Below are 55,761 nucleotides of genomic sequence, written 5' to 3'. Positions count from 1 at the left end.
ATAATATGTTTTATCGTAGGATAATAGGCAAAAAGAAGTGGAGCTTTGCCATAGAACGTTACACCAGGAGACACGTCCAACCAACGTAGCGACAAGCAATCAAGCTAGATGATCTGATGCACTAGCAGACAAATTTGGTTGGCGCAAATGTCTGAGAAATGATAAAAGGACGTCTGTCTGTGTCACGAGCATGCTTATCCAAGGCGTTGTTTGCCTATAGCCGCATGCCTGAACATCCTCAAACCACTTTATCTTTATATCTTGTACTTAGTTTAGTTTATTGCTTTCCTTTTGTTGTCACTGACCTAGAAAGTGACATTTCATCATTTTCATATGCAAGCTTGTCAAAGCTAAAAATGTTTAAAATGTACTATAGGGGAGATATAGTACTTGAATCCCTAACCAAGCTTTGTTGTACTTTTTGCAATCTAAATTTTCTTTGTAGTTGACAGTCTTCAATGCTTTCTTTAACAATATTTTCGATGTTTTCTCTCTCTCGCATTTTATAAAACCAATTTCTCTCAAAAAGTGAAAGTAGGCTACATCGTACCACGAGTTTGTCTGCGACTTTCGAACTTCATACGGCTAACTTGTTCATCGAGTTAGAACTAGTACTGCATAATCGCTTGTCCCATGTATAAAAAGTTGCGATTATGAGTAAACGCGGTGCGGATGCTGCTTTTCAAGAGCATTAATGACGCATGGATGTCCTGTCAACATGATTCCTCATAGAAGCCTTTACTTCAGAATCAAGGGTGCAATCTTTGGCTGGAGAGCAAGTTCATATCATACATTCTTTGTCCCTTGAGTTTTAAGTGAGAGCTTAGAACAAAAAGAGAGAGAGAGTTCACCAATTCCCCTTCAAGAACAGACAAAAATCAGAGGCAAGGAGTATGAGAAGTCATACTATAAGACTTGATGCATTTCTTTGTATTCCATTTTCTGTTTATATTGTATTGCTTTGTAAAATGTACTCTATGACCGAGAGTCTTCAAGTTATGTTTATAATAGTAATGCATTTCTTCTACCATTTTTCCATTTCTCTTCTACTATCCATGCTCAATCTGCTTTAGTTAGTTCATAAGTAATGAAACGTGTTTTTAATAATAAAGAATCTTATTGTTTGTTTTATAAGTTTTGTTTAGTTAAACGCAGATGTCAACACATTGTGTATTCAAGAGAAAGACAATGGTATTAATCACAATCACTAGACAGGTAAGAGCACATAGTTAACTAAGCAAGCGGCAAGGAGATTGTAGTAATGTAATCTTGTCACTAAATTTGTCCTTTGCATAAGTTGCTGAGATGTTAACATGTGCAGCGAAAGCATCGAAAGGTTGTCTGCCTTAATTAAGGATAAATTATTTATAATAATGCAAACAAGATGATTAGATATAAATCATGATTTAACTTTAAGTATTTCGATCCCGAAAGGCGAGCAAGTATGGCGAAGACAAGCGGTCGCTCGCCTTAATTTTGAAATTAATACATGATTTATATCGCCTTAGAGTATTAATGCACAATTCATTGCAATTAGTTAATTCAGCATTCCTTCTGACCATGCCTACGAGCTTAGTTCATTTTCCATATCACCTTATCGCCACGCCCACCTTGTATCACCAAAGGCACCTTTGTGTAAATAATTAGGTTAAATTATATTGTTCATATTAATACAATATATAGATTATACTGCATGAGTTTAGTTGCACGATAAGATCATTAGGAACATTAATTCTCTATGTTCGACCCTAGACTTACCAAAGAAACCTCTCTTCGCTTACACTTGGGCGATAGAAAGGAAAACTTGTATTGCATACATATCATTGGAAGTTTTGCAACGCATGAATAAGACTGCACCTTTTATTGCATAATATTCCAGTTGCCTTATAGTCACTCGCTTAGAGCTTTAACCTAACATATCCACGAGTTATTGTATATGCACATAAATTAACAAAGCAGTGATATATGGCTGAATTTTCTTGAAATCAATCCGAACTAGTATTAGAAAAGCACACTTTAGAACAAAATTTGAGGTATATTTGATCATTTTAACTAACTAGTTGGTAACACGTGCTATTCACGTTAATTTTTCATTTTATTTGACTAAATAAAAAGTTAGTAATCAATTACACAAATAGTATGATATTTATTTATTGGTGATTTTTGAAAATACATTTTGCAACTTCATTCTTAGACCTCTTACTCATGACTTGTTATACATGTGTGTGTAAATCGAATAAGCTAAAAAATATAAAGAATTTGATCGTATGACTATGAAATAATCAATTCGATCAAACTTTAGATCGATGAGTATGTTTTTCAATTACATATCGAATGTTTAAATGGATTGGAATTTTGGACATCGACGTTGGCTTGATTACTATTTGGACATTTGTGCTAATTCTATATATTTTATGTATTTCTACCCAATTCAAGAAGTATAATTATTTAACAACTTTCCCCAGAATTATAGTTAGTTATTGTTTTGAAATGAATAATTAAATTTAAATGAAAATATATTATTGAAATAATACAAATAGAGAAGACAATTTTTTCCGCTGATCCCTCAATTATAAGATTCATAATATACTATAGTGGTAAGCACATCCTACATATTTGCATCAAAAGCATACTTAATTACAAAGTAACAATAAAAAATTAAAAAAAATCTAGTTCTTTGGCATCTTCATGCAACTTTGTTATTTTTTGGAAATGACGCTTTTAACCGTTCTCTCTCTAGTCTCCCACTTTTACGTTCTTTCATCTTTGAATTCTCATCAATTTCTTTACATATTTTTTATTGGATCGATTGCTTGCTCCTAGACATTGCAAAAATCTATAAATAAAGGAATATACATAAATATATTTCTATATACAAAGTAGGGAACAAAATAAAAATAAGAAAAAATTAGAAGAAAATAAAAATCATGATTTGATTTTTTCTTCACACGCATAATTTTTTGTTGTGACTTATGAACATAAATAGGAAATAAAAAGAATGAGATATTTATACTCAAAGATTTAAAAAAGAGAAAAGAATTTCAAAGGTTGAAAAAGATACAAAGCAATTAGTATGAAATAAGGAAATATGAATAGTGTGGAAGGTAGAGGGTTGTGAACGGTTTTAGAGAAATTTTAATGACATAATTAATTGGAGATAAAAAGATAAAAGTATTAATAATCAAGTATTTACTAATACTTAATTTCAAGGGAAACTTACATAAATCTAACAAAACACCAAACTATTTACGGCACGTGTAACAAAGCCCACAAAGTTAACCATTTTTTAAATATTTCAGGTTTGCCCTTCTTTTCATGAGGATTTCTCTCCGATTTCTTTCATCGTCTTCCTCTTCGATTTCTTTCATCGTCTTTCTTCTTTTTTTTCTGCGATTTCTTTCCATCATCTTTCTTATTTTTTAATTGTTTTTTACATCGTTAAACCTTTCCATAGTATTTCTTCTTTTTTCTCACTGCGATTTCTTTCCATCGTATTTCTTCTTTTCTAATTTTGTGATTTCTTTCAACTGTCTTTCTTCTTTTTTTATTCTTTTTTATATCGTTTAATATTTACATCTTCTTCTTTTCTGATTCTTTTTTACGTCGTTTAATCTTTCCATCGTCTTTTTTTTTTACGCGTTTATATTTGGTTAACCAAATCTAAACGATTGTGGAAAGAATCTTGAAAAAAAACATTTAAAGTGGAGTAACCAAATGTAAACGATTGTGTATAAAGAATCTTGAAAAAAAAAACATTTAGATTGGAGTAGCCAAATGTAAACGATCATTTAAAAAAGTAAACGATCGTGTAAAAAGAATAAAAGATCATGTATAAAAAATCTTGAAAAAAATCATTTGGATTGGAGTAGTTAAATGTAAATGATCATGTAAAAAAAGTAAACAATCGTGTAAAGAAATCTAAACGATCGTGTACAAAAGAATTAAAAAAACCGTGTACCAATTTTTTTTAAAAAAAATCATTTAGATTTATGTCCCCAAATCTAAACAATCATGTAACAAAATTAAATGATGGAATTTAAAAGATAAATTGTAGCCATATCTAAACGATCACGTTGTAGCCACATCTAAACGATCGCGTATAAATTATAACCATATCTAAACGATCGCCTTGTAGTCATATCTAAACGATCGCGTATATATTGAACCATATCTAAACGATCGCGTATAAATTATAACCATATCTAAACAATTGTCATGTAGTCATATCTAAACGATCGCGTATAAATTATAGTCATATCTAAACGATGGCGTATATATTGAACCATATCTAAACGATCGCATATAAATTATAGTCATATCTAAACGATGGCGTATATATTGAACCATATCTAAACGATCGCGTATATATTGTGTAACGCCCCGAATTTTCGAGGTAAACTTTTACCGTTTTATATAATTTTTCGGGAATTTTAAATTTTGGATTAATTTCTGAAATTCTGAAATTAATATTTGTAAATTTATATAATAATAATATAATAGTAATTATATTATTATTATTAATATTTATTATAATCTTTATATATAATTTAATATTAATATTATCTTTTATTATTATTATTATTATAATTTATTATTGTTATTATTACTACTATTTAATATTATTATTATTAGTATTTAACATTATTATTACATTAGTATTAATTAATATTATTATCTATTATATTATTATTATTATTATTATTATTATTATTATTATTATTATTATTATTATTAAGTATTATTATTATTATTATTATTTAACTTAATATATATATATATATCTTTTTTTTAAAAAAAAAAAAAAAAGAAACCCTCAATTACCGCGCGCGAGACCCCCCCCCTCGGCTTCTTCTTCTTTTTCTTCTTCTTCTTCTTCTTCGTCTCCAGCTTCACGCCGCCGCTGCCGTCTCTCCATCTTTCTCTTCCGCACGCGTCTCCATCTCCCCCGTCACGTTCCGTCTCCATTTCCGCCTCCAGCGTCGGCAGCGTCGTCAGCTTCATCATGTTCGTCCGCCGCGGCCTCCCTACCATTTCGGATCTCCTCTCGGTTTCAAATCGTCCGACCGTGTCCACCGTCAAGCCGTCGTCCTCCACCGCGTGAAAACAGAGCCGGTCGTCGGACTCCACCCAACCGCGACACATCCCTGTCGTCAAACGCCCGAAGTTTGTCGTTGAGGTTGCCCGTTTTCAAGCCGACCCGACCCGAAAACCCGAATCAAATCTGACCTGTGTTTCAAGTTGCAAGCCGAGCCGCGAGCCGAGTGGAGCCGAGCCGCGAACCGAGTTAAGCCGCGAGTCGCGAGCCGAGCCGAGAACCAAGCCGAGCCGAGTCGAGAACCAAGCCGAGTTAAGCCGAGCCGAGCCGAGCTGAGCCGAGGCCAAGCCGAGCCGAGTCGAGCTGTGAGCCGAGGCCAAGCCGAGAGTGAGCCAAGCCGAGCCGAGCCGAGTCGAGCCACCTAAGCCTTCCTTCCTCCACTCCGGGTCACGATGAGTTTTCGGTAAGGATTGTTTTGATGAATTCCCTAATGTTGCTGCATCCGATTCGAGTTTGAATATTTGAAATAAGATTTGGTCCTACCTTTTATCCCTTGAAGGTATTAAGGAGTTGACGTTCAAGTTTTCGGGTTCCGCGGCAGGCTTGGTTGGAGATAACTTTCCTTCCCTCGGGTAAGTCAACGGATGTCGCTTAGGACCATTTAAAATGACTTCTACTAGTGTCATCGATTAAAACCTTCGTGTTTTCGTTTAGGTGGATCCGTTGAGCGTGGACTCGATCGAGGGGCATAACCAAGTTTCAGGTAAGGGTTTTTCCTACTACTGGACCTCGGAGCGAGGCTGGAAACGTAGTAGTCCACAGGGGATTACACGTTAGTAACTGTACCGAATAAATATAAGTGTGTTTGACTTTTAAGCATTGTTATTATATTCTTGTCTGATGTAAGAGTAACGCGACCGCTAGTTGTAACTTGTGCGCTATCGGGTATAAGGAGTTACTTGCTAGTAGACCCGATGCTGGGTGCTCGGTATAGTGTGGTTATGTTAATGGGCTACGTGGTAGATTGGAATTGTATGTCGATGGACCTTGAAGTTACGGTTAGGTACGTGGTAGTTATTGGTCTGGACATTGATCATGGAGTTTGGACGGGAAAGGACAGTGAATCCGATTTCGATTGATTAGTTGATTGGGTCTAGGGGTTACCATAATGGTGTGCGAATTGGAAACGCATATGGTAACTGAGGGTGTAGTTGTTTAAACCTATACTATCTGACTGGCAAAGCCTATGGCGAAATTGTAATATGAGTGTTGATGGGTATGACTGTTGTAGACGGTTTAGTATGGACTGAGGGGTAACGGTTAGCTTCATCTATGGGGTAGTGTGCCTTACTGATATGTGCATCCTTCGGGAGCACTAGATTGATGTGTGCATCCTTCGGGAGCACTAGACCGATGTGTGCATCCTTTGGGAGCACTAGACCGATGTGTGCATCCTTCGGGAGCACTAGACCGATGTGTGCATCCTTCGGGAGCACTAGACCGATGTGTGCATCCTTCGGGAGCACTAGACTGATATGTGCGTTCTACGGAACCATTAGACTGTCATGTAGGGTACCCCCGAATAGGAAGTTAACTGTTGTTCCCTAACGGGCCCAGTAGTGGGTCCCTTACTGGGTATGTTTATACTCACCCTTTTCCCTTCTTAAACTTTTCAGGTAAGGGCACACCGAGGGGCAGACCGACGAGAGGCAGGAAGGACGCGTGAAGGCCATATGGACGCGTCTGGTTTTCTTATTGCTTCCGCTATGTATTTTTGTCAAAATATTTGGTTTGTGATTTTGAACTGATGACTTGAGTTTTTTTGTTGAAACTTTTGTGACTGATTTAAAATAGGGCCCGAAACTGTTTTTTTGTAATGTTTCTAACGTTTTTAATGAATCGTAACTGGTCCATTTTAAATTTTATGTTGTGTGGTCGAGTTTTGGTATTTAGTAGTGACCTCAGCTTAGTCCGGAAAGTCGGGTCGTTACAGTTGGTATCAGAGCCTAAGTTTTAGGTTCTGTAGACTGGCTTATAATGTGAGTCTGTGTTTTGTGTCCTTATGGCTAAAACGATCCTTGTCGCTCGTCAGGTACGCTCTCATGAAAGTATATGTATAACTCTCTATGCATTACCTTACCTAAGTTAAACTGCAAAGTTAATTACCATTTATGACTAAAGGGATCATTGGTGGTTGTTAGGGAAATGCCGCCAAGGAGAGGTGCACGTAGGGGTGGCCGAGGAGGCCGAGGAAGGGGAGCAGGACGCGTTCAGCCTGTGGTGCAGCCCGTAGCCCGAGCCACTGACCCGGCTGCGCCAGTTACTCATGTGGATCTAGCTGCCATGGAGCAGAGGTTTAGAGATTTGATTATGCAGATGCGGGAGCAGCAGCAGCCTGCCCCGCCAGCTCCAGCGCCAGCTCCAGCACCAGCTCCGGCTCCAGTACCAGTTGCGCCCCAGGTTGTGCCGGATCAGTTGTCAGCAGAGGCTAAGCACCTGAGGAATTTCAGGAAGTATAATCCCATGACATTCGATGGGTCCTTGGAGGACCCCACCAGGGCTCAGCTGTGGTTATCGTCTTTGGAGACTATATTCCGATACATGAAATGCCCTGAGGATCAGAAGGTTCAGTGTGCTGTTTTTATGTTGACTGACAGAGGTACTGCATGGTGGGAGACTACAGAGAGAATGCTAGGTGGTGATGTGAGTCAGATCACGTGGCAACAGTTTAAGGAGAGTTTCTATGCGAAATTTTTCTCTGCTAGTTTGAGAGACGCCAAGCGGCAGGAGTTCTTGAACTTAGAGCAGGGTGACATGACAGTGGAGCAGTATGATGCGGAGTTTGACATGTTATCCCGCTTCGCTCCCGAGATGATAGCGACCGAGGTGGCCAGAGCTGATAAGTTTGTTAGAGGCCTCCGACTAGACATTCAGGGTTTGGTCCGAGCTTTCCGACCCGCTACTCATGCCGATGCACTGCGCCTGGCAGTGGATCTCAGTTTACAAAAGAGGGCTAACTCGTCTAAGACCGCTGGTAGAGGTTCAACATCGGGACAGAAGAGGAAGGCTGATCAGCAGCCTGTTCCAGTGCCACAGCGGAATCTCAGATCAGGTGGTGAGTTTCGCCGCTTCCAGCAGAAACCTTTTGAGGCAGGGGAAGCTGCCAGAGGGAAGCCGTTGTGTACCACTTGTGGGAAGCATCATCTGGGCCGTTGCTTATTCGGGACCAGGACTTGCTTTAAGTGTAGGCAAGAGGGTCATACAGCTGATAGATGCCCGTTGAGACTTACGGGGAACGCGCAGAATCAGGGAGCAGGTGCTCCACATCAGGGTAGGGTCTTTGCTACCAACAAGACTGAGGCTGAGAGGGCAGGCACGGTGGTGACAGGTACGCTTCCAGTATTGGGGCATTACGCCTTAGTTTTGTTTGATTCGGGTTCGTCACATTCTTTTATCTCTTCCGCATTTGTGTTGCATGCCCGCTTAGAGGTAGAGCCCTTACACCATGTTCTATCAGTATCTACTCCTTCCGGGGAGTGTATGTTGTCGAAGGAAAAGGTGAAAGCATGCCAGATTGAGATAGCAAGCCATGTGATTGAAGTAACGCTGTTAGTCCTGGATATGCTCGACTTTGATGTAATCCTGGGTATGGATTGGTTGGCCGCTAACGACGCCAGCATAGATTGTTCCCGTAAGGAGGTAACGTTTAACCCTCCCTCGATGACCAGTTTTAAATTTAAGGGAGGAGGGTCAAAGTCGTTGCCTCAGGTAATCTCAGCCATCAGGGCCAGTAAACTGCTCAGTCAGGGTACTTGGGGTATCTTAGCGAGCGTGGTGGATACTAGAGAGGTCGATGTATCCCTGTCGTCAGAACCGGTGGTGAGGGACTATCCGGATGTCTTTCCTGAAGAACTTCCGGGGTTACCTCCGCACAGAGAGGTTGAGTTTGCCATAGAGTTGGAGCCGGGCACGGTTCCTATATCTAGAGCCCCTTACAGAATGGCCCCCGCAGAGCTGAAAGAACTGAAGGTGCAGTTACAGGAATTGCTTGATAAGGGATTCATTCGACCGAGCGTGTCACCTTGGGGTGCGCCAGTTTTATTCGTTAAGAAGAAGGATGGATCGATGCGTCTATGCATTGACTATAGGGAGTTGAACAAGGTAACTGTAAAGAACAGATATCCCTTGCCCAGGATCGACGATCTATTTGACCAGTTACAGGGAGCCACAGTGTTCTCTAAGATTGACCTTCGGTCGGGATACCATCAGCTGAGGATTAAGGATGGTGATGTACCAAAGACAGCATTTCGTTCCAGGTATGGACACTACGAGTTTATTGTGATGTCTTTTGGTTTGACGAATGCTCCGGCAGTGTTTATGGACTTGATGAACAGAGTGTTTAGGGAGTTCCTAGATACTTTTGTGATCGTGTTTATCGATGATATCTTGATATACTCCAAGACGGAGGCCGAACATGAGGAGCATTTACGTATGGTTTTGCAAACACTTCGGGATAATAAGTTGTATGCAAAGTTCTCGAAATGCGAGTTTTGGCTGAAGCAGATGTCCTTTCTAGGCCACGTGGTTTCTAAGGCTGGAGTCTCTGTGGATCCAGCTAAGATAGAGGCAGTCACTGGTTGGACCCGACCTTCCACAGTCAGCGAGGTTCGTAGCTTTCTTGGTTTAGCAGGTTATTATCGACGGTTTGTGGAGAACTTTTCTCGTATAGCTACTCCTCTTACTCAGTTGACCAGGAAGGGAGCTCCTTTTGTTTGGAGCAAGGCATGTGAGGACAGTTTTCAGAACCTTAAACAGAAGCTAGTTACCGCACCGGTTCTTACTGTACCTGATGGTTCTGGCAGTTTTGTGATTTATAGTGATGCTTCCAAGAAGGGTTTGGGTTGTGTTTTGATGCAACAGGGTAAGGTGGTCGCTTATGCGTCTCGTCAGTTGAAGAGTCATGAGCAGAACTACCCCACACATGATTTAGAGTTGACAGCAGTGGTTTTTGCTTTAAAAATATGGAGGCATTACTTATATGGTGAAAAGATACAGATATTCACGGATCATAAGAGCTTGAAATACTTCTTTACTCAGAAAGAATTTAATATGAGACAGCGAAGGTGGCTTGAGTTAGTGAAGGATTACGATTGTGAGATACTGTATCATCCAGGCAAGGCAAATGTGGTAGCTGATGCTCTTAGTAGAAAGGTATCACATTCGGCAGCACTTATTACCCGACAGGCCCCATTGCATCGGGATCTCGAGCGGGCTGAGATTGCAGTGTCAGTGGGGGCAGTCACTATACAGTTAGCCCAGTTGACGGTACAGTCGACTTTGAGGCAAAGGATCATTGATGCTCAGAGTAACGATCCTTATTTGGTTGAGAAACGTGGCCTAGCAGAGGCAGGGCAAGCGGTTGAGTTCTCATTATCCTCTGATGGTGGACTTTTGTTTGAGAGACGCCTCTGTGTGCCGTCAGATAGTGCGGTTAAGACAGAATTATTATCTGAGGCTCACAGTTCCCCATTCTCCATGCACCCAGGTAGTACGAAGATGTATCAGGACCTGAAGCGGGTTTATTGGTGGCGTAACATGAAGAGGGAGGTAGCAGAATTTGTTAGTAGATGCTTGGTGTGTCAGCAGGTTAAGGCACCAAGGCAGAAACCAGCGGGTTTATTACAACCCTTGAGCATACCGGAATGGAAGTGGGAAAACGTATCCATGGATTTCATTACAGGATTGCCGAGAACTTTGAGGGGTTTTACAGTGATTTGGGTTGTGGTGGACAGACTTACCAAATCAGCGCACTTCGTTCCGGGTAAATCCACCTATACTGCTAGTAAGTGGGCACAGCTGTACATGTCTGAGATAGTGAGATTACATGGGGTGCCAGTGTCGATTGTTTCTGATAGAGATGCCCGTTTCACTTCCAAATTCTGAAAGGGTTTGCAGACTGCTATGGGCACAAGGTTAGACTTTAGTACAGCTTTCCATCCACAGACTGACGGTCAGACTGAGCGTCTGAACCAAGTTTTAGAGGATATGTTGCGGGCGTGTGCATTGGAATTTCCAGGTAGCTGGGACTCCCACTTACATTTGATGGAATTTGCTTATAATAACAGTTATCAGGCTACTATTGGCATGGCACCATTTGAGGCCTTGTACGACAAATGTTGTAGATCCCTAGTTTGCTGGGGTGAGGTAGGTGAGCAGAGTTTGATGGGTCCTGAGTTAGTTCAGTCTACTAACGAAGCGATATAGAAGATTAGATCACGCATGCATACCGCTCAGAGTAGGCAGAAGAGTTATGCAGATGTGAGGCGGAAGGATCTTGAGTTTGAGGTAGGGAACAAGGTGTTCTTAAAGGTAGCACATATGAGAGGTGTCTTACGATTTGAAAGGAGGGGAAAGTTGAGTCCCCGTTTTGTTGGGCCGTTTGAGATTCTGGAGCGGATTGGCCCTGTAGCTTATCGCTTGGCGTTGCCACCATCACTCTCGACAGTTCATGATGTGTTTCATGTTTCTATGTTGAGGAAGTACGTGTCAGATCCATCCCATGTAGTGGATTACGAGCCACTAGAGATTGATGAAAACTTGAGCTATACTGAACAACCCGTTGAGGTGCTTGCTAGAGAGGTGAAAACGTTGAGGAATAAAGAAATCCCTCTGGTTAAAGTCTTATGGCGGAATCACCGGGTAGAAGAGGCTACGTGGGAGCGTGAAGATGACATGAAGTCCCGTTATCCCGATCTGTTCGAGGAATAAAACTTTCGAGGACGAAAGTTCCCTAAGGAGGGAAGAATGTAACGCCCCGAATTTTCGAGGTAAACTTTTACCGTTTTATATAATTTTTCGGGAATTTTAAATTTTGGATTAATTTCTGAAATTCTGAAATTAATATTTGTAAATTTATATAATAATAATATAATAGTAATTATATTATTATTATTATTAATATTTATTATAATCTTTATATATAATTTAATATTAATATTATCTTTTATTATTATTATTATTATTATTTATTATTGTTATTATTACTACTATTTAATATTATTATTATTAGTATTTAACATTATTATTACATTATTTAATATTAATATTATTATTTATTATATTATTATTATTATTATTATTATTATTATTATTATTAAATATTATTATTATTATTATTATTATTATTTAACTTAATATATATATATATATATATATATTTAAAAAAAAAAAAAAAAAAACCCTAACTTACCGCGCGTGAGACCCCCCCTCGGCTTCTTCTTCTTTTTCTTCTTCTTCTTCTTCTTCGTCTCCAGCTTCACGCCGCCGCTGCCGTCTCTCCATCTTTCTCTTCCGCACGCGTCTCCATCTCCCCCGTCACGTTCCGTCTCCATTTCCGCCTCCAGCGTCGTCAGCTTCATCGTGTTCGTCCGCCGCGGCCTCCCTACTATTTCGGATCTCTTATCGGTTTCAAATCGTCCGACCGTGTCCGCCGTCAAGCCGTCGTCCTCCGCTGCGTGAAAACAGAGCCGGTCGTCGGACTCCACCCAACCGCGACACATCCCCGTCGTCGAACGCCCGAAGTTTGTCGTTGAGGTTGCCCGTTTTCAAGCCGACCCGACCCGAAAACCCGAATCAAATCCGACCCGTGTTTCAAGCTGCGAGCCGAGCCGCGAACCGAGTTAAGCCGCGAGCTGCGAGCCGAGCCGAGAACCAAGCCGAGCCGAGCCGAGTTGAGCCGAGCCGCGAGCCGCGAGCCGAGCCGAGAACCAAGCCGAGTTAAGCCGAGCCGAGCCGAGCTGAGCCGAGGCCAAGCCGAGCCGAGCCGAGCCGTGAGCCGAGGCCAAGCCGAGAATGAGCCAAGCCGAGCCGAGTCGAGCCACCTAAGCCTTCCTTCCTCCACTCCGGGTCACGGTGAGTTTTCGGTAAGGATTGTTTTGATGAATTCCCTAATGTTGCTGCATCCGATTCGAGTTTGAATATTTGAAATAAGATTTGGTCCTACCTTTTATCCCTTGAAGGTATTAAGGAGTTGACGTTCAAGTTTTCGGGTTCCGCGGCAGGCTTGGTTGGAGATAACTTTCCTTCCCTCGGGTAAGTCAACGGATGTCGCTTAGGACCATTTAAAATGACTTCTACTAGTGTCATCGATTAAAACCTTCGTGTTTTCGTTTAGGTGGATCCGTTGAGCGTGGACTCGATCGAGGGGCATAACCAAGTTTCAGGTAAGGGTTTTTCCTACTACTGGACCTCGGAGCGAGGCTGGAAACGTAGTAGTCCACAGGGGATTACACGTTAGTAACTGTACCGAATAAATATAAGTGTGTTTGACTTTTAAGCATTGTTATTATATTCTTGTCTGATGTAAGAGTAACGCGACCGCTAGTTGTAACTTGTGCGCTATCGGGTATAAGGAGTTACTTGCTAGTAGACCCGATGCTGGGTGCTCGGTATAGTGTGGTTATGTTAATGGGCTACGTGGTAGATTGGAATTGTATGTCGATGGACCTTGAAGTTACGGTTAGGTACGTGGTAGTTATTGGTCTGGACATTGATCATGGAGTTTGGACGGGAAAGGACAGTGAATCCGATTTCGATTGATTAGTTGATTGGGTCTAGGGGTTACCATAATGGTGTGCGAATTGGAAACGCGTATGGTAACTGAGGGTGTAGTTGTTTAAACCTATACTATCTGACTGGCAAAGCCTATGGCGAAATTGTAATATGAGTGTTGATGGGTATGACTGTTGTAGACGGTTTAGTATGGACTGAGGGGTAACGGTTAGCTTCATCTATGGAGTAGTGTGCCTTACTGATATGTGCATCCTTCGGGAGCACTAGATTGATGTGTGCATCCTTCGGGAGCACTAGACCGATGTGTGCATCCTTTGGGAGCACTAGACCGATGTGTGCATCCTTCGGGAGCACTAGACCGATGTGTGCATCCTTCGGGAGCACTAGACTGATATGTGCGTTCTACGGAACCATTAGACTGTCATGTAGGGTACCCCTGAATAGGAAGTTAACTGTTGTTCCCTAACGGGCCCAGTAGTGGGTCCCTTACTGGGTATGTTTATACTCACCCTTTTCCCTTCTTAAACTTTTCAGATAAGGGCACAGCGAGGGGCAGACCGACGAGAGGCAGGAAGGACGCGTGAAGGCCATATGGACGCGTCTGGTTTTCTTATTGCTTCCGCTATGTATTTTTGTCAAAATATTTGGTTTGTGATTTTGAACTGATGACTTGAGTTTTTTTGTTGAAACTTTTGTGACTGATTTAAAATAGGGCCCGAAACTGTTTTTTTGTAATGTTTCTAACGTTTTTAATGAATCGTAACTGGTCCGTTTTAAATTTTATGTTGTGTGGTCGAGTTTTGGTATTTAGTAGTGACCTCAGCTTAGTCCGGAAAGTCGGGTCGTTACAGTTGGTATCAGAGCCTAAGTTTTAGGTTCTGTAGACTGGCTTATAATGTGAGTCTGTGTTTTGTGTCCTTATGGCTAAAACGATCCTTGCCGCTCGTCAGGTACGCTCTCATGAAAGTATATGTATAACTCTATATGCATTACCTTACCTAAGTTAAACTGTAAAGTTAATTACCATTTATGACTAAAGGGATCATTGGTGGTTGTTAGGGAAATGCCGCCAAGGAGAGGTGCACGTAGGGGTGGCCGAGGAGGCCGAGGAAGGGGAGCAGGACGCGTTCAGTCTGGTCCGGAAAGTCGGGTCGTTACATATTGAATCATATCTAAACGATCGCGAATAAATTGTAGCCATATTTAAACGATCTTAAATATATTACATGCGCGTTATTGATGGCGTGGTTGACGGGGCATTTTCGGTATTTTACATGGTGGGCCTCTGGGCTTTTTTCATTTTTAGAATTGTTCTATACATTGTAAATATTTTGTCGTTTTTTTATATTTTTGAAAATACCCCTTTCAAGTATAGTTGGAACAATCATCTGCAAAGGTTAGAAAATACCTTTTACTATTCCTAGTTAACATGTCATCAAATTCATATAAATTAGAATGAATTAACTCTAGAGGTTTAGTTACCCTAATTACATATTTATGTGAAGTCTGTTATTTTAGCTTGACTACAACATGCACATTTTTCAAATTCATGCAAAGATAACTTAGGAATAAGATTTATCATACTCATGTTGCTAATTAGTCTTTTATTAACATGACAAAGTCTAACATGCCAAATATTAAAAGTAGAAAACATGTAAGCTTAATACATTTTCTTATTCGTTTCCAAAAATAATTTAAACATGCCATCATTTGCATAAGTACCCTTTCCCACAAATACATTATTTTTTGTTAAGGTAAAAAGATATGATCCTATTGTTTGAGTGAAGCCCGCTTTGTTGAGGAGATGTCTTGACACCAAGTTCTTCCGAATTTCAGGAGTGTGCAGAACTTCTTTTAGGACAAGCGTCATGTCAGATGTGAATTTTAGTTCTACTTCTCCAATGTTGGTCACTTTAGTTGTGTGATGATCCCTTAGAAGGATATTCTTATCCCTTAGTCTCATTATATTTTTTAAATAAACTAAGGCCATGACAGACATGAAATGATGCACTAGTGTTTAGCCACCAACCTTCAGACCCCTCGATCACATTTATTTATGTGATTATAGCTACTAATTTCTCTTCTATTAGAATCACAACATGACGATTCTTGTTTCTATCTAAATGCCCAGGCCGGTTTATTACAATTATAGCAAACAATTTGTATAATACTTCTGGACTGAGATTTCTGAGAGTTCTTTTGTTTCTTAGGACCTTTGTTTTGAACTTTCATTTTATTTCCTTTTAGTTTTAGGTCCCATTTCAAAACAACAGTGAATTGCTTCTTGGGAATCACATTTACCTCTTCCTTTTCATCATGTCTTCTCTCCTCCTCCACTATTCTTAATTGCGTGATCAGGCTCTCCTACGAGAATTCTTTCGTTTTGTGCCTTAGAGTGTTCTTGAAATCCTTACACAGTGAAGGTAGTTTATCAATAATAATAGCAATTTGAAATTGTTCATCAAGTGGCATACCTTTGTTGATTATCTCATGTGCAATCTTCTGTATCTCGTGTGATTAAGTCTCCATGGATCTGTCATCAGTCATTTGATACCGCAAGTATTTGCTTATCACATAATTCTTGAATCTGACTTCCCCAATATCATATTTCTTTTGTAATGCACCCTAGACCTCTTTCATGGTTGACATAGTGTTGTAATAGTCATATAACTCATCAATAAGTCTATTCAAGATTACTCTTACATATGAAGTCAGTTTTTGTCCACACGTTAAGATTTTTAATTTGCTCCTCTGTTGGATTGGATTCCAAAGTCTTTGGTTTTTCAGTGGAATAGGCAGTAGCAACCTTTTTCAGAGTTAGAAAGAACAACATTTTTTTTGCTTCCAATACTTAAAGTGAGCTTCTTCAAAGCAAAATGGGTAGTTGAGATCAAAAGATATTAAATCTCTTTGGAATGATCCGGCCATCACAGTAGAATGAATACATCTTAAAATTGTTGGAGTAATTTGCCTAATAGAATTAGTATCTCACCTTGTCCAGACAGAACGCCTAAACTGATTGCTTGATGTCACACTTTGTGTATCACCTGGAACATTGTATATACCGCTAGGTCAAAATGCCTAAAAGTCAACTCATAAGAACTTGTCACGTACTAGTTAGTTCTGGTTAGCTCGCCAAATAAAAAATGTCTATTGCAAAATAGAAACTAGTTAAGAAAGAAAGGTTGAGTCGCAAATGTCACTTTCTTTACGACATTTCACGGCTTTGCTCCTTTGTGCAAACAGTTTTGTATAGCATCGTCATCCTCGAGATAAAACAACCATGTTCTTCAATCAGGATTGCACTAAAACTGATTGGAATATCAACACTCAAATAGACACTTTTGATTTCTCAGAAAACTCATAGAAAGATTGTTTGAAAGAAGTTTTTTCTTATTTTTCTCCTCTTTCAAAATGAACAAAGAGAAGTGTTTATATAGTGGAGGAGAATAAAAGAGACGTTGGTAATTAAATAGGGAGTTTAAATTATGGAAACATTTGTAATTGAGGGAGGATAACTTTAGAAATTGAATATATAACATAATTAAAACATTTGATTCTTATATTAAATATACAAATATAATATCATTATTACATCTCATCTCATCTCGCCATCTCGCCTTAGATGGCAGTTTTGCGTGTGGAGACTGGCAGATCTAATCACCTAGCCATCTCTCCTTAAATGTGACAACACACAACTTATTTGCTTATCTTTGTAAAAATAACATTTTCAAAAAATTTCATCAACGTGAACAATATGAGTTTTTATATATCATAGATCAAAATTATCCTTCCAAGTAAAAGAACTATATGTTTGAAACCAATTATACGACAATCGATAGTGAACACCCTGGGCAAACATATAAAATACAAGATTAACCATTGTTTGAAAATATACATGTCAGCACGTATCACAACAGTAAGCATTTCATTAACTTAAATTAACGTAGGGACCATTTAGAAGTATTTAGCAAATTAACATGTGAACTAAAGTCTTCGTTTTGAAACTTAAAGAACCAAATAGACATAAACTTCAAATGTCAGGTACTAAAAGTTCAATTTTCTTTTTCCGTTTTTTTTTTTATTTTGTAATGTAAGAAATTGGTAAGATTTTTGGAGAACAAACACAAAAGTTTGACTTTGTTAAATTATGAGCTGTGAGATGTTATTTGATGGTCAGTTTCATGACAGAGATTAATTTTATGGCAGACTTAAATTTTTGTTGAAACTTATGAATAGTTCTTGACTAAATTAGTGGGTGAACTTACCAAAAATTGAAACACTAGTTCACTTTGAGATTAAAAGTTCAGTTAAAATCGTTATACTATTCCAAGTTTTCGCCTTGAACCAACAACCATTTCTAGCTACAAGCACCTCAAGAACCATTGCACTTTGGTACTGAAAACCTATCATTTTATTTGTCTCTCACTCTAATTTGTTTTTTTTTTCTAAATCAAAACAAAACAATTGCTAAAAGGATAGTAAATTTGTGTGCTTATGTGAAATTCTATGCATTGTGGTCTTCTAATAATAATATAATTCCTAAAAAATTTCATGGTTTTTCTAATCAGAGTCAAGAAAGAATGTTGGAGAACTAGAAACATGTTTTGAAGAAAACAAAATTTCCATGTCATTGAACATGGGTAAACATATACAACTCAAAAATAAAGGGAGAAAGCTGCTCCCCTACTCAAAAAGTGAAAGCTCAGAAGTACCAAATCATGGATCTGGAAAAAGATTAACGTTTGGCAATATTTCTTCCTGTTTGTTTCTAAAGAATTTGAGTTTCCTTCCAATTTGCAGGTTGTTCCCATTACAGTTTACTGAAGATGCCATTTTGAATCGACTAAGCTGTGTAAAAACACTCCATTTTCTTCATGGTTGGATGAAATATATTCACCCACTGATCATCATTATACCATACTTTTGGTTTTGCAAAGTTTTTCGATTCCACTCGTTGGAATTGCTCTTGGATCCACACTTGTTGGCATTGCTCTTGCATCCACATTTGTTGGCATTGCTCTTGCATCCACTGTGGTCAGTATTTGAGGCACTGACAGCCCTCCAGAGATCACAATTTCTACACCAAATCAAGGAGCATCTGAATTCCATGTTCATAATATTAAAACATATCAAGAAATTCTTAACATTCCAAGTCCAACATATCAACTAATTATTAAGATTTAAAATCTCTTTGGATTGACATTCAAGAGATTCACATTACAATTCATTGTTCATAATAAGCATATTGCAAGAGATTACATTCTTCTACATGTAAGAGCTTAAATATTAAGAACAAATTTTAGATTAGTTGAAATTAAAACGGTAATCCGAACAGTTCCTTAAACTCATATAAGTTAGTTCAATATATTTGGTATCTAATCAAGATTGGGAGTGTCCAAGTACTTCAAACACTTGGTTTATCTTGTACTTTCGAGTTCAATATATTTGGGTTCTATCAGATATTAACACACCAATTTCGTTTACGATATCCTGTTAAGAACAAAGAATCCATTTCCTGCTCAAAATACTAATGTTTTAAATGGTTTCTTTGAGATCATACCAATTCCCTCTCGGACAGAGAGATTAGGCCTCAGGATGTCCTTGGAACTCATAAGAAATATGTCTCCAAGATAGAGATGATTAGTAGGGACATAAACACAGTAGAGTTCTTCTTCTTCCATTCTCCTCTGAAGAACAACAGAGGAAGTGATGAATCCAAAAGCATACTCGCCAGCACGGGGGTGCCTGATAATTGCTACTTCCTTGAAGGCATGTGAAGTTTGATCTGCGGCCAAATTTTCAGATTGTCAAAACCAAGATAAGTGGATGGAAATTAGAACAAGAGTAAAAGCTTTCAATGCTTTAACCTGGTGAAATCGCAGTACTAATTTGTTTCGAGGCCGTGTAAATATAGCTAACAAGTGGCATTTTCTTAATGAACCATTCACCAATAGTAAGAACAGAAGCTCCCAACCAAGATGACATGAAAATACCAACAAGAAAGATGAACGTGATGGAGGTAATAAACCCAAGCCCTGCAGAAAATTCTACTGAAAATCAACGGCGGAAATTCTCTTAAATATTGTTCATTCTGATTTTTTGTAACAAACATAACTCTTTAACTTACCAAAAATATTAATCCCTAAGTGATTATATATTGGAGAGAAGAAACCATCAACAAAACGAATGAAGCCCCAAGTGATGTAGAATGTAATAGCAATCGGTAGAAGAATTACACTGCAAACAAGAGCCCCATAAACCATCAATACTGCGCATTTTAAGCTAACTCGTAACAAAACTAGAGAAAACAGTCACGAAATTTGGAAGTCTTGCCTTCATCTCATAATCACAGAATCAAATACAGAATGATCTCACATTCGTAACATAAATCCATATCTTCAGCATAAATACTAGGATATAGAAAAGAAAAAAAAAAAGAAGAAAAAAAAAGATGCATTTATTCCAGAAATTTAAAAACAAATCTAAAGGGACAGCAGAAGAATTTACCATCCTGTCATGAACTTCTTGGACGCCCAGCTGCGAATGACTTTAGCAAACGCCTAAAATGTATGGATGAAGGGAAGGTTTAGTGTGCATCTAACACTCTTCATGCATAGTTAACTGGAATTGAAGGATTACAGAGCAAGAAATCGGAAGAAAAACGTGGAAAACAATTAGTAATGGAAAAAGAGAAGCGAAAACGGACCTCGCGGCCGGAGTGATGATTGGATAAAGCGGCAACGGGGCCGGTGGAAGATTTGGAAGCTCCATTTTCAGAAACTGTAGCGACTGGGATCAAAAGTTCTAGATCTCGTTCCCTCTCTCTTGTACTCATTTCCGTTTTGATTGTGGTTTTTGGCTTTTCTTTTCTCTCTCCACTTTGATTTTGGAATTACATTTTGGGTCTCTCTCTTTTTTTTACTTCCTCTCCTCTTCCCGGAACCATTAACGAACTATTCGGAACTTCCAACTGATTTTCATTTCAATTTTGCAGAGTCGACCCGGACAGACGAATAAATAGACTCCGACCCGTTTTTCTTTTTTCTTTTTTCTTTTTATTTTCCAAGGGTGAAGATCAATTCTTATTCTACCATCCTTATCCAATATACGAACTTCTTTCGTGTGAATAATTAATTGATTCTGAGATCGAACTTGAAATGTATGTTTTGGTTATTTTTTAGAGTGTTTAAATTTGATAAAAGTGATTTTAAAATTTTTTGAAGTGTCGAATAATTTTTCAAAATGTACTTTTAGAAAATGAGATTGAAATGTAATTCTATTCATACAAGATTTTCGAGAAAATGTAATTCGTAGATTTAAACTTTGTATATTGGTTTATATAGTATCTTATATACAATCTCTAATATATACTTTTTTATGTTTTCTCTCAAATACAAATTAAACTTCTTAAAACTTTTTATTCTTTGATCTTCAGAAAATGGTAGCTGCAAATCAATTTGGGGTTCAATCTTGAAAGATGATGGTAATCTCGAGCTTGATAAGAACTTGCATGTCTTCAGAACTTTTAGAAATTTAATTTGAGTCTTCAATTTTTCAGAACTCCAATTTTTTCTTCAACCAAAGATCTTTGAAATGAATGGCAAGGTCTCTAGAGAAATTTCATGTACTTTAAGTGGGCTTAGATCTATTTGAAATTTATTTGTTTGATGGGCTTGGGCCCATTTGTCTGTTAGGCTTGGACTTGTGCCTATTTGCCTAGTGGACTTGACCCATTATTTCTTTGGTTCAATTTTTCCATCGAACTTCAATTAGGTTGGATATAAGAAAACTTGATTACCTAAACTCAATCAAATTATAATTATCACGAACCAAAGTTTCTTATTCAACAAATTCATTTTAAAGAAACAATCAAAACCAAATTTTGAGAAATGAGGTTTTAAACAAAATGATCTATACTTACTATATATAAAAACTCCTATATAGAGAAACTTTTCCTCACTATTTTATCTATTTTCATTATTAATTTGATGGATGATTTTGTCATTTTAAAATCAAATATAATATTACTAATTAAATCACTTGAATCAACTCTTAAAAGCTATTTCACACCCCTTTACGTCTGTTACAATTCTTTTTTAAGTTTTTTCTTTCTTTTATAAATAAAACTATTATAGAATTTATGACTTTATCTTTAATTATAATTAAGTTAGTTTTAAAACTTTTGAAATTTTAGTAGTTTTGCAATATCATTTTGTTACTATAAAAGGAGTCTTTTCCATTACATTTTCTAAAATTTGTCTCTCTTGTTTTCTTTTTCTCTTGATTTTTTTTCACACAACTCAATTGCTCTCAAAATTTATTTATTTTTTATTTAAAGAATGATAGACAATGACTTTTTTGTTCCTTCATCTACAATATTCCCTCTAGCAATTTTTTTTTTGTATAATTGACAGACAAAGACAAACAATTATTAAGGATTTTTGTTGCATACCATGAGTTCCTAATAATTATGTTTTGTTTCTTTTTTTTTTATTTTGACGATATGTTTATTTTTTTCCTCTTTGTATTTTTTCTTCTATATTCAATGATATAGAAATAAATCTTAAATACTTAATCTATCTTTCTTATATCCATTCTATTATTTTAGCAATTTTTTTACTTCTTTTATTATCTTTGTCTAAATTTTCAAACAGAATCTAAAAGGGAAAAAAATAATAATGCAAAAATGAATAAGATAGATTATGATATATAAAAAAATTTGAAATATCACGAACATCAGACGTGTTAAATACACGTGTGCATAAACACTTATTAAAAAAACTAATTAAATAAGTAAATGTTTAAATTTTAACCTTATTTTAAAGAAAATGTTTAAAAGTAAATATATTTTTGAAAAACATCTCTTTTACAGATAATCCAAACGTATTCTAACCAATCATTCAAATGAGAATATGCAATAGGTTTGAAATCCCTCTCAAGTTTGCTTTTCATTCAAGATAAGTGCTACTCTTGGGTTTATGAGTCAAATTCATTCTCAAATATAATTATATGCTGAAATTTTCTATAACCTATTGACGTCAATCAATAATTTTCTAAGTGGATAAAAATAATCCTTTCAATTTATAAATTATATATCGGCATGAAAGTTGTAAATTTAATATATTTTTTTAGATTATATTGTAAATTTAATTCCTGATGAAAGTTGAAATTTTGTACTTATTAAAATTTAGTTTACATGTTTTAATAAAATCGTCGCAAATGTTCAAATTTATATTTAAAATTTTATCAAATCAAAAAATAAAAACAATTTGTCAAAAATATAACATTGGATAAAATATTCCCTTTATAGAAAAATAAGCGTAAATTTTTTTTGTTTTTGAATGATTTTATTCTTTAATTTTTTCTATTTTTGAAAACCTCCAAAAATTTCTAATTTTTCAAAATGTGACCAAATTGTAATTAAATATTTTTTTTGTTTTGATCGCAGTTTAATAATTTATTATAATCGATCAATTAAATCCAAAAGAAAATGGTAATGTTGTAATATTAAAAAAATGTTAGTACAAAGAAAATCAATAAATAAGAGAGTAAAAATTAGAGGGTCAAAACAAGTCAATGAGAATATAAAATATAATAATAAAATAAATATAATATAATATAAATAAATAAATAAGAAATTAAGGAAATTATTAAGAAAATTAAAATCTTAAAATTCTTCCCTATCTCCAATTTCTTTAAAAAATTCTCCAATCTTGGTATGTCTTTATAAATCCACCAAATCCCTCTGTTTATAGAAAAAGTAGTATGTACATAATGGTTTACTTGGCCACTCTTTGTGAATACTTGACATTGACACATTCATGATAGAGATGGCTTGAAATGAACATCTTTATAATTCTCTAATATTTATAATATCACAATTTTTTCTTGCAAGAATTCAACCTTTTGTAAAGACAAAATTAAAATTAAAAAGGAAAAAACTTACAACACATAGAGAGTTGACATAAACCGTCTTTTTTTAAGATTTAATTCATTAAAATAAGCTATTCCCAAACTAACAAAGTTATAAATTAAACATTACTTTTTTTTGTTAGGGATGTAAACGGATTGAGTTAGATTGAATTGGGAGACATTCTCAATCAAATCCATATTTTTGGGTTGGTTAGATTAGCAATCGAATTGAAGGAATGGAATTCCTAAAGCGAAAGCTTATGAACGTCCGTGCGAGTGAAATTCAATTTATGAAACCAATAAATTCAAAGAAAAATAATAAACATGCTTCTCATGGAAAAGGTGAAAATAAACTGACCTTTTTAGAACCAATTCTTCTTCCAAGCTTCGTGACACCACAAAATCTTCCTCGTTATTCTCCAAGTAAAGAATCACATAGAGTTGTGGGCTTCGGTAATTTTGGTGAGGGAAGAAGCTTTTGAGAGAATTTTGTTTTGTTGGGATACAGAGAGAGATCGTAAGAAGGAAAAAAAACCTTTTTTTTTCTTTTAAAACAAATCTCAACAATGGAGGGGGAAGTTATCAAATAACTTCCCCATCCTTACACGTGGAGTTATTCTATTCTATTTAAATATATTAATATATATATATATATATATATATATATATATATATATATATATATTAATTAAATAAAATAAAATCAATATAAATTTAATTAATATATATTATATCTCATATAATATAAACTTTATATTATATCATATATAATATAACCAATGATTTAGATCTCTCATATAATCTATAGTTCTAATATGAATCGAATTCAATTTTAACTTATAGTTTATTTATGAATCTCATTCATATTATTATTATTATTTGAATCATATTCAAATATTAACTTCTCTCATAAAAAACTTTACATTATAATGTATCAAATACATTATATTAATTGTATCATATACAATTTATTCCCTTTAATCAATTTGAACAATTCAAATTAAACCAAAATAAATTTGATTCTCATTTATCCTTATTGAGCTAACAAGGGAACCTTATGGACCTACAGATTGAAGCTCTAATGAAATGAGATTAATTAATTAAACTCTTTAATTAAATTTAATATCTATTCATTAACTATTAGTCATTCCACTAAAGACTAATAGTTGCACTCTTCTAACTGTAGATATATTTTTGTGTTCATTAGATATAACCAATCAACAGTACAATGACCCTTCACAAATTGCTCGTAAGTACAGCTAGGCCAAAAATTACCGTTTTGCCTCTGTAGTTACATCTAACTCCTTAAGTACCATTGATTCCTCTAATGAACAATAATTATAGTCCTACTATAACTGAACTCCTCTCAGGCCAAGAGAGGGTGTGGCGCCACATTGTTCAAGCCCTGAAATCAACCCTTAAGAGAGCAAATTCTCTACTTACTCTATCTATAGAGAAGAAGTGAATTCCTTTTTGTGTAGCTGCGTTCCCAGCTCCCCAATCAGACGAATCCCCAAAATGGTAGGCATATTGAATCGGTTACATAGGCCGCTCTCACCCATACAAATCAAAGGATCGCCTACATAGGCAGGAGTTCACAACTCACTCAAGATTCAGGTCAAGTCACCTATAGTCATCCTGGTGAAATGTAGTCTCAACTAGTAACGGTGTTAATAAGAGAGACTATTCATTTCATGGTCCGGTCTTATACAAACTCTTTGTATAGAATACCCCCGCTCTAATGTCTCGACATAAATGATTAGGATCAAATCATTTGTAGCACTTTAGAACAATTGTAACAACTACAAAGCAGGCCGTATTCGTAGTGTTACCAAGATAAGGTATCCAGCCTTATCCATTTACTACAGACCATTTAGGTTATCACTTAAACATGATCCACTTGTATGTCTCCACATACATGTTTAGGTTACAGAAGATAACCTTGGATGTTAGTTTATTGGTTTTGTGAGTTAATGCAACTAAATATCAAATAAAATAAAATACTTTATTTTATTAGATAAATAAAAAGTTTGTATTATATATACAATTACAAACTACAAGACCACGAGATTTAAGGCATCAACCCCAACACGAATAACCCGAGTTTTCAACCTAACCCGTAAAATATGAGTTGGGTTGGGTTGTCGGATTGATTTTTTTTTTTTTCGTTTCTAAATTCTAATATTTGTAAAGTTAAAACGATTCCTTTGAATTTTTTTTAATTATTGTAATTCAAATTTTCAAATGAAACATTCTCCCAATTTTATATATATATATATATATATTATTATTAATTCATATTGAAATGATATTAATTTTTCAACCCTCTAACTTGAAACCCAACACAACCTACATTTAAAACCTAATTCAATATGAATTAATTTATTATTAAATTAATTAGTTCGGATGGTTGAATTATTCAAATTATTTTCCCTCCTAACTTTTAGGATCACATATTTTTTGCAAATAAAAAAAAGAACTACTTTCAGAACAGTACTAATAATCTCTTTTCTGAAAAAATAAAATAAAATAATCCACAGTATTAATGATCTTGAAAAAAAAAATTCCAAATTAGTGTTGTAGCTGTTTAGTTATTAATTAACAATTAAGAACAAGCATTTCTATAAAAAAAAAACACTAATCTAAACATGGAGACACACACACTTACAATTTACTAACAACCTTGTAGCTGGAAAACGATAAAATATATATTTTAAAATTAAAAAAAAAAAACCAAGAGAAAATATACATATGTTAATGGAGTTTGGAAAGTGGAAAATGGATCTTCATCTTGATGAAGATTGGAAGCCTCTCTTTTCCAGAAATTTACATCCAATTATCCAACTGCTTTCTAATCTCATCACGTGCTCCCACCAGGATAATTGCAGCCATCGTAGCCTACAACAATAAAACAGAAACAGAATTAGATTGTAGTCTTAGTAATGGTAGTGAAGAAATTAGGTCTCAATAATCCAAAAAATATATATGGAGTTGGTTGTGTGTTCAGACTTGGGTTGTTAGAGGAGAGTGTGGCAGATTGTGAGAAGTCACAGGTCCATGGATCACGGCCGCCATTTTGGAAGAAGAGGTTCATGGCGTAGGCGGCATGTGAGGCTATGGTGTTTGGCTCAAAACATGCTCCACCAGGTTGAATCGCGCTGCAATCCAGCCCTCTTCCACAGGCATAGTCCAAATTGGCTTGAAGCTGGGCGTCTGATACGCCACCCTTTGGCAAGCACCATGAGCCTCCTCCTGCCTTCGGCTTTGGACTTGTTGGTGCTTTGGTTGATGGGTTGTTCGCTGGAGACGACGGAGTCGTCACTGGTGTTGTTTTAGGACTACTTGGAGTGCTCTGTTGGGGAACAACAAAACCATTATACAAATATAGTTTCTATTTCTTAGGAAGTTTTGAATGTTGCACTTTTTGTTTATCTTTAAACTTCAAAATTTACACTCAATTTTGTTAAAAATACTCACATGATTAATTAATTTTAAATAATTATGAAAGTGACATCCTAAATTTAATTTTAATAGTAAGAAAAAAATTGTAAAACTTGATCGAGTATAATTTTTTTTTTAAAATAATAGGGTGAATATTTTGATAAAAATTAAGGTGAAACACATCTATCTAGATTAAGCTAAAACAAAACTCAAAAAACTCATTTCCATTTAAATTTTTTTACGAAAATGGTTTAAAATATATTTCAAAAACTTATTTAAGATACTTTTGCAAATATTTTATCCGAAATGACTTTTATTTCTAAATCAAACACCTAAATATATATTTAAAACACACCATAATATTTTAGGACCAAATAGATATTAAAACATTCATTAAAGAAAAAAAAGAAAAAACATCAAAATTTTAGAGGTATAACATTCAAACCAGTGCCCACTAATAACATGCTTGGATTGACTAAAAGAACAATTTAAAAGCCATCATTTTTTTCAACTCTTCTATAAAAAAGTTATTTAAAACATAATTGGAATGTATTTTTCTTTTCTTCAAAATGATTTATTCTCAAAATTAAGTAATTGGAAATAATTCATTACAACAAATCAGGGAAACAAAAGTAGTAGAAAGGTTATATACATGAGAATGTGTTTGTTACCTGGCCATTTTTGGAAAGACCAACGTCATAGGTCATTGTAAGATCAGGCTTGAACAATCCAAAAGCTCTTTCAGAACCAGGGCCAGGCTTCAAATCTTCGTCGTAAAGTGCAAAGAGATACGTATCAACTGATTTCCCCGGCATCAATGGCGTACCGACCATGGAACGAAGGTGCGCAATCAGATTACCATTGAATGCCTTAGCATTTTCAAGACTTGGACCAACCTCGTCGTTGTCCCCTTTGTACGGCCACCCCGTCTCTGCCACCACAATCTCTACATTCTTGAACCCCATGGAGTTCAATGCAGATCTTATGGCGTCCACCTGCATCCACAGCCACCACAAATAGCATGTTCATAATTTTCAAACGATCTAGTTTTAATTTTGATAGAGTTCTTAAAATGATGTCTAAATTCATGTCTAAATTTATGTGATTATTACTTAGGTTTCGTACCTTTTTTTTTTTTTACAAAATTAAACATATATATTTTTATCACAATTTCTTATGGTGGTGTTTATTCCTTTCGAGTCCAAAAAGTGAGTTAAGATAGTCAAATTCTAAAAACATTTTTTCTTAATTTTTAAAACTTTGTTTTTAAAAATGTTGATGAAATAGGTGTTAATAAATGTAATTTTCAATTACTAAGAAATGGAATAATAATTAAAAAAAAAAAGGCTTTGTTTTTTTATTTTTAAAAATTAAACCAATTTCCTCCAAATTTTCATACTATAGTTTTTTAGCAAGTTCCAAAAACAACACCAAGTTTTTTGCCAGTTCCAAAAACGACAAGTTTTTTTGAAGCATTCTCTTACACGAATGCTTCAAAAAAACTTAGAGGTGAAATGAGTCTTGTAAACTTAACTTAAAAAAAAAAACAAAACAAAAAAACAACAGTTTTCAATAAAAATAGCTTAAATTAATAAAAATAGCGCATCTACTTAGGTTAAATAAAAATTGGTCTATCACACAAAATTGGGGCCAAATAACACAAATATGTGATTAATGATATAACTAAATGACACTGGAATGTATTAAATCTGCAAGAAATAAAACTTTTTAATTTTCAAATCTTGAAATAGGTGTATTTAGTTCAATTCCGTTAATTTTTTAGAATAAGTGGGTTTTGATCTGGACGTTCAAAGTTTACCTTTTTTTTATTATTATTATTATTACGAGCTTGTAAGAAGGAGTTTAAAAGAGAATTTTTCTATAATCTTAAATAATTAAATCACATCTTAAATTAAAAATCTAATTTTAGGAAAGATACGGTAGAGTTCCTTTGGTCCAAAATTGATGCAAGTAAGCAACCTAAATTCTAATAGATAGCACTCTTGAAATTACATATTTATTGGGGTAACTCTACCTTTCTATATATATATATTTTTAATATTTTTATTAACTCGTCATTTTTTGTAAAATCGACCCATTTTTTAAATTATAAACTTCCCACGACTAAAAGCCAAAACCACAAACAAGACACAGGGATGGAAGATTGATGAACTCACCTGTGCGTCGAACATGTTCATGTACTTGATATTGGTGTTCGTGTCGAGCCGCCCGGCGTTGGGCTGAAAAAGACAGAAGGCCAAAGTCTCCGGCCGTGGATCGCTCCGATAAGCGAAGTACGGGTATGGGTTAATCGTGAATGGCGATCCAGTGGCATTGTTGAACTCCAATAGCTCCTTCAACACGGTCATGTAGTTCGGGTGGAACATCCCCGACGACGGCGGCTCCGATTGTCGAAGCACCGCCATGGAATGGACAGTGGAAACCTTAATATCCCCTAGAGACATCGAGTTGAGCGCGTTTTGAATATTCTGAATCGCCGGCACCAGTTGGTTCATTAGATTTTCTTGGTTGGAGGTTATCACCTCGTTTCCGACCGTGATGAGAATGATTTTACTCGCCGGATGGAAGGGAGCTACATTGGCGTTAACCCAATTTTTCGCGAAATTCGGGTCGGCCGCTAGGGCTGGAATGTCACCGTTTGCAGCACCAATTACAATTCCGATCCCTGTATTTGCTAGGGCTTTGATGATAGCCGGATCAGCGCCGTACAGTCGAACTTTCTCGATTGAAGTGGACTGAAGTAGCTTCGCCGTCGCTGACGGAGGCGGAAGGTTATCGGCGACTTGACCGTAGTTTATTCCGATGAACGATTGCGAATCTGCAAAACAGAGCACATTCAACTAAAAAATCGCATTCAACCAAAAAATTCTTTCGATTCTTGTTATCGAAGATTCTCCATCTACTTTCTTTCTCCTGTTCTAGAATCTTTTCGCAATCATAATCAAGGTTCATAAAAACTGACGCTACAAGAAAATTCACAGAGAATCCACTTCAATTTCTGAATAAACACCAGGAGATCACCAGAAAACAAGATTTGTAGATTATAAAAAAAAAAAAGGACAAAACGCAAGAAAACTTCAAGCGGTCAAAGTTGATAAAAGATTTACAGATAACAAAATAAAGAAATGACGAAGACCAGAAACTTACAAACTATGTCAGTGGCCAGTAGAAAGCTAAAGAAAACGAAAACAGTAGAGGGAAGAAGAGTGGAAGCCATAGGGGATGGAGTTGCAGGGTGTGATATGTTGAAGACGGGATGCAGAGGAATGAGGAATTATATAGATGGGGAAGAAAGGAAGAGGAGAAGGGTAATATGGTAAAATGGATATTCAGTGGGTCCTTCTAGCTTTTTTGAAAAGCGGGCTGCCCAACAAAGGGAAGTGAATGAATTCCACCGTCAAGAGAAACGGAAGTGGAAGCTGGCGGAGTCGTGGAGGGCTTTGCGCGATCGCTGAGTAACGTCCATTTTCTAATATTTATTAAAACAATGATTCAACAAAAAAGGTCTTATGTGTTGGTGAATGACCTAAATGCCCCTTTCTCTTGACCGTTGCCTAACTTCCGTTTGTGGGCGGAAAATAAAATCAAAACTCATAAATTTTTTATGGCATATTTTTTTGCAAATTTTATCTAATTGGATTTAAGTAAATGCAAATAATTTTTAATTTTTTTCTACTCGTAAAAATTTTCTATTTTAATTCCGAGTTTAACTCTAAATTAATAATTTTATCAGTTATGTTCCTAAAATTTGGAATTCTCTTGATTTAAATTTCAAACTAATTGTTATACCAAATTATATAAATATATTAGTTTAAAATTTAAACTCAATTATATCTTAAAAGTATATTAGTTTAAAACTTAAATTCTCATAAATGTATTTGAACGGTTAACTTTTATAAATATATGTAAATAAAAAATAAAAAACAAAGTGATATTTTCAAAGTTCAAATTCAGATTAATACATTTATGAAAGTTCATTAGCTAATTTGATATTAATTTATAATTTAAATTGATATAACCTCGAACTTAAAAGTTTAAATAGTATAACCTTCCAAATTTAAGTTTAAAATAATTTTTTTTCAATTTTTATTTAATGATTACATTTTTTGACATTTTAAAAAAAATTGTTGTAAATGACAAAGCTGCTAAAATATAAATATCGATAAAAATTTATGAGTGCTTATTAAAATAATTTAAAATTTTGCTATGGGAATATTTTAGTTTGATATGTTATGTTTATATTTTATTTTATTATCTTTTTTATTTTGAGAAAATGATACTAATACATACACTTAGATATTGGACTGACCCACAATTTTCGCATTCGATTAAGTTGTTCAACGATAGTACACTAATATTGTCTAACACACTTTTCTTACTTTTTTGCTTTAAATATTTTCCTTTGAAAAAATAACTCAAACAACCTAGAATTGCACTAAAATGTTGTTATAAAATTACGATCTTAGGTTTTATTTTCTTTTTTATCCATGCATTTTTATAGGATTTTAGTTTATACTATTTTTTTCCAATAAGTTTAAATTTTAGTTTTCAAAAGATATTTTTTTTATTAAATTTGATTAAATAATAAACTAATATATATTTTAAAAAGGATATTTTTAAATATAATAAAATCAACTAAAATATTTACGACATATAACAAAATTTTAGATTCTATCAAATGATAGATATAGTTCTATTATTGTCTATTGATCGAAACATATCGGTGTCAATTAATATTTATTATTGATATAATCTGAAATTTTGCTATATGTTGTAAATATTTTATCAAATTTGTCAACTTTTACAATTCTCTTTTTAAAAATGAAATAAGTACTTATTTTTTTCGACTTCAGTTATGAAAATGCTACATCTTTATTTATGAGTGTTGGATTTAATTTTTGTTTGGTCCTTAGCTTTCTAGATACTATCACATTTATAATTAGTTGTAAGGATAGATGATTCAATATCTCACCTCAAGGTTAGAAGATATATGTTAATTACATTGAGCTAGTTTTATTTCTCTTTCATGCACAAAATTCAATCATTTATACTTTTAACTTTGATTTTTCTCCAAATGCTCACCTCATGAAAGAGTGACTAAATAATGAAAATATATAATTAAAATGAAACCAAATATAAGGAAGGATCATAATAACTTAACCTATATACAAGAATTGATATCTTAACTTATAAATAAAAAAATATTATTGTAAATGACGTGAAGAGATACTTTTATTTGTGTCTATCTATATTATCATAGATATTTTTATTTATATACATAGACTTTTATTCGTCTGTTTATGTCACTATGATACAATAGTCTTTGGTAGTTTTTCTTGACATTGAGCACATATATGTTTTGTCATTTTAAAAAGTCCAAAAAGAAAAAAGAAAACATAAAAACCTCTACACTTTTACTTCGCTACTAAGAAACATTAGTGATTGAATTAGGCAAACGTGACCCACGGACCCCATTTTTCCAACGTGCAAAGGTGCTTTGAGCGGCGAGAGAGCAAAGCATTTCCATGAAAGCTCGCAGTGGGAAAAAAGCTTTGATTCTCAATTACTTGTTAAATAATTGTAACTACTTTATGATAAATCACTAAAGGAGGGCGAGCTTTACGATGGTGCGATTGATTGGTGACGAAGCAACTTCAATTCTCTTACCTTTACTCATCAAATATAAGACGGACAACTTTTGAATCCAATTCAATGGTTTGTGTACGGTACGTCTTCCTCCGATTGGAGATCTGCTTGGCAAAGGTTAATTTGTCGTTCATGGGGTTTCTCCATACTTTTTGAGTAATGAAATGAAACACTGTTTTGAAGCTATGAGATTGCGTTCAATTGTTTTTGTCTCTGTTGTTCTGCATTCTCCTAATTTTCGAAACAATTGAACAAGTACCGATCGATATACTATATTGGTTGTTTAGTTTCTGGTTAAATTGCAGTGATGGGCATTGGTAATTTGATGTCATCGAATTGTAGGAAATTGGGATATGCTTTGTTTTTCTTAGGCAAATGGGCATTGGTAATTTGACCTCAGGATCCAAATTAGTAGTGAGTGTGGAGCAAAATAAGAAGTATGAACATTCATGACTTGCATAATGTAAAGAACACTGCTATAACTTATCTTTTACAACTTCAAAACCAACAAATCGACTTAATGTGTTTATCACTAGACTGGGCAGATATTAAAATCAACAAATTACATCACACGTTGAAGCATTTTTCTTCTCAAATCTATATGCTCCTTCTTTTTGTCAAAAGATGACAGACATGTACAAGGTCTCTAGTGACTTCATCGAGTAGTCCACTCAGAATATGCTTTTCCACGTCCCTTACAACTTCCTCTCTTTCAAAAAACACGAATGTGGTCTCGTTCCATCCCAAGTCCCACATACTATTAAAGTCAGGTTCCTGGTTATAGATATCACTTTCAAGCATTCTGGGCAAGTAGTCTTGTACTTCACATTCTGGCTTACCGTTCCTTCCATAGAATTTCAATGCCTCGATGTCTCTATGCAACTGCTTGATCAAGTCATCCAAAGATTCTATTTTTTTGGACCTCAAAGAAATGTTTGTGCAAGGACGTTTGCTGAGCTCTTGCCGTATGCCCTTTCGCTTCATGAGCTCATAACTACAATCGATTGTGAAATTTCTTCCATTTTTTAAATGGCTATGATGACAACTGTCATGAAGAATGAAGCTCGGTATGTTAAGTTTGAAAAGTGCTTCTGCTGCATTCAGGAACCATTCACTTGTTATAAGCGTCTGCTTAAGTTGGTTTTCTCTTTCTGTCAGTGTCTCTTGCTTAGTCTTGGAAAAACTATGCAGGTGCGCCAGATGTGGGGGATATAAGGTGTTCATGTTGTATTGTTTTGCTTCTGCACCATAAAGAAATTAGACATCGATAATAAATACTCAGTTCTTTTTAATTCGATTACAGTGTTCACTCTTTCTGCTTATGTATGTTCTGTCTTTGCTTCGCTTTTTTTTTTTTCTATTGGGGCAGGGTAGGCCGGTGATGATCGTATTTGGATGTAAGAAGATAGGTTGGGTGTATATTTATTGAAATGAACATGGTAACTGAAATCTATTTACCTTCTACTGCATTTGTTACAATTTTGGAGCTGCTGATTTCACGTCTGCCAAATACTGACCTCTGATCTTCCTTACTGCTAGTATTAATGGAGATTGTTTTCTGGCACTGTAAAAAAGATTACGCATATATGGGTTATCTTGTTCGAGATGTGAAGGTTGAACAGATAGTTTAAACATATTAAACTTAAAGTTTGACGACTTGAGAAAAATTGAACATACACTGACTTTTGGAGCTGATATTTGTGGCTCTTTTAAGATATGGCATTCATCATCAGCAGGAACGGGCGGTGTCAAAACCTGATCATCCTCTTCGTGTGAATTTTGTGTGCTATTCAGTGGCTGGATCATTGCTACTGTCTCTCTGGATTCAACAAGATGAGGGTCCACTTCTTTAGATCCATTTGCTCCGAGGACTTCTAGTCCATCTAGTGCATCAAGCTTTTCATGTTTTTCTTGTTCCACTTCCTGTACTGTTGGATTTTGCTGTTTCATTGCATATGTTTGATTAATTATAAGCCCCTCACTTTTCTGCATTTTTGTAGATTTGAGTTCATTCTTCACAGGTTCCCTTGCATGTTGCTTTTCCATAACTTCAAATGTAGTTTCTAAGTCCCTTGAAGAGGAATTTTGTTCTACGCTCTCGTGGGTTATTTCACTTGTTTTGTCATTTAAATCATAATAGTTATTTTCTCTGGAAGGATGATTTTCAGGGCATCTATTGTTAGGAAGTACGTTAGAGTGTTGAGCTTTGATGGTTTCGTTGCAGCTTTTCTTACCTCGTCTGACATGGCTCATATCCTGCTGCTTCTTAGGAAAAGCGAATGTTCCATGGACTGGTTTTGTTAAACTCTTGGATGTGATACCGCTTGTCTTTTGATTTCTCTCCTGCACTGTCTGTTTTCTAATTCTCTGTTTCAACTCTTCTACATGATGATTTATGTTTCCCATCTCTGCTTTATGGACCATAGGTGGCTGTTGGTATTTGGGACTGTTTGGGATCTGTTGATGCATTCTTGATAGAAGTTTATCTGGATGCCTCTTTTCTAATGGAATTGTTCTTTTTTTATATCCTTGCAGTATGATTGCATTTTCTGATTTTTTATGCAATTGTGCTTCCATCTGCTGCATCCCGTTCCTTTTATGTTCTCCTCTCTTTTGATCCCTTTCCATAATGTTTAGCTCCCTGTGCTTTTGGTGAGGATGCCTCGTATGACCTTCACGATAATCCTTCTGCAGCACTCTTTTCTTTAATACTTCTCCGTGTTCATCCCTGTGGCTTTGATCCCCATGCTTTATGTGAAGCTGCTTTGCAAGTTCTTCCAGATGATCCTTCTGACCTGAGACTTTCTGCCTTGTTTCATCCTTGTTTTGTTGGTTAAATATTGTCAGGGTTGGAGTTGATGGACTTGTTTGTGGCCTTACTCCTTCAATGCCTTTCCATGATGATTTTCCACTAAAAGTAATGGCTCGAAGACTTGCATCATTTGTAGGAAAGTTGTTCATTGCTTGCGAAACGAATATGGTGTTCACCACAGTTGAATTCTTATCTGATATGTTTGGTTTTTGATTGCCGGAGTTGGACCGACTTTCTGTAACATTAGTCCTTGGCTCTGCCTTTTTGGTGATACCCCTGGTGGATGGCTGCAGATCCTTTTGTGTGACCTTTTGCTTGGAACCTGAGTCCTTGTCCTTGTGTGCATAATTTGAACTGTCTGAAAGATTATCTAGCCCCATTAGTTTTGCAATTACATTTGAGATTCCTACCTTTTCACGTGTGTTTGAAGTTTTGACATCATGGCCACAAGTTGCTGATCTTCTATGGAAACTCAATTTTACAGTAGTTAGAGGTTGTTCTTCCTGGTTGAAATTCTCTCCCTCTGCAGTGTATCTTAGTGTTGCTAACTTCTGATTGTGACCATTTCCTTTGACTTCTTGGCTGCTGCGTGAATTTAGGGACAGTTTTTCCAAGGAGAACCGTGGTTGGTAAAGTTTCTGATCAAGTGTTTCATCTTTATTTTCTTCTGCATCTTCTTCATTCTCTAGGAGTACGATCCTATTCTTCTGTTGTGGGCTGATCACGTGCTCTGAAGCCTCATGCAAGTCCACAAGCATCCTCAAAGACTCCTCCAAATCCATAGCCCCTTTCAACAGTTCCTGTCCAATTTCAATGGAACATCTGCCAAAATCAGAACCATTTGAGCAAGTTCTTAGAATCTGGTTCAGTTTATGTGCCCCCTTTGATATCTCCTTAATATGCAGATGTGAGATGGTTGGAAAGTATCCAGTTACATTGTGGTTCCTATCCAGGCCGCCTCTTTTGTTCATTTTCCCGATTTGAAAGGACCTCCTACCAATTTGTTGCAGGAAGCCCAGCATCAAATTGTTTCCCGATGAAGCATTTCCTCTTAGTTTTCCTCCATTTTCTAGTGCAAAAGCCAAGGCCATGGACAAGTCTCCTATTTGTTCCGAGTTCCGGTCTCTAGTGTAAGGAACAATTTGATTTGAAGTATCATTAGTCATTGGTGATTTATTGCCTCCGCCATACCTTGTGTGTATTGTGTTCCCAGTCTTGGGAACACTCTGCATCGAGTCATACATGTAACAATATAAGTTACCAAGGTCAGATTCTAAAATTTTAGCATCATGAATCAACTTCTCTAACTAAAGTTCTGCATACCATTCCATGTGTTTTAGTGTTCTTTGAACCTCTATGGATTTGTTTTGAGTAAGAATACGCATCTGGAAAAAGAACAACACTTCAGACAACATGACTTAAACAACGGATTTGCAACTGATGTTAGAGCTCATGATATATCAAAGCTATGTGAGACGTTAGAAGAGATTTTTTTTGCCTTGATTCATTTTATGATGATAATTGTGCAAAATATGAATATAATTTATGACAATTTGCCATTAAATTGATCTATTGTGTTGGACGGCATAAGAGGGAAATAGCTACTTTTCTTCCATCGTTCCTTTTAAACTTCTCTACCAAGTTAACAGCGTTGTTTCTCTCTGCTTTTAGATTGCTTGTATTCATGGAGAAAAAGAATCATCCCTAGAGAAAGGAGCTTTCATATGCTCTTGAACTAGTCTAACTTTAATGTCAAGTTTAACTTCTTGCAGACTCTTTGTTAGTGGTTACTGACACAGTTCGCGAGTTTTCTTGACATGATTACTCTCTTGTTATAACACGTTCTTCGTTCCGAACTTATCAACAGACATTGGAACTTTGGAACATTTGTTTCAAATGAACATCAAGACAAGAAATGATTGGAGGATCCACAATGGTGAAGATGGACCAGACCAAACTTTAAGCTACAATTGAAGGCAATGAAGGAAAGGAATTCATCCAATTCAAGTTGAATTCAAGTGAAGGTTCATAGAGTTTACTAACCGATCGTTGTAGTTTTGGAACGGTTTGAGGTCTGCGATGCATCAGCCATTCGCTCTTTCCTTAATCTGAGATCATCTAACAGCTTCTGAGCAAAATCTGATCTCTTTGCCATGTTGGGTTTTGCTGGGTGGGAACTCAAGGTAACTTCTCATCAACCAAGGGAGGGAGTGTGTTTACATTGGAGGCTATTTCTAAGTGGAAGAAGATTGCTGTGATTTCTTTTCATTGTGGTTGAAAAGGTTCTCTCATGGTTGGGTGAGATGGGAATTGTGTTTTGAACCAAAAAAATCAATGGAAGTTTGAAATTTTGGGTTTTAAAAGGTTGACGTTAAAGTCTCTCTCCCACTGTTTCATTTTACTTTCATTACAATTTAAGCAACGGCGATGATATTGAAGGGCTTCTCATCCAAGCCTTCTGTGTCAGCTTTCTTTCCCTTTCTTCACCTTCTGCTATCTCTTTTACTATTTCATTCATTTGTTTATTCCCTTCAAAATTTACAAGTATCTTCATTGCTTGTTTTCTTTTATACAAACAAGCATATAGTGTAGCTTGTGAAACCGAAGATCGATTAATTGGGTATGATTGTGTTAATGACTACAAGATTTGTGGTTTGAATCACCTCCTCGCAATTGTAATTTAAGAAAGAAAAAAAGAAAGAACATAGTGGGTTTTATTGTATTTAAGAAAAGAAGAAAAGGGGTATAATCTAAAATACTAATTCTTTATAATAAAAGCAAATAGTTCTTAAACAATCTACTTTCAAAAAATAAAATAAAATCTTAATATATTGAAGTAAGTTTGTGGTTAGTCACAATTTTAATTCTATGCCATTGAAAATCATATTTGAACTTCAAACACCCTTATTTTATATACCTTCAAATGACTATGATTGATTATACACTTTTAATTCAAGAATCAAGAAGAGTGACAATGACTAGGCATGTAGATGTGTTTGGTTGGGTCGATTCAAGTTTAGTTATGTATAGGCAGTACTTAACTCGACTCGAATAGGTTGGGGGGAGTCGGGTCAAACTCTATTTATGTGGGATATTGATAATAATAAATAACAACGGCAACATAAGAATTCATCATCATCGTCGTGTTCATGGGTAGGTCATGTCATTGAAGTTGATGCAATAATTAAAGAAGTTACCATCGAAATTTGTGGGTTGAAGGAAGTTAGTCGTCATTGAGGCAGCTTTAAAGAAAGAGAGAGGTAGTGAGAGAAGAAGAGAGAGATAGAGAGATGTGAGAGAGGAAGAGATAGATAAAGAGAGATGTGAGAAAGGAAGAGAGAGGGGAATGTGAGAATTGGGGTAACAGGTAAACCAAAACACTATGAGGGTGTTTGGTTAGTGATAAAAACAAAGAGTTGGGTTAGCAATAAAAACAAAAAGTTGAGTTGAGTTGGAAATAATTATGTAGAAGTTATTGCGAGAGTTGACACAAATAACAAGGTGAGAAATGTGAGTATTTTGGTTGAAAATGTGAGTTGATGCGAATAACGAGGAGTAAACCTCTTTAATTATTGGTGAATCAAATAGAGGTTGATTTTTTTTTTTACTTACCTAACCCAACTCTCTTAAATTACTCAAGTTGCCACGCATCCCCTATATGATGTATGAAGCCCCAATTTCTTAGGTTTGGGTAAATCTGAACATATCTTTTTAAAATTCTTACAGAATTCAATCCAAACTAACTCGAACTGAATCGGTTCGGGTCAACTTTTAGTGACATATAATGTCTTAATTAGTTGAAGGGTGTTAACAGAATGGTCCCACATGTATATTTCTGCATATTATTCAACAAATTGATTAAGATATTGGCTAAGATTCTTTCCTAACAAATGGTTTCGGTTGGTTAGGATCTTTTCCTAAGGAATTTGATTGGGATCCGCAAAAAAAATATCAAGGATAAATATCGAAGCACAGTAAGTTCTTGTGCTCCTTTCTTGCCGGTGTGACTAAAAAGAAAGAAAACGGGATAGAAGAAAAACTCCATTTTTGTGAAGAAAAAATTGAATGCATATTTGATTAGTGCTACGATTAAGGGGGAGTTTCGTCATACCTTCTGTTTAGATATGATCATTATGTTACATCATAATCAAGTTTTGTTGAAATAGTTCTAGAACAGTAAAAATAGTGTCAAAGTGTTGTTCCCTCAGTCATAACTATGTATTCAACACTTATTGTATTTATGATTAATACAATCTTTTATCCTGTGCAAACTGCCCCCAGATGTAGATGTACATTCATCGTACTGGGTTATCATATGTTGCTGTGTTATTTGTTCCTTTTCATGTTACTTTAGTTTAGTACTCTTTCTACAACTGTGGTTCAAACTGTTACATATCACTAAAACCGTTCATATTTCAAAAGGATTCATTTCAATCTGACAAATCTTTTCAAATCCAACTAATTCATGTAGCAAGAATGAGTTATTGTGATATATAATGTTTCAACTAGTTGAAGACGGATCTTTTCGAATCCAAGCAATTTAAGAAGCAAGAATGGATGATAGTGACATATAATGTCTTAATTAGTTGAAGGGGTTTATCAATTCAATCTAATTGATCTGTTCAAATCCAAGCATTATTTGCTTAATGAGAAATGCATGAAGCATAAGAAAAGTTGAAGGAATGATAGTAGTTGTTTCTAAAATATCTTTAGTTGTAAGTTGAAAATATCCTATTTAAAGATAGAATACTCTGGAAAAACTAAAAGAATTACTATATATTGATTAGATCGAAATAACCCTCTTTTAAATACTAAAAGTATACAAACTAAAGATACTTCAATGGAAAATTCAAATAAAAAGTGGATGAAATTACCATTTTATCCCTGAAATGACCTCTTATTTCGTAAGTACCACTAATTCCTCAAATGAACGTTATATTTATAGTTCTACCATAAACCAAGTTTCACTCGAGCCAAAGTGAGGTGAGTACCTTTGTTCAAGATATGAAATCAATCCTTAAGAGAATAAGTGAGAATGAATGAATTTCATCTTGTGAAGCTGACTTAACAACATTTGTCTATAGACTCAACAAAAGAAATGCAAAAGCCGCCGAAGTGGTATGAAACATATGCATCATTCAAGCCATTACTAAATCCCTTGGAGAATTTAATGCTCCCTTCGGAAATTTAGCTCATGATTGAGAACAAACGGATGGATTTCATTAAACCAATAATTATGATTACAAGATGAATGCTAAATGAAAGGAAGAGATATATGTAAAAGTGCAAAGAGAAACTAAGGGAAATGCGCAGGAAAATACAATACAATGATGCCTTGAGGAAATCTCTCGCCATCCTAATCTGTTTTCTTTTGCACGTTGAAATCCAAAACGTGCAAAAGAAAACAGATGGATCCAAACTCAAATTTAATTAAAATTTCGAAATACCTATACATTAATTAAAATCTCAATATGTATAAATTTTGAACTTTCAATCTCTTGAACGACAAGTTTTATTACATTATGGAACTTTTGGGCGTTGAATGCTAAGCCCACAAAGGTTTTTATTTCTTTCCTTTAAAATTTTGTTTACATTTGTGTTCATGTTCAATGTTTTCTTTAAATTTTGCTTTAGGTTAATATAAATCTTGCTTTCATTTTTTCCTTAAAATTTGTCCAGAATTAGACACTTTTACGTTAAGTAGTCACTTTTATTGGACCATTAAATGTCACTTTTACGTTATTACAATGTGATATTTTAAAACTGACTATTTCTTTTAATTTGATGAACTTGGTAACTTATGAACTTCTGTGTCCACGTAATTATACTTAAATATGCATAGATGAGTGCAGCTCATCAACACTGGCTCAATATATCTCCAATTTCAGGGGTAAGGCCAAGTGAATAATTGAGGACATAGGGTGCCAGACGATTAATAGGTTAGTAGATAGGTTGTTTCTTTAAGGACTGAATCCAAGTCTTGAACAAGGGGTCCCACCCTCTCATTGGCCCGAGGACATTCAGTTAATAGGTTGGACTTTAAACTAATTGGTGGATTAGTAAGTTAACTCTTTATAAGTTGTTGGTAATCTTAGTTGGGTCAAAATACCGTTTTACCCCTGAGACTACATCGACATGTTAGTTAACGAATGTTGATTAACTGGCTAATTAGCATGGTCTAAAAGAGTTTAGCCAGTTAATCTCGAATCGTTGGAGCGCATGATCCTAGGGGTTAAAAATCCGAACTGAACTGAATCAATTTGATTTGGTTTGGGTTGGACTAATTTGCAACAACAATATTATCGAACAGATTAGATTCGGGTCGGGTCTAAAATTAACCGGTTAGGTTAAAAATCAATTAACCTACATTTTTCGTCGTTCATTCGTTTGCACATTTCTTCTTCGATTCTTCGATTCTCTATTCGTCTTTCGTTCGCACTTCACCATTCTCCGTATATCTTCTTTCCTTTCGTTCACCGTCGTCACTCGTCAGGTATCATTTTCTCTATTTTCCCATCTCTTTGCTTTGTTGTTTGTGAGTTCTTTTTATTGTTTAGAACACTTTCCTCGCATAACTTCATTGGGGATCTACTTGTGAAGTTACAAAATGGATTTTAAAAAATAAGACTGATGAAGTAGGGTATGTAACAAGGAATAAAGCTCGACTGGTAGCTCAGGGTTATGCTCAAGTCGAGGGAGTTGACTTTAATGAAACATTTGCACCAGTTGCCAGACTTGAAGGTATTCGCTTGTTGCTCAGAATATCTTGTATTCACAGATTTAAATTATATCAAATGGATGTCAAGAGTGCCTTCCTGAATGGTTACTTAACGAAGAAGTCTATGTTGCACAACCTAAAGGATTTATTGATTCTGAATTTCCTCAGCATGTGTATAAGCTTAATAAAACCTTATATGGGCTTAAGCAAGCTCCTAGAGCTTGTACAAACGGTTGATAATCAAATTGAGTTGCAAAGGATATTCCAGAGGCGGGCCAGACAAGACATTATTTATTCACAAAACGAATGATAAACTAGTTGTAACACAAATTTATGTCGATGATATCATATTTGTGGGTTTTTCTCAAGATCTTGTTAATAACTTTATTGATATCATGAAATCAGAATTTGAGATGAGTATGGTGGGAGAATTATCTTGTTTTCTGGGCCTATAAATCAAACAGAGAAGTGAGGGCATATTCATATCTTAAGAAAAGTATGCCAAGAACATTGTTAAAAAATTCGGGTTAGAGCAATCTTGACACAAAAGGACTTCAGCTGTGACACATGTTAAAATTACTAAAGATATTAATGGTACAATAGTAGATCACAAGCTCTACAAAAGCATGATCGGAAGTCTGTTATACCTAACTGCCAGTTGACCTGACATTGCGTATGCTGTTGGGATATGTGCTCGTTTTCAATCTGATTCTCGTACTTCACATTTAGAAGCAGTTTAAAGGATCCTTAAGTATGTCCACGGGACAAGTGATTTTGAAATTCTGTATTCCTATGATACGACTTCTATCTTGGTTAAATATTGCAATGTCGATTGGGTAGGTTTTTCTGATGACAGGAAAAGCACCTCTGGAGGATGTTTCTTTCTTGGCAATAATCTTATCTCATGGTGCAGTAAGAAACAAAATTGTGTTTCCTTGTCTACTGCAGAAGCTGAGTATATTACTGTAGGGGATGCTTGTACTTAGTTAATTTGGATGAAAAATATGTTGCATGAGTATGGATTCACATAGGATATTATGACCCTATACTGTGATAATATGAGTGCTATTGATATATCAAAAAATCCGGTTCAGCATAGTCGAAGCTAACATATTGATATAAGACATCATTTTATTAGAGAGCTTTTTGAAAATAAGATTATTACACTGGAACATATTCGCTCAAATTTGCAATTGGTAGATATCTTCACTAAGTCGCTAAATGCGAACGCATTTGAGCACTTACGTGCTGGCTTAGGGGTGTGTCGAATTTAACTCTGTGAGCAGATAAAAATACGGAGCACTTTTACCCGATCAAGAATCTTGGTGGTGTCAGCACCGTCTTAGGAATTAATGGCTATCTTTACGGCATGTGAAAAAGATTTTCCTGATATGTGAAATTTAATTAAGGACAATTACAGTTTTTTTTTAAGTTGATCGTTTTGTCTTTGGGGTTCCTCATATTGTTTTAGAAATTCTGCTTTGTGTATTGGAGCAGGGTGCAATATGGTGAACACTCGAAAGGGTTCTTATGCGGCAAAGTCTTCTGAAGATGATATTGAAGCTTAAATTTTGTCAACCTCTTTGCATAATGTGAGGATGAGAGGTCGTCGGTTCAAAAGTACTCCACCACGGAGACCTTATCGGCTTTCGTCTGAAAAATCATAGGCGAATATTTCAGCCAAACTTTATGAGCCTGTGCTAGAAAATGTTGATTCTCGTAATCCTGCGACATTTGTTGAACATGCATCAAGTGCTCGTGAGACTCATATGTCTAATATGGATTCCGATGACCTAGATGATGTACCTTTGGCTCGTTTGATAAAGAAGACCTTTGTTCCTGATGTTGCGGCTAAAAGACCTATTGATCCTCCAGTATCCGCTCATTCTTAGGAAAGCTCGTCAACTAAAAGTGTGTTGTTGCTACCCCTGGCCTTCAGCAGACTTTTAATGTCGATCCAGGTCCATCACTTTACTCCTCTCCAGTTAGGTCTCCCGTTCCAAACACTACTTCCTTTGGTCTAAATAATGACCCTGCATCTGCTCCTGCTGATGAATCTGTTGCAACTGAGGGAAGGACTAATGTTCATAATGATGAAGATGAACTTGAACCTGCAAACCCTGATGATCATACTAATGAGATTCCTATTGATGCTGATAATAACCCGGCTGCTTCAACTGTGACTCATGAATTTCCTAAGGAATCCCGAACAGCAAAGAAGAAGTTGCAACAGCATCGGTGAAATATTACTACCAAAAATGAAAGAAAGAAGATCCCTCCTAAATTTCCATCTGTTCCAATTGATGGAATATCTTTTCATCTCGAGGAAAATGTTCAACGTTTGAAGTTTGTTGTCCAGCGGAGATTAGCTGATAAGGTAAATGTCTCAGATAAACATCATTCCTACTTGAGTATCATTAGTCTTATTGAAAGGGCAAATTTATCCAAAACTATTTCGAATGTAGGACCATTTTATCCTCGGTCAATTAGGAAATTTCTAGTTAACTTGCCAGCAGATTTTATGATCTTAGTAGCCCGGATTTTCAGACTGTTCACATTAGAGGTCTCAAGTTCAAAATTTCTCCTACTGTTATAAATGGTTTTCTGGAAAACAATATTGCTCCTGACTGCTCTCCGACTGTTCCATCGAATGAAGTTTTGGCATCTGTCTCTGGTGGGACCTTATCTTCTTGGCTGGTTAATGGAATTCTAGCAGTTGTTTTGAGTGTTAAATATGCTATCCTACATAAGATTGACATTGCAAATTGATTTCCTTCTTCTCATGCTTCTAGTGTGTCTATTGCCTTAGGGACTTTCCTATATCAGATTTGTAACGACGACGTTGTGGACACAAAATTGTTCATTTTTAATAAACTACTGCGACATGTGGGATCATTTGGAGTTAAAATTCCTATTGTTTTACCATGGTTCTTCTCTTGTCTTCTTCTTCATTTGAATGCTACGGTTTTGAGAGAGTCTGATGCTCCTGGACCGAATCCCAAGACTTTATCCCTTAGTTGCAGGCTGTTTCAAGGGAGCCATGTGCCTGATTTAGTTCATGACATGCATCCCTCTCGAGGTCCTCGTGTTTTCGATACAAATGATTGAAAGGAGGATGTTGCTGGGTTCTTTTTTGGCCGGGAGCTCACTTCTAAAATAGTTAATTCTCTCATTGCTGAGTCTCGAGCTCTTTCTGCTTCTATAAATCTGTTGTTTGAACATCAGTTGGAAGTCGACTCTCTAATTCGTCACTTGAAGACGTTTTCTTCTTCTACAAGTAGGGGGGACTATAATCCCGAATGATATTTCTTTCTGGTCTAAGGGGGGAGAAGTGGCAAGGTTAAATGTTGATTGCTGAATGATGGGTGATTGACCGTTTTTGTATCAAACTGCTGGTTCTTTGTTTTCCATTTTTTTCAAAAGTTTCTCATTTAGTTTTGTTTAATCTTTTTGGAAGGATGTATGCTGTTTCTAGAACTTCTCTTTTGTTGATTAAAAGCCAACTCTTTTGAAATGTTGATCTGATTGGTTGTTGTTGAAAACTTGTGATGTTAGATATAATGATTTGAGAAGATTGGTATGACATGCTGATGTATCTACACTAGCTAACTGATCCATAAGATGGCTTTGAAAAAGCGTGGCATTGAACCAGGAAAGAAATCTCTTCTTTTAGACAAAATGGGGAGTTTGTTGAAGATTTTGTCTAAAAGAAAATATGAAATTATTTTTCTAAATATAAGATAATCAAAAGTTAAAAAGATTCTCCTTTATTTTAGAAATCTTGCAAGATATCTTTGTGAAAATAGGAAATATATATATAAGTCATATATATATATAAAGTGGTGTCATCGAAAGAGGGACGACTGACGACAAAATGTAAAAAGGATACATTGTCGAAGGTCGACAATATAACGATTGGTTGATTGTCGAAGCTGCAGGTACGAATCAATCGTAGAAGCTACGAGTACAAAATGGTAGTGCAATTTTATGACTAATGGTTTTGGATGTTGATTTAAGTTGATTTATACGATGAGTAATAAAAAGGACATAGTAGTGGTTTGAGTGATCACACCAGAAACTTCAGTAGAGTATGAAGATATCGTCCAGAAGATTCACTCATGCACTTAGGGGGAGCCTAAAGTCAGACACCATCGAGAAGGATTACTTATGCATTTAGGGAGAGCCTGAAGTCTAAAGCTATTGAGCATGTTAAATAGTGTCATATAGTAGAACAAAGTTCATATGCTGTTTCTATGTATTTTGACAGAAAGTAAATCTTAATAAAATTACTCATCAGAGCTGTGCGTAGCTCCCTAGATGTAGGCATCATTGGCCGAACTGGATTACCAAAGTTTCTTGTGTTATTCTCTTCTGCTGTCCCTTTAGCTATTACAATAGTTATTAACATGTGGATTAACTGAAGGTTTTTTTATTATCTCACATTGTTTTTCAATCGCATGTATCATGACACGAGTCATTTCTTGCAGAGTTCTATTTTTCCTCTCAATTATTGTTTTGCTGAGAAGTTATAGGAGCAAAATATTCATGATGTATTCCTTTCGACTCACAGAAGTTATTAAGATCTTCATTTTCAAACTCCTTACCATGATCACTTTTGATTCTAATAATCTTTTTCCCTTTTTCACGTTACAAATTCAAACATAGGCTGATGCAAATCTTAGCTATATCAGATTTACCTTTCAAGAACCGCACCCATGTAAATTTGGAAAAGTCATCCACAACAACAAAAACATACTTTTTTCCTCCAAGATTTTCAGTTTGCATCGGACCCATAAGATCAAGATGAAGTAGTTCAAGAACACTATTTGTGGAACATTCCTTTAGACTTTTGTGAGGCTCTTTAGTTTGCTTTTTAATTAGACAATCTCTACAAAGGAATTTACTTTTGATGTCTATATTTGGAATACCTACAACAACCTCATTTTTTTATAGATTTATCTATGCTCCTTAAGCTAACGTGTCCTAACTTCCTATGTCACGACCAGGTTTGATCTTTTTTAATTGAGTGACAGATGTTTGAGTTATTAGAGATCCAATGGTAACAATTATTTGCCTGTCGAATACCACTCATAAGAACTCGATTATCACGTCAATAACAACACAACTGGCTTTGCTAAAATTCACACTATAACCTTGATCGCATAACTGGCTCACACTGATCAGATTGACTTTTAAACCATCCACATATCTAACATCATTTAGACAAGGTATATTATTTTTATCAATGTTTGCTTTGGCTATGATTCTGCCTCTTGCACCATCTCCAAATGTAACATGACCCGAGGCACACTCCTTCAACTCAGAGAAGAAAGATCTGTTTCTAATCATATGTCTAGAACATCTACTATTAAAGTACCAGACATAATTCGTGGCTTGAACTGTTGTAAAAGCAATATTGTAATGTTTAGACTATTTTACCCTCCCGACCATACGACTTCTTTTTCTTCTGTTCCAATTTGGAAATTTTGATTTATGCTTTTGACTACCATACTCTACCTCATGCTGACACGATTTGACTCTTTGTAGTTTATAACAAAAAGGTCTAATATGGCCTTTTTGACCACAATAATAACAAATCCATCTGGTAGTTTTAGCTGGAGGTCTAACCACTGTTGTTATAGGAGTTTTCTCGGTTTCGTCTTTTATTGAAGCCGGAACAAACTTTACTTCAGTTGTAGGTTTAATACCTCTTGCAGAAACATCAAAACCAACACCATATTTACTTGAACTGTTCTGTCTTGAATTTAGTATTGAGTCTAAATTTTCAGTTCCTAAATTTAATATCTTCATAGATTTTATTGTCTGATCGTAGTCATTTTGAACTTCTTTCAATTTCAGGTTTAGAGATGATATGACAGACATTAATAGTTCATTTTCTTCCATAAGGTCTTGAATTCTTTCTTTTTGTATAGCTCTGGCTTCAGAGTCTTCTTTCCACTGCACTTCGAGTTCTTCAAAAGTTAGCTCTTCATCACAATTTTCTTCATAACATTCACTTTTGTCTCCAAAATCGATTTATGTAATACATGCTGTGAAAGCATTCATGCCACTATCATCTTCACTATCATTAGTGTCCTCATCTGCCAAGGTAGCATGAAAGTTTTTCTTTTGTTTTCTTAAAAACGTGCGACATTCAACCTGATAATGACCAACTCTCCTACATTCTCTACATCTGAAAAAACCTTCCTTCTCCCTCCTTTTTCTTTCCATAGTCACTGCTCCTCCTATATGAGACTTCATTATTCCTTGTTGTAGTGTTCTCACCATATTTTCTTCGATATTGATTTGGATTTTGAGCATTCAATCCTATAGTATACATATATTTTTTTAACTTTCTGACCACTTTAGAGAACTGCTTCGTCAGTAGAGCTATTGACTCATCCATGTTGACTTCGTTATTAGATTGATTTATTGTTGTCTCTTCTTCATATATGGATCTAAAAATGATCCCCTTACCTTTTTTGTTTTCTCTATCAGATATAGCCATTTCAAACGTAAGCAGAAACCCAAATAACTCATCAAGTTTTAATGTAGTTATATTGTGTGTTTCCTCTGTGGCAGTGACCTTCATATCAAATTTCTTAGGTAGAGATCGTAATACCTTCCACACAATATTAGAATAAGAAATTTATTCACCAAGCAACAGCGGTTCATTAGCAATCTCCAAAACTCTCTCATTGTACTTGAACACTGATTCATCTTCAAACATTTTCAATGCTTCAAATTTCGATGTTATTAGCTGCTGTCTGGATATCTTGACTTTAGACGTCCCTTCATAAGCAACTTCCAATATTCTCCATGCATCTTTGGTTGTACTACAAGAGTTTATTAGTTTGAACACATTTAGATCCACACCATTGAATATTGCATTTAAAGCGCTAGGATTCCCAACCGATGCTTGTTCTTCAGCATCAGTCCAGTCAACCTCAGGTTTCAGAATTGATACTCCATATATAGTAACCATCGGAGGTTCATATCCAGCCATAAGAGCTCTCCAAGCTCTCACATCTAATGTTTTAATAAAGAATATCATACGAGGCTTCCAATATGAGTAATTTTTACCATCAAGTACAAGAGGATAAGAAGCTGAAGGTCCCTATCTGATTATCTCCATGATCTTGCAACCCATCCTAATACCAATTGAAAAAGACAATGTGAGATGATCAAATAACCTTCAGTTAATCCACATGTTAATTAACTATTGTAATAGCTAGAGGGATAGTAGAAGAGAATAACACAAGAAACTTTGGTAATCCAGTTTGGCCAATGATGCCTACGTTTGGGGAGCTACGCACAACCCTGATGAGTAATTTTATTAAGATTCACTTTCAGTTAAAATACATAGAAACATCATATGAATTTTGTTATACTATATGACTATTTAACATGCTCAATAGCTTTAGACTTCAGGCTCCCCCTGAATGCATGAGTAATCCTTCTCAATGGTGTCTTACTTCAAGCTCCTCTTGAGTGCATGAGTGAATATTCCAGACGATATCTTCATACTATACTGAAGTTTCTGCTGTGATCACTGAAACCACCACTATGTCCTTTTTATTACTCATCATATAAATCAACTTAGATCAACATCCAAAACCATTAGTCATAAGATCGTACTACCTTTTCGTACCTGCAGCTTCTACAATTGATTCATACCTGCAGCTTCGGCAATCAGCCAATCGTTATATTGTCAACCTTCAACAATGTATCCTTTTTACGTTTTGTCGTCAATCGTCCCTCTTTCGATGACACCACTTTATATATATATATATATATATATATATATATACATATATGACATATATATATATATTTCCTATTTTCACAAAGATATCTTGCAAGATTCCTAAAATAAAGGAGAATCTTTTTATCTTCTAATTATCTTATATTTAGAAAAATAATCTCATATTTTCTTTTAGACAAAATCTTCAGCAGTAATTCATAGATTTATTTCAAAATTATCCATTATAAGTTATAACAATAAATCGCGTCTCAAAAAGTTTGGTTGTATGGTTTTGCACTGTGATCCTTAAATGCTACAGCCTATCGATGTTTAGTTGTCACTTGAATTTATTGTATAGAGAATACAGAGAATAGAAAAACCAATAAAAGTTCGAATTTCTTCTGTTTATAGAAAGTTTGCTCTTCCTTTTACCTGCATTACAGTCCTAATGTATTAGATATGGATGGACTAAATTATATTTGGCTTCAAGCCATTTTTATTGGGTTTTCTTCCCCTTTCTTTGTCACTTTTTTCAGTGAAACACTTTAAGTTGTGCTGTTAATGGTGTATTGACTTTAAAGCTTTTTTTCCACTTGATTTTGCTTCTGAAAGGTTTGTTAAAAGGTACTTTTACTCATCTTGTTTTTGGGAAATTACTAGAACTAATGTGGGTTTTTTTCCCTTGTTTTATTTTATCCTTCTCATGTCTACTTTCTGTGTAAATATGAAAGAGATGAGAAAATAAATGTTTTGTAAGTGTAGAGATGAGAAACAGATTGTTTATGTACATTTAAAACATAGGTAATCATGATAAAATTAAGGTCAAGTTTCTATTATGGTCTTATTTGCATATAGAATTTTCTATGTTTCGTTATGTGATATTATAGTTTGATTTTATTTCCATCTGTGTTGTGGCTGTCTACTTCAAATGCCTATTTTGCTCCTCCTCTACGATTTTTAGCCAATGTTTGTATACTAGTGTTGTTCCTCATTCTATAATAGTGTTTATAAATGTGGTTTTGCAAGGCAGCAACAACCTTATGACTAGGTAAGCATTCTTTTTAGAAGTTGAATTTTTAAGGTCTATGATTCCATTTCAATTTTGTTTCAGCTGAATTTATCCCAGTTGGAATTAATTAATCTTAAGGTCTATGATTTGTTTGATTCAAGTAATATTTGGCATCAGAAATGTGCCCTTATACAATGCAACGCAATCAATAAACACTCATCTTGAAAAATATAAAGTTAGTCTATTTTGATGTACTTGGAGATATAAATAACCAAGAACCATCCTTCTATAGGCTGTGAAAGAGTGAAGCTTTAGACAGATGTGAGGAAATACTTTCGAAGCATCGTTACCTCTGTGGAAATATGCTGACAGAAGCAGACATTCGGCTATTTGTCACCATTATAAGATTAAAGGAGGTACCAATGTCAATTAACTCTCTCAAAAAACTGTTTTTCTTTCTCCATCTGATCATCATTCTATTTTCCAAGTTCAGGTTTATGCAGTTCACTTCAAGTGCAACAAGAAACTACTGAGAGAGTATTCAAATCTGTTCGATTACACCAAAGATATATACCAAACTAAAGGGGTAGACAGCTCTGTTAATATGGAACATATAAAGAAGCATTATTATGGAAGCCATCCTACAATCAATCCATTTGGAATGATCCCTCTTGGCCCAAATATTGATTACTCTTCTCCTCGTGATTATAGATAGGTTTTCCTTATAGTTTTGTATCATATACTCTTACTTGAAGAGCTCATGTGTTCGTGTTTTACATATTATTCAGTTTCTCATAGGGGTGTTCAAAAAAACCGGTAACCCGACCAACCCGGATTACCCAACCCAAACCGTAAGGGTTGGGTTCGGTTAAATTTTATGTTGGGTTGGGTTGGGTTAGAAAATTGAAGAAAAAAAGGTTGAGCCGGGTTGTCGGGGTTATGTAAGTTAGGAGTAGGGTTGACCCGGCCTAACCCGATTATATATACATATATAGATACATATATATATATATAGATACATATATATATATATATATATATATATATATATATATATACACATATATATATATACACCTAAAACCTAAAAGTAAACCTTATTTTGAATTAACATTCTATACTTGAAATTTGAATGTATAACACGCATATATAATTGTCACCTTGTACCTTGAATAATAATCTGTTCACCTTGCATATTGAAAAATAATATGAAAATTTGTCTAAATAAATTATGGAGAGATGAAGAAGAAAAAAAAACCCGCCAACCCAACCTGGCCCAACCCGAATTTTTTGGGTTGAGTTGACCCTTACTAATTGAACTGATAGGGTTTATTTTTTGCCAACCCGGATACTTTGGGTTGGTCCATAATTTTCCTCCAACCCGGCTCAACCCAGCTTATGTACACCCCTAGTTTCTCATGATAGAGATAAAAGACAGATTCCCTCAAGAGTTTTGCTGTTGGTTGTCATGTAGAGGAATATGGAGGACTCGGTCTTGGGTACTTATATTAATGGAACTGCTGCAATATCATTTTTTTAAAAAAAGACCCGACTCGATCCATTTCGACCCGATTAAAATATGGATCGGGTCGGTTGGGCTTTGCTACTAAAGAACCCGTACATTTCGAGTTGATCAATTTGGAAGGAAACGCAACCCGACCCAATTACACCTCAAGGTCCCTCTGCTACCTCATTATGGTAATAAAATTTCGAATAGGGCAATCGAAAATTCGAAATAGTTTGAATTAATTTCATTAATGATATTTGATACTATTAACGAGTTTTTGAGAAACAAGTGATATTTAAATAAGGTTTAAATATCGAAAAATTTGAATAGAGATTTAAAGTGGATCAATTGGATTGTTCGGGATTTGATTGATAATATGATTATTTTATTATTATTAATTAATTAGATTAATTAATTAATATAAAATAATAAAATAATAGTTTATTTACATAAATGTAAAATAAAAAATATTTACAGTCCATGTAACAAAAAATAAAAGTCCATGAAGCTCGTAAAATATTTTCATAATTTCCAAATTTTCCTTACATATTGTGATTCGTCACTTCTCTTTCTTCTTCTAATTTACAATTGATTCATCTTCTCTTCCAGATTACTTCATCTCCTCTTCTAGATTTTCTTTCTTGTACTTGATCGTTTACCATGGTCAACACGATCGTTTAAGTTTGAAGTTTTTTTCCATTATTTAAAATGAATTACACGATCGTGTTGTCATGATTTAAGCGATCGCTTACCATGATTAACATGATCGTTTAACATGGTCAACATGATCGTTTAATTTGAAGTTCTTAACAATCATTTACATTGGACTATATAATCACTTACCATAATCAACATGATCGCTTTCCATAATCAACATGATCGCTTCCATGATCAACAAGATCGTTTGCTATAATCAACACAATTTTTTAGCATAGTCAACACGATTGTTTAAATTTGAAGTCTTTTTCTTCATCGTTAAAAAGAACTACACAATCGTGTATTATAACCTTAAACGATAGTAGATCATTCGTTTTATGGGTGTTTAAAAAATCATGTAACCCGACCAACTCGGACTACCCAAACCAAACCGTAAGGGTTGGGTTGGGTTAGAAAATTTAAAAAAAAATGGGTCGGATTACCGGGTTGGAGAATTAAGGGTTGGGTTGACCCAACCCGACCCGATTTAGTAATATATATATATAACCTTTGTAATATATATTATAACACGTAAAAACTATAAAAAAAACCCTGATAAGATATATTTATAACGCATAAAAACTTTGAGTCCCTTCCTTTGCTGCTTTACGTGTTTTCTTCCCACTTAGTCGTGCGTTTGCCCATTTTTAGTCAAGGATTCTTCATTTTGTTTTCATCTCCCACATTCCTGTCGGCATCTTCGACATTCTGAGGGTTCTTTATTCTTTTTTCATTTTGTTTTACCTAAGGTTTGTTCGTCGTTCCCATCTAGACCTAACTTTCATTTTTTTTTTGTTTTTTGGCTTTGAAAATTACTGTCGAAATTTTTTTTTGGTCAATGTTGTTGCCCTTCCGATCATCGAACCTTCTCGTAGAACATGAGTGTGAGCAACAACAGTGACCAATATTTTTTATACTATTATTTGGAACATTTTTCTTTCAATTTTAACGACTGAAATTTCCATTGATCACTATGTACTTACTAAAGATTATGTTGATTAATTTTTTGTACTCTAAACTACTTTTTTTAAGCCATGGTTATATTGTGTATCTCAGTCATTTTGGTCCCTAAATTAGGAACTTTGTCTTAAGCTATGGTTAAGTATCAGGTGAAGTTTTTGTAATGGCTATTCTTATAAGGAATAAATACTTCTATATGATTAGGATTTTTGGCGTAAAAGATTTTGGTCACTGTTGTTCATTTTGTTCTTTCTATGGTTAAGTATCACTGTTGTTCATTTTGACCCAAATTGGTCATGGAAGGGTGAAAATGCAAATTTTTTTAGTCAGCCTTTGGAGTAAAAGGGTGGGAGGTGGCATAAGAAAGACTTTTCTTTTTCGTTTTTCTTGATTTGGGTTTTGTTTTTAATCCCTGTATTTGCTCATTTTTAGATGGATATGGAAATGGATATGGATTTGACTTTTTGGCTTTCTTTTAACTTGAGGTTTTCTTATATGATTGATCCATAACACTTTCTTTTAACAGTGCCTCAACTATTTATCTTTGAGTTTCTTTAAAACTCGTCACCACGGATACGGTTTCGGATACTGCAGAATCACCATTGTCAAACTTTATGGTAAGTTAAATATTTTGATGTTAACATCTTTTTTTGTCTTATAATTTGATGCATTGTTTGAAATCTAAATTTTAGTTAGAGTTGAAATTAGATATGTATATGTTTTAATTGGAAATTAGTTGAAATTAGATACTTTAGTTGTTGAAATCTGAATTTTATATTGGTGTTGGCAAGTTTAATTAGTGTATGTTAATGTTGGAAGTTTAATTGGTGTATGTTTTGTTGGTATTGAGAATTTAATTGGTGTATTGTATGTTGGTGTTGGAATTACATATGTATATATTTAATTGGTGTATGTTGGCGTTTGAAGTTTAACTGGTATTGGAGGTTAATCTATATGTTGGTGTTAGAAGTTTAATTAGATGTTGATTTCATTTATTTTATAGGTGGGTAGTAATAGTAGTGAGAATGCGAGTGCTACTGGTAATAATGAAACGCCTTCTCCCCTTCCTAATACAAGCCAAACTACAAAACATGTACCACCTCTACCTCCCAAGTCCAAAAGAAAGAGACTTAATAAATAAACTTCTTTCGTGTGGGATCATTTCACAAAAATGGAAGCAAGCGCTAAAGATGGAGCTAAGTGCAAGTGTAACTATTCTAGCAAGGATTATGCATGTGATAGTAATAGTTGTGGAACTAGCACTTTGTGGAAGTATTTAAGAAATCAATGTAAAAAGTACCCGTACAAAGAAGAAAATAAAGAACAAACCTGTAATGACCCAACTTTTTATACTAAGCTGAGGTCATTACTAAAAAAAACAATGATAAGAGACACTTTTATGAAACGAGGGAAGACTAAATTTTCATTAAAAACGCAATATTAAAACATTGAAACATAAACGCGGAAGCAAAACTGAGTCCCCATATGGCATGTCACGGATCCTTCTCTGTCGCTCGCCAGCTTGCCTCTACCTTTACCATTACCTGAAATATTAAACATAGAAAGAGTGAGTATAAACATATACTCAGTAAGGGACCTACTACTAGTCCCGCTAAGTGTCTGTTAACTTCCCATTAGAGTCCTGTAAAGAAGTACCCCTGAACTGGCACGTTCCTGAACACGTAC

The 55,761-nt window shown here is 35.2% G+C and overlaps 3 protein-coding genes and 1 long non-coding RNA gene across 11 annotated transcripts; 1 reads left to right on the top strand and 3 right to left on the bottom strand.

Annotated features, from left to right (window-relative positions):
* Positions 1 to 18,192: 18,192 nt before the first annotated feature.
* Positions 18,193 to 20,646, bottom strand: LOC103503957 (protein LIKE COV 3-like). 6 transcript variants are annotated; one of them, XM_008468362.3, is made up of 6 exons: positions 20,316 to 20,646; positions 20,117 to 20,169; positions 19,737 to 19,846; positions 19,477 to 19,644; positions 19,170 to 19,394; positions 18,193 to 18,686 (listed from the first exon to the last, which is right to left on the bottom strand). In XM_008468362.3, exons 1-6 carry the CDS (start codon positions 20,442 to 20,444, stop codon positions 18,520 to 18,522), a joined length of 852 nt encoding a protein of 283 aa, XP_008466584.2. In that variant the 5' UTR covers positions 20,445 to 20,646; the 3' UTR covers positions 18,193 to 18,519. The 6 variants fall into 6 exon arrangements, with proteins under 6 accessions (XP_008466584.2, XP_050939166.1, XP_050939167.1 ...); XM_051083209.1 differs by having other exon boundaries at positions 18,193 to 18,707; positions 19,477 to 19,659; positions 20,316 to 20,637; XM_051083210.1 differs by having other exon boundaries at positions 18,193 to 18,707; positions 19,477 to 19,656; positions 20,316 to 20,636.
* Positions 20,647 to 26,067: 5,421 nt separating this feature from the next.
* Positions 26,068 to 30,291, bottom strand: LOC103503956 (glucan endo-1,3-beta-glucosidase 7). 2 transcript variants are annotated; one of them, XM_008468358.2, is made up of 5 exons: positions 30,131 to 30,291; positions 29,140 to 29,801; positions 27,634 to 27,957; positions 26,531 to 26,873; positions 26,068 to 26,419 (listed from the first exon to the last, which is right to left on the bottom strand). In XM_008468358.2, the coding sequence occupies exons 1-5, from the start codon at positions 30,198 to 30,200 to the stop codon at positions 26,382 to 26,384; spliced, it is 1,437 nt and encodes a 478-aa protein (XP_008466580.1). In that variant the 5' UTR covers positions 30,201 to 30,291; the 3' UTR covers positions 26,068 to 26,381. The 2 variants fall into 2 exon arrangements, with proteins under 2 accessions (XP_008466580.1, XP_050939165.1); XM_051083208.1 differs by having other exon boundaries at positions 26,068 to 26,873.
* Positions 30,292 to 33,050: 2,759 nt separating this feature from the next.
* LOC103503954 (uncharacterized) lies at positions 33,051 to 37,809 on the bottom strand. Of its 2 annotated transcripts, XM_008468356.3 has the most exons (5): positions 37,485 to 37,809; positions 36,765 to 36,826; positions 34,307 to 36,667; positions 34,088 to 34,193; positions 33,051 to 33,870 (listed from the first exon to the last, which is right to left on the bottom strand). In XM_008468356.3, exons 1-5 carry the CDS (start codon positions 37,594 to 37,596, stop codon positions 33,227 to 33,229), a joined length of 3,285 nt encoding a protein of 1,094 aa, XP_008466578.2. In that variant the 5' UTR covers positions 37,597 to 37,809; the 3' UTR covers positions 33,051 to 33,226. The 2 variants fall into 2 exon arrangements, with proteins under 2 accessions (XP_008466578.2, XP_008466579.2); XM_008468357.3 differs by lacking the exon at positions 36,765 to 36,826.
* Positions 33,865 to 34,620, top strand: LOC127148839 (uncharacterized). The gene is made up of 2 exons (XR_007819977.1): positions 33,865 to 34,068; positions 34,169 to 34,620. It is a non-coding gene; the product is annotated as an uncharacterized LOC127148839 (long non-coding RNA).
* Positions 37,810 to 55,761: the final 17,952 nt, after the last annotated feature.

Source organism: Cucumis melo, chromosome 4, assembly GCF_025177605.1.
Source record: "Cucumis melo cultivar AY chromosome 4, USDA_Cmelo_AY_1.0, whole genome shotgun sequence".
Lineage (NCBI taxonomy): Eukaryota > Viridiplantae > Streptophyta > Magnoliopsida > Cucurbitales > Cucurbitaceae > Cucumis > Cucumis melo.
The sequence above is the reverse complement of the archived record's forward strand: the minus strand, read 5'-3'. Positions and strand labels throughout refer to the sequence as shown.

Bases quoted from the DNA above. Each gene is read 5' to 3' on its own strand.
- LOC103503957 (XM_008468359.3), bottom strand. From the start codon at position 20,444: ATGAGTACAAGAGAGAGGGAACGAGATCTAGAACTTTTGATCCCAGTC. The intron at 20,170-20,315 runs GTCCGTTTTCGC...CATACATTTTAG, and splicing joins ATCATCACTCCGGCCGCGAG to GCGTTTGCTAAAGTCATTCG. The intron at 19,847-20,116 runs GTAAATTCTTCT...TCTTGTTTGCAG, and splicing joins AAGAAGTTCATGACAGGATG to TGTAATTCTTCTACCGATTG.
- LOC103503956 (XM_051083208.1), bottom strand. From the start codon at position 30,200: ATGGCTTCCACTCTTCTTCCCTCTACTGTTTTCGTTTTCTTTAGCTTT. The intron at 27,958-29,139 runs GTGAGTTCATCA...CTGTGGATGCAG, and splicing joins TGAACATGTTCGACGCACAG to GTGGACGCCATAAGATCTGC. The intron at 26,874-27,633 runs GTAACAAACACA...GTTCCCCAACAG, and splicing joins GTCTTTCCAAAAATGGCCAG to AGCACTCCAAGTAGTCCTAA.
- LOC103503954 (XM_008468356.3), bottom strand. From the start codon at position 37,596: ATGGCAAAGAGATCAGATTTTGCTCAGAAGCTGTTAGATGATCTCAGA. The intron at 36,827-37,484 runs GTTAGTAAACTC...TTCTTTTTCCAG, and splicing joins TTCCAAAACTACAACGATCG to ATGCGTATTCTTACTCAAAA. The intron at 33,871-34,087 runs GTAAATAGATTT...TTTATGGTGCAG, and splicing joins TGTAACAAATGCAGTAGAAG to AAGCAAAACAATACAACATG.